Source organism: Selaginella moellendorffii, unplaced genomic scaffold (genome assembly GCF_000143415.4).
Source record: "Selaginella moellendorffii unplaced genomic scaffold, v1.0 SELMOscaffold_15, whole genome shotgun sequence".
Lineage (NCBI taxonomy): Eukaryota > Viridiplantae > Streptophyta > Lycopodiopsida > Selaginellales > Selaginellaceae > Selaginella > Selaginella moellendorffii.
Genome location: NW_003314276.1, coordinates 2,435,034 through 2,490,816, shown reverse-complemented (window position 1 = coordinate 2,490,816; position 55,783 = coordinate 2,435,034). Strand labels below are relative to the sequence as shown.

General features: G+C 45.4%; 7 protein-coding genes and 1 non-coding gene across 10 annotated transcripts; 3 read left to right on the top strand and 5 right to left on the bottom strand.

The window, feature by feature from the left end:
• Nucleotides 1-35,293: 35,293 nt before the first annotated feature.
• Nucleotides 35,294-37,701, bottom strand: LOC9641339 (4-coumarate--CoA ligase-like 7). 2 transcript variants are annotated; one of them, XM_024675669.1, is made up of 7 exons: nt 36,694-37,701; nt 36,430-36,616; nt 36,228-36,373; nt 36,105-36,172; nt 35,953-36,055; nt 35,739-35,893; nt 35,294-35,559 (listed from the first exon to the last, which is right to left on the bottom strand). In XM_024675669.1, exons 1-6 carry the CDS (start codon nt 37,690-37,692, stop codon nt 35,774-35,776), a joined length of 1,623 nt encoding a protein of 540 aa, XP_024531437.1. In that variant the 5' UTR covers nt 37,693-37,701; the 3' UTR covers nt 35,294-35,559; nt 35,739-35,773. The 2 variants fall into 2 exon arrangements, with proteins under 2 accessions (XP_024531437.1, XP_024531436.1); XM_024675668.1 differs by having other exon boundaries at nt 35,298-35,695; nt 35,746-35,893.
• Nucleotides 37,702-37,736: 35 nt separating this feature from the next.
• On the bottom strand, nt 37,737-40,109 carry LOC112346525 (4-coumarate--CoA ligase-like 7). 2 transcript variants are annotated; one of them, XM_024675670.1, is made up of 6 exons: nt 38,761-40,109; nt 38,507-38,690; nt 38,305-38,429; nt 38,172-38,239; nt 37,962-38,064; nt 37,737-37,878 (listed from the first exon to the last, which is right to left on the bottom strand). In XM_024675670.1, exons 1-6 carry the CDS (start codon nt 40,015-40,017, stop codon nt 37,774-37,776), a joined length of 1,842 nt encoding a protein of 613 aa, XP_024531438.1. In that variant the 5' UTR covers nt 40,018-40,109; the 3' UTR covers nt 37,737-37,773. The 2 variants fall into 2 exon arrangements, 1 of the variants encoding a protein (XP_024531438.1); XR_002992461.1 differs by lacking the exon at nt 38,172-38,239 and having other exon boundaries at nt 37,739-37,878; nt 38,761-40,106.
• Nucleotides 40,110-40,702: 593 nt separating this feature from the next.
• LOC9633210 (jacalin-related lectin 3) lies at nt 40,703-41,168 on the top strand. Its single transcript, XM_002970900.2, has 2 exons — nt 40,703-40,797; nt 40,877-41,168. Exons 1-2 carry the CDS (start codon nt 40,717-40,719, stop codon nt 41,144-41,146), a joined length of 351 nt encoding a protein of 116 aa, XP_002970946.2. The 5' UTR covers nt 40,703-40,716; the 3' UTR covers nt 41,147-41,168.
• A 75-nt stretch (nt 41,169-41,243) lies between these two features.
• On the bottom strand, nt 41,244-41,323 carry TRNAL-AAG. The gene has a single exon. It is a non-coding gene; the product is annotated as a tRNA-Leu (tRNA).
• A 7,600-nt stretch (nt 41,324-48,923) lies between these two features.
• Nucleotides 48,924-50,159, bottom strand: LOC9641338 (proteasome subunit beta type-1). The gene is made up of 7 exons (XM_002970739.2): nt 50,045-50,159; nt 49,878-49,985; nt 49,735-49,816; nt 49,536-49,665; nt 49,343-49,485; nt 49,200-49,286; nt 48,924-49,134 (listed from the first exon to the last, which is right to left on the bottom strand). The coding sequence occupies exons 1-7, from the start codon at nt 50,140-50,142 to the stop codon at nt 49,060-49,062; spliced, it is 723 nt and encodes a 240-aa protein (XP_002970785.2). The 5' UTR covers nt 50,143-50,159; the 3' UTR covers nt 48,924-49,059.
• A 149-nt stretch (nt 50,160-50,308) lies between these two features.
• On the top strand, nt 50,309-51,160 carry LOC9633209. Its single transcript, XM_002970899.2, has 3 exons — nt 50,309-50,552; nt 50,634-50,736; nt 50,795-51,160. The coding sequence occupies exons 1-3, from the start codon at nt 50,356-50,358 to the stop codon at nt 50,996-50,998; spliced, it is 504 nt and encodes a 167-aa protein (XP_002970945.1). The 5' UTR covers nt 50,309-50,355; the 3' UTR covers nt 50,999-51,160.
• On the bottom strand, nt 50,983-53,634 carry LOC9641337 (zinc finger CCCH domain-containing protein 32). The gene is made up of 3 exons (XM_002970738.2): nt 53,334-53,634; nt 53,092-53,202; nt 50,983-53,027 (listed from the first exon to the last, which is right to left on the bottom strand). Exons 1-3 carry the CDS (start codon nt 53,481-53,483, stop codon nt 51,141-51,143), a joined length of 2,148 nt encoding a protein of 715 aa, XP_002970784.1. The 5' UTR covers nt 53,484-53,634; the 3' UTR covers nt 50,983-51,140.
• A 352-nt stretch (nt 53,635-53,986) lies between these two features.
• Nucleotides 53,987-55,286, top strand: LOC9641336 (fasciclin-like arabinogalactan protein 3). Its single transcript, XM_024675752.1, has 2 exons — nt 53,987-54,101; nt 54,266-55,286. Exon 2 carries the CDS (start codon nt 54,277-54,279, stop codon nt 55,000-55,002), a length of 726 nt encoding a protein of 241 aa, XP_024531520.1. The 5' UTR covers nt 53,987-54,101; nt 54,266-54,276; the 3' UTR covers nt 55,003-55,286.
• The last annotated feature ends 497 nt before the right edge of the window (nt 55,287-55,783 follow it).

Below are 55,783 nucleotides of genomic sequence, written 5' to 3'. Positions count from 1 at the left end.
TCATTTGTGATTTAAGGGAGTAATCAAGACGAGTATAGAATTGTGTTTAAGCTATTCATCATTATGTTACTAATTTTTATTATTAACCTAGTCCTTCTTTTCCTATTGGATCAAAGGTTTAGCTTTGTTGTCATTATTGGAAAACCATACATCCTTACAATAAGCTTGATTATCAATTTTGTACCTCTAAGATCACTTATTGGGTTGATCTCCACCATTAATGGGCTTGCATCTTATGTTCCATATTTCTTTATTAAAACCTTATCATACCTTGTTGGTATGTAGGAGTTTAAGGTTGTTGCTATTCTTGATTCAAAGTACCAGTATAACAAATTTTATTATTTAATGGACTAGCATGGGTATTCTTTTAGTGATCATACTTGGGAACCTACTCATCTTACTCATGCTTCTAAGTTAGTTAAGAATTTCAATAGCTTTAAGTTTGGTCCTATACAACTTCAATTGCTACTTGATGATTAGTATTGTGTATTTAACATCTCTTTGTATTTACTGAGAGGTATGTTTATCACTATTGTCCATGGTAGAAATCAAAACCTAAATCTTTTCTCACATAATTTAAACTCCAAGACATGTGCAGGACTATCATAGACCCATACCAGATTAGGTTTCTAGATTCAACTAGCAAAGCCTCCATAAAACTAGGGTTTTTGAGGATTTTATACTTAAAGTGTTCATTATAAATTCATCTTTACTATTTATTATTTATTATTTCAGTAATATCCCTTCTCTTGATAATAAGCTCTATTACTATTAAAATTAATATACTTTGCTAATATATACATATATATATATATATATATATATATATATATATATATATGAAGGTGAAGATTTATACCTTCATAAATAGGTATTATTATTTATTTATTCTCTATAATATGTAGATATAGAAAATATCTATACTTTTAATTTTACTATATAATATATTTAAAGTATAAGATATTTTACAAATATAGTTAAACAAGTTTAAAAACTTCTTATCTATATAGTTTTAATATAAAATCTTGTGTTTTATAAGAAATTAAATATAAATTATAGTTTTCACTATTAATCAAATATATTTTGTATCTCATTAATTATAGAGTAGTACAAGAAATTGTTAATTATTTTATATATTATTATATCTTCGGAATGGCACTGACCATTCGTTTTTATAATAAGGCTTATGAGTTTCAAAAATTGCATATCCATATATATACCATTCTATTTTTTCTTTCTCTTCATAATCTTCATGTGAACCTTGCTGATAAGAAGTGAAAACTCCAGGTAATCCTCCTTTAAACTTAAAATTACACCAAAATAAAGTATGTCCAACCCATCTCGTCCTAAAATCAAACATAAAATATAATCTATCTTTAAGAACTTGTATTCCTAGATCATCATCTTTTGATTGACAATGAAGCTCAAGTTCATTACCAACTCTATTGTAGATATATACTTGTATATATGCACTAAAACATGAATAAAAACTTAAAATTATAAATATTAAAACTAAATAATATCTCAACACCCCCATATATTTTGATAAGAAGAAAAAATATAATTACTTAATTAAATTCTAGCTCATATATATAGGATGCTATATATAAAAATATAAAATAATACTCTACTCTTTAATATACTCCACTTGTAGTTATTTTATAATTTAGATTTATATTATTATACTTTTAATTTATTATGAATAGTAAAAAAACTAGTTTATAATAAAATAATATTAATTTATTGTTATACACATAGTATTGATATTGTTAGATACCTAGAAGTTAGATGACACCACACTTATGTGTATAGGTCTAATACCCGTGTATGACCTTTATAAATATGTTTCTATATCTATGCCCAAAATCAAGATACACTTGAAAACAACTTTCAATTTTAATGTATGGGAGGATTATAAAGATACCTTGCATTTATTGCTACAATACATGAGTACACCACTAAAATATTATCAAGTTCTATAGTTAGATTTGTCACTTTCAAATCAAGTTTATCTTGAATATCCTTACTTAAATCAAATCTTATAGATTACCTTCTAAATATAGTAAAGTAAAGATTGAAATTGGTTCTATTGTGTTAGCTATTTTATTGTAGTTGAATTGCACTAACAAAAATGTAAATCCCACTATCTCTATCTTTGGTCAATACTACAATAAAGTATATCTTTCACCACCTGATTCACACATGTAGTTTATTTATTTGTTTGAGGATGATCTTCACTTAAGACTTCAAACTCACTTGTATAACTTTCACAAAGCTCTTCCAAAATCCATTAGTGAACTTTGAGTCTTTACTGTTAACAATATACTTTGGTAAACCAAAATTAGGAAAGACTTTTTTTAAGTAGACCATAGTTAAATTTAAGGTAGTGATAGTCTCTGTATTTATAGCAAATAAATGATTAAGTCAATGACACCTTTGACTAGTTATAGGAGTCTCATTTATAACCTCCATAAGTTTTCATCCCAACTTGGGGTTGCTAAAACTCTAAAAGTGGCTTTCTAGCCACTTTATTTCCACACTCGGTCTAAGTGCTCTACATGTCTAATAAGGTAAAATAAGCTTAACTCAAACACTTAAGTGTGAGATTCTCTTTATAAGTACATAATTGCATTGGTGAAGGAGTATATTGTGAAAACAAGAGGTGAAGAGTACATAATTGCCATTCAAGACCTTTCTTGCACACATCCAAACTTTATAAAGTGCAAGGAATATGAGAAAGCATAGGCTCCTTGCAAGCATATATACTACATCTTCATCAATATCTTGAACCAAAATCCTAATGTGGAGCAAACGAGCATTACTATTATTGAGTTGTAAAAGACCTTTGGAGGAAGTTAGATTATATTTATTCTCTATCAATAATATATATTTTTATATTTTATATAATTACTAAAAATACATATTTTTTATTTCATATACTTGCAAGTGTTCTCTTCACAATAATGTCAATAATATTATGTATCATAGATACGTGGCCTTATAAAAGAATCTTAATTCAAATTTAATATTTTTAAAATTTTGATATGTGAGTGCTTGGAATATGGAATGGGAAAATAGAAAATGTGCATATCAATTAGCCCAAAAACCTTAGCTTATATACAGGAATGAGTGGTCCGAATTAAAACCAATCTGATGACTACCAAAAATCCCACTACACTAATATTAATATACGGCATCATAGTCGTACACTTGGCTCTCACATCATCCCCTCCTCTGGGAATAATGGAAGACCATCAAGGTTCTCTTATAGATGGGCCAGGATCTGGAGGAACATCAGGAGGAGGCATTGGCAGATCTATAGGTGGTATTAACCTCTCCTAATCCCTTTGTATGAAGCATTTCAATCGCTACACATGCACAATCTCTAGAGGATCGGCTTGCTGGATGTCATGCCGAACCTCATAAACTTGTGGTCCACATTGCCGCAACACCTGATACGGTCCTTTCCACTGCACAAGGAGCCCCTTAGATAAACCACGTACCATAAGATGGGGAAAACGGACTAACACCAAATCATCCACTTTGTACTCTGCAGGTGGACAATGATGGGAGTTATAGCGCCGTTGTTGTCCCACTTGTATGTGGCCTAAGTGTTCAGTGATCCTACAACCTAGCATTAGCAACTTATGGCAATCACGAAGGTAAACCCAACTCCATTGATAATATTAGATCATGACCATATAAAAGTTTATATGGTGAAGCACCAACAGAAGGACGGAAGCTCCTCACCTCTCATGTATTGAAACTCCTTTAATTCCAACCTTAATGATCAAGATTGCCGAAATGCCTTATCCACTGCTTCAAAAACTAGTCTAGAAAGAATGCACTTATTTGTATGGGAAGCTATGTCGGGAAGCTCATCTTCTTCACTTTCGTCACTAGAGAGAATAACAACTTCATCCTTCACTCCTTGCACAATTGGCTATGAAACTGATGCACTCTCCTCTGCTCGTTTGGGAGATTTTATAATTAGAATCTCCTAACCTGTACGTCTATCAGGATCCCACTGAATCCCATTCTCTCCCACACCACTATCGAGAAGAATGGATTTTTCTATCTGATTACCCTTATCCCGACATACATTCTCCAAAATAACTGATCTTGGCTTTAACTTGAATCTTCTGCAGAGGAAGCTCTCTTTTATAACAATCTTAGAGAAAACAATTGGAGACTCTTGATTGAACTTCAAGTAGAATTCTCTCATATCTTCTCCTTGCTCAAGCATTTAGAAAAATTTTAGGGAGAAACTGATAAGAAAGAACAAAGATATTCTTTTGTATTGTGAGCTTTAATTAGTTATGTCCTTGCAAAGGACAAATTAAAGATTTTAATAGACAACCGTTTAGAATCTAGAGATATATGAGAATGTTAAAGAGCCACCCATATTAATTGTATAATTGATTGTGAAAGAAATAATACTATTGAAATGAATGGGGTTATAAACGAGAGGCACTGATTAATCACGAGAGTTGTAGCATTAATTGCTTGTTCTCCCTCTCATCTCCATGCTCTTTTCCCTTCAAAAGAGTTTCATTCTTTTGTGATAAGTGAGAAAGACTCAAGCTCGAAAAGGTTGGTTCGTGCGCGGTTTTTTCGATAAGAGGGAGAACAAGCAATTAATGTTACAACTCTTGTGATTAATCAGCGTCTCTCGCTCATAACCCCATTCATTTCAACAGTATTATTCCTCTCACAATTAATTATACAATTAATATCTAAAGCATTGCATGATTGTCTCCTTGGAAAGAACATATGAAATCTATGTTCATAGTGGATTTGTCCTATAAATATATCCAAGTACTGTTCAAAAATTGATCATGACCGTTGATCGTGACCGTTAATTTTTAGGGTTTTACTGCTAGGGTTTGAGCAAGGAAGGGCGAGAGAAAAATGCTTGAATGCTTCATCAATCAGAATGTTAGATGCTCTTCAAGACACTAAAAAGACACTCTTCAATCAAGGTATGCCTCTCTTTGTTGTTTTTCCATCTCCCCATCTTTTGCTTCTAGCTCGCAAGTAACTTGTGCCTCACGGCTACTTCGCACTAAAATGATCAGTTCAGCAGCGAACTGATCTTCCTAGCATATCAAATTCTGGGTTTTTTTTTTTTCTTGTCATTCCATTGGCACTGAGAAGATTGGTTCAGCGACAAACCGATCTTCCCAGCACATCAGGTTTTGGGTTTTTATTTGTTTCTTGTCGTTCCATTGGCGCTGGGAAGATCGGTTCAGCGACGAACCAATCTTCCCAGCACCAAGGGAACTTCTTCTTTTCTTCTTATTTGTTTTCCCTTGGTGCTGAGAAGATCAGTTCGGCAACGAACCAATCTTCCCAATGCCAAGGGAACTTCTTCTTTTCTTCTTTTTTTTTACCTTGGTGCTGAGAAGATCAGTTCGGCGATGAACTGATCTTCCTAGTGCCAAGGGAACTACCTCTTTTCTTCTTTTTTTTGTTCCCTTGGTGCTGGGAAGATCAGTTCATCACTGAACCAATCTTCCCAATGCCAAGGAAACTACTTCTTTTCTTCTTTTTTTTGTTCCCTTGGTGCTGCAAAAATTGGTTCGGTGAAGAACCGATCTTCCCAGTGCCAAGGGAACTGCTTCACGGTTTTTTTTAATGTTTAATCAAGTTTATTTGTCATTTTCATACAGATATATAAATCATGCCACAACAGAAGAAGCGTCCCGGTCAACCTCAATGGACCCGTTCTCCAGGAAATTGACTAGATCGTTATGCTAGATTCACTAGGGACACCTCACAAGTTCAAAGCGTTGCCTTGGAGGAAGACCATGGTGGGAGCAGTGGTGTCCAGATCCAAGTAATGGTTGATCCTGATCCAGGTGTTAGCATGCAGGAGCTAGATGGTTCTAGAGAGCGTGGAAATGCAGAAGCTAGCTATAGCATAGGAGAATCTACTGGTGGTAGTGCCATAGGTGGTGGTGTGGAACTTGGTGGCAGAAATGAAGCACAAGGTGCTTGTTATCATGGAAAAACAGGTATTACGGAGAAAAGAAGGAAATAAAGGGGAAAAGGGGTTAGAATGGTGAAATCGTGAAATGGTTGGCTCAATTGAGTATTTGGTTGCCAGTCAGATTACAAGTCCGACAAGAATAGAAAGAGAGGCTACACAATTGGCCGGTCATACAACTCCTCGATCCGCACTAAGAACTTGGCCGTCAACAGAACTGAAGGTGGGCAAGAATGGCACAGACCACAGAATCAACAAAAACCAAGAACAAGTGAATGCACTGGCACAACAGAAAGTAAAACTAAGTGAAAACTAAATGCATCTTGGTGTCGATCCCAGAACACAGAGTAGGAAGTCAAATCTCACAAGCAGTTGATAAAGAAAAGTTTTATAGAGCTTTCCATTGTGAAGAGTAGAGATAAGCTCTATTTCGTTAAAGTGGGATTTATTCAGTAAAATGGGACTAGGTACAAATTTTCAAGTATTTGAAAATGACGTGAAATTATATGTTTTTTGTCCAGGGGCTAGACATATCTGGGGCATGGTGACTAGCGCGGTGACTTTGTGTCCAGACTGAGTCCATCTGGTTGTATAATAAATCTCATTGTCAAGGTGAACAAGCCAAATCTGAAGCTAAAGAAGAGCGATGGCATGCGCGCACACACTATTTGTTTGTTCATTGAGCGTGTGGTGAGCTTTCCAAGATGAATGTCATTCCTATTAGCCAGACATATAACTTAATGGTGAGAACATTTAGATATTATTCAATGTTATCTTTTTCTAACGAATCTAATTGTGAAGGTGTAGCAAGAGGCATTGCTAGTCTGGAGAAGTCATTTAACTCATTTGACCCTTAGTGTATTTTCATGAAACTAAATAACATTCATATTATTAAGGAATTTCTCTAGTACCTTTTTTTTACGACATAGAGGCTTGCATTTCTTTCAAAGGTGATTTAGTAAAAGGCCTGAGAGCACATGCCATTCTATTTCTCAGACCGGTATTAAGATATACTAGTGCAAAGGGCCACATGCCATCACGCCTCCTCTGATTCAGATTCGGATTGTTCACCTTGAAATAAAATACATTAGAAACTTAGTAAAGGAATATTAATGAATCTCACCTTGAACCCGGGTTATGAATGCTCTTGCTGCATCTCTTGCATGGTCTGGCAAGGTGATGGTGGCACTCTGCTTCCGCATCCAACCATGCACAACATTATCCACCGATATGCTCATGCTGGGATCCCTTGGATTCAGCACCCATCTCTTTTCTAGGCAATCTTTCGTATATCCAGAACTTGGCTTGAACCACTCCACAGTTACATTGAAGGAGTTAGTTTCCGCGTCCTCCTCTGCATCAGTGATGCAGCGCCCCACCCATATCATTTGTTTTTTATTACTGGGTCTGACAAGCACGACCATTCCTTTGCAGACCTGTACTGGATTGAATGCTGAATCCGGCTTCTTGTTCCTCGGCCCACAATAGTGATCCTCAACATTGTTATCTGTCACTGCATTTCCAGAGGACATTGTTCCGCTACTATCTAGTGCTCTGGGTTCTGGCCAAAAGGACTCTTCCAATTCTTCATATACAACCGGCCCATTTTGGATAGCAGATATAATCTTCTCCCAGTATTCGAGCAAAGGCTTGCACCTCTTAAAATAGGATTCTCCACCAAACACCAACCCCCTCTTCCAGAAGGCAATATGCTGTCTAATCCCGGCCACTATACTTTCCTGGTCTTTGAGTCCATCCGGGTGCATCGGCCGTGGGGAACCCTGAGGAATCATAGGTTCCCCAGTTATGGGATCTCTCTTGAAGAGTTCAATGCCATCCACTGGCAGCCACACTGTGTCCCATTCTCTCATCTTGTACCTCATCACTGGAGCATCGTCACGCATGCTGAAATGAAACTGAAGAGGCTTGGAGTGGCAAATCAGCATTTCGGATCCGTCCCTGATGTAGCCTCTTACAAACCCCTTAAAGTCTGGAACCTCTGTCACAAGTGCAGCTTCAACAGTGCCTTTGATGCAATTTTGGAATTCATCGTAGAGTTGTGGGAGGGTGAGGACATTGGATCGCCGGAGGGACTCTGCCAGGTGACTGAACATGGCATCGACGTCTTCATGAGTGTGCCCAACCATGAGAAAGCCAAGTGTAACCGTTTCAAATATGCCTTTGGCAACAAGCATCGCCAAGTACGCGAAGACGTACATGTTTTTGTTCTCACTGCCAGCATTGTCTGTTTGGAGCAGAAGATGGGGTGGAAGGCCACATCGGCCGCAAGAACTTCCTTGAGATTCTGCTTCGTTTGGATGAGGCTGTGCATTCACCGGGCGACCAGCCTCGTCGGAATGGCATGAGGCCTCACGTGATAACCCTACAATCTGACGGCCAACATATTCACTAGGATGGCATGGGGCCCCACGCGATACTGCAAGCCTTTGCTCCTCCTCCAGCTGAACCTTGTATGGGGTTCGATCGACAAGGGCCTTATGCAAGGGTTGGCCGTTCAGCTCAGTCTGCGCACTTTGCAGAGACCTTAAGTGTTTTGCTAGGGACGCAATCATCATGTTTGCACCCCCGCCACCCCATAGAGGTACAAAGAAGTTCCCATAGTTCTGGGCACCATGCCCATGAGCGATTATGCCAAACAGAGACACAGGCAGCTGCATGGATGAAGAGATTGCCTTGGGGGCAGGATTGAGTCGAGGTAAGCACGTCTTTTTCTGGTCCATTTTGATAGCAGTGCACTCGTCACACTTTGAAAAGCTGGAGTACTTTCCTATACTCACATCCCTGAACCTGTTGCTCCACAATCTACTAAATCTAGATTGGCTCAGCTTCCTGTAGCCATTACTCTGGAGTTCCCGATTCACATCTTCCAATATGGCCCCCTTGGTATACATAGAAGGGAGAACTCGTTGAGTGTCTCGTGTTCCATCTTCCAAGAGGCGGGTTTTATGTGGTTGCTGCTCGCTACATGTCTCGACAAACCTCTTGAAGATTGCCTCTCCATATACAACATGACCCCTGGTTTTGTGCGTACCGTCGTTCCCATGGACTGCCTGTTGAACCCTTTGTTCCTCGAACTCAGTTTTGATTCTGTAAAATGTGCTTCGAGGGACTCCATAAATGATTCTCCATGCCTTCATGCAGACCAAACCCCTCTGGAAGACCATGCCCCCCACCTGATGTTCTGAAGCATCAACAGATGACCGTAATGCCTCATACACAAAATTGCGAGCTGCCTTCCAGGACAATGTCTTGTATCTTGCTCTCTCCTCTTCAATAGCATCCCAATCAGCATGTTGACAGCACCTCCTCTTGCAACAAGCAACTGTCGAGACCATTCGAACCTCCATCGCCATTTTCTGCCTTTTTGGTTCGTTGCTCAGATCCCTTTGGCTGCACTGTAGGAAGGTGTACTTTCTTTTCCCATGAAGAGATGTTCTGTCATCAGTTGTAGTGGTGTTTGATTGTGAATCCTTCACATTCTCAAACACTAAATGCCTCAATTTCCACCGCACAATGCTTCCAATAGTCAGATTATTTTCTTCTGTGTCAACAACCTCTAAAATCGCAACTCCGATATCATCCCAGCCCAATTCTTGATTAGCAACCGCATCTCTTGGATCGACAACTGTGGCTAAGCCCTCAGCTACCACCTCCCCCTCAGGGTTGTTTAGAAACACCTTTGCCTGAATCCATGTAGCACGGTTCTTAAGATCCACGGAGGGAACATGCGTCGCACTTGCGCTGTCCCCAACATCTGCTTTCTTCTGCAGATTTTTCAAGGCAACAACAACATTTACCCCGACGACCATCTCTCCTCGTTCAATAGCAACCACATTCCCATCGAAGACAGTCTCTACTGATACAGCAGCATTGCCTTCCCCAAGCCTTTGACAGTGTATAACAAAGTTCCGATCCATAGACACAAGGGTCCCTTTTGCAACTCTCTTCCCACCATTCAAAATGTAAACCTTTTCCCCAACCTTGAAGGCCATTCTGAAAGTGCAGAAAAGAAGTTAAGACCATACAAAAAATGATTGGAGAATGGCCTAAATCATAACATACCAAATAGCATGAGGCCACATGCCATTATTCAAACATGCTATTGACACCCACGTGAAATTTCACATTCACAAAATTGGCATGAGGCCTCATGCCATCTTGATATACACACAGCTGCAGGCAAGTAAAAACATACATGACAATACGCTAGCCATGAAATTGCAAGGGCCCAAGATGGCATGTGGCCTTATGCCATTTCTAAATGTGGTCCTAAACCATTCCATGGTGAACATACCAGGAAGCACAAGTGCCGAATATCAAGAGGAAGCGGTAGCCACACCAAAGACAGTGCCGCTTGCAACACCGCAACTACTCGTAGCGCCGCTCGCAACACCGCAACTACTCGTAGCGCCGCTCGCAACACCGCAACTGCTCATAGCGCCGCTCGCACAAACTGCCACTCGCATAAACTACCGCTTGCAATGGCGCTCGCAATGCTGCAACCGCTTGTAGACGCATAAACCACAGCTCACAACGCCGCTTACACAAGCAGCGCTCACTGCGCTCAGCGGAACCAAGAACATGGTGCACAAAAATGATAGACCTAGGAATGAGTTCGAGAATTCAAAAATAACACACGCTTGAACGTCACATCAAATCCTTTGACAAACCAGATCTTATGATTCCTCTGACAAATTTCAAACTGAGTAGCTTCTAGACTTTGCTGTTGGAGGTTGAACTTTGTCACATCATGTCCTTGCCTCGATCCAGCTGTGCCATGTCAGTGATTCGAACTTTGCCATGCCATGTCAACGATCCGCGCCAAGATTATTCGCCGTGTAAAGGAATAATTATGCTGTGTGTGTACGTCCATTTATGGCAATATAAGGCCACATGCCATTCAAAGAATAATGCTAGTCGAGCATTTTTTGGTGCATTTTTGGGTTCAAAATTGCATGAGCCCACACGCTATAAAGTTTACCTGTACCAAAAATAGAAACAGCTTTATTTACTTGGGAATTTAAGTGATTGAGGCATTTTTAAACTTACAAACAAATGCCCTACTTACATTCCTTTGGTTGCTTAAAATTCAAAAATATTATAAACCTTTCTTTTTGCATTTTCAATGTTTTCAATTATGGTTTTTGATTTTCGCAGGACCAGCCTAGTAATCTATTTGCATCCCATCATATTTATAGCTAGCTTTCGTTTGTCCCCTTCATTAGCCTGAGATACATCTGCTCGGCATCTGCCTCTTACAGCATTTGCCCAGAAAGGGCATCTTTCTTCACGCAGCATTTGCCACATGTTTAGGGTTTAGGGTTTAGCAATTCAGTAGCTTGATAAACATGCAAATACAGAACTTGATACAAAATCCTTGGATATGTCACAATGCCCCTAGGACCATAAACACATTTCAATAGAGAGGGTCCTTTCATTTCATAACTCCTTACGTAGATCTTGGTGAAACCAGAGTTAGTGAAGTTGGTTTCTTGTGATCCCGCATCTGATTGTGATGTCCCTTTGCAGTGTCGATGGAAAGGTCAATGCACACCAAACTGTAGAATCTTGGAGCAAAATAACGGTCGGATCTATGGCAAATGCCCCTGAAACATTGTAAGGCTCGTGTGGTCTCATGTGGTGTCTGATCGAGATGCTTCTTTGCAGGGTCATCAAGAAGGACATTGTATACCATTCTGTAAAATCTAGTTGCAATCTAACGGTTGGATCTCCAGGAAACTCAAAACAATCTCGCGCGTGTCAGAATATTCTAGGAATATACTCCTATGTGCTCCTGAAAATGGCATGCGGCCCCACGCCATTCAAGAGATAACGCCAGATGACGCCGAGCATTTTTTGGTGCATTTTTTGGGATCAAAATTGCATGAGCCCACATGCTTGAACGTCACATCAAATCCTCTGACAATTTATTTAGCTGAACATCTGGCATTTTTGGAAATACAAGATGCTTTGGAATATCCAATCATGCATGGTATAAATATAGCGAGGGTATTAAATGATATCCCAATCATGATCTTTCTTTTGGATTTCGCGTGCATGCAGTCCGAGGAATGATGACGTTGCGGATTTCTTTTGGATTTCACGCATGCGCGCGCCGATCCAGAAATTAATGGTGGCGCCCAAGTCCGAGAAATGATGACGTGGCGGGATTACCAACCGTCGTGACATTTCGCACGTGTGAGGTTAGGTTTTGCATTTTGCTTCGTACTCGCGCTCGCATCGCGCTCCCACTCGCGCTCGCATCGCGCTCCCACTCGCGCTCGCATCACGCTCCCACTCGCGCTCCCACTTCTCTACAGGTTTCTCGTGTGCATCGGCGTCCACTCGCGCTTGCATCACACTCGCGCTCGCATCGCGCTCGTGTGCATCGGCGTCCACTTTAAGACACACCCAGTTTGTAACTTCGCCGCCAACTCCGCCGCCCACTCCGCCACCCACACGCAGCCCACTTGGCGTCCCGGGAGATTTCAGCGCCACTCTCCAACTGTAAGTGGCAGAGTAGCCTTGCTGCTACGATCCGCTGCACACACAGTGCACATTCGCCAGCGAGTCCGGTTGTCACGCCTCCATTCGGCTTCAAATGGTAAGTCTTTTAGGCCAAGTAGAAAATGGCATGAGGCCACATGCCATTCAGTAGCAACATTGGCATGCACCGATTGGGCTCTCGAGTGCAGTCCGGTTACAGATGGCGTGTAGCCTCACGCCATCTTAGGATGCAGCCTCAAGACATCTGATGCAGTGGTGAATGGCGTGTGGCCTCACGTTATTTCCAGCTACTAGCTTTTCATCTGTCAGCTCTAATTGTTGTGCATTTCTGAACAGGCGAGGAATTGCGTTCTTCTTCCAGCCACTGTCAATGTGGATGCAGAGAAGGGGGAGGAGCTCACCAGTTGGACTTTCGGGATGGAAGGCGAGGATCTGAGGCTGTACAACACAGATGGTGGGAGAAAAGTATGCATGGGGATCCTCATCCAAGTGACAGACACTCTATGCAGTTCCATGCAAGAATATGGACTGGCACTTGTGGTAGAGATAGCGTCTGCCTTCAAGATCCACCTTGCACATCCTAGCGGCTTCCCGGAGGGGGGCAGTGGCTATGAGGAATTCCTAGAGGGAGCTAGGGAGAGGTTGTCCAGGAGGCCCACAATTTCAAAGACGCTGCGGGTCTATGAAGATCACATGGAATCCACGAACCTCACCTACGGCGATGTTCAAAAACTATATTCCAACATTGAGCCGTTGAGAGTGACTCCAGTTCGCGAAGCAAAGGGGAAGGGGGTCGATCTGGAAACTACCTCGAAGCAGAAAAGGGTGGTCAAGCTCAAGCCAACGTCCGACTCTCCTGCTCCAAAAAAAAAGCTACTCAGTGATGCCATTGCCTCGGGTTCGAACACTACACCCACCAAAAAGAAGAGCCGCAAAGAGCAGAAAGAGCAAGAAGAGGCAGCAAAAATCGTCGCAGATAATAGTACTTGTTACTATTCCAACAAAGTATATACAATCGACGTGAGCCGTATCGACATCCAAAGCAAATACAACCACAGGCTAGTATCTGATGAGTGGGTGGAGAAACTGAAGCAGAAGATGCTGGCAAGTCCAGTAACACCCGACATCGCAGACGTGATCCCCTACTACCGAACAATGAAGGGCGAGACGAGGTTTCTAGACTTGATCAATAGGAAGGTGTTGGACGATCAGAACATCCGGTTCTATGCCGTCTCCAGGCAGCATTCTAGCTTGGCAATGCAAGAGATAGTTGTGGATATTATGGTGGGCGAGGAGGTGAAGAAAGTCTTCAAGACAAGAGTTGTCCGCCTGATAAAAGGCAACTCGCCCCTCCGATCTATCATATACATCTCCACGCGCAGAATGTCAAGCAAGAAACGTGCTACAAATCGGGTCTGCACGAGACATTGGCACGAACACGGAAGCTCTGGGTTCAACTAAAGAAGCCACAAAAACCAGGACAAGGACGTGCACTAGCAACTAGCGCCTGGCAGGTAAGCCTCGTTGCATGTGGCATAGCATGTGGCCTCACGCCATTTCCATTGCAGGAATTCTCGAGTCTTCTCTCGAAAACACTGGGGGTCAATGACACACTCAGCATCCATAACATTCTACTCGCGACAAAAGTTGTTTTTGCCAAATGGGTAGATGTGCTGAGGAGGTACCATGACGGGGAGTTGCCAAACTCAATGGGTGTGGAGGATGGCCGGAAGCCCATTGATTTGAAGCTCAACGCCTTGCGTTTCTCGCGGTCTCTAGACGACGACGACCTTCTGACAGTGGCTAATGCTCTTCTACGTGGTGAGGTAATCTTCAACAAGACCAAAATGACTCTCGGCCATATTGTGACATACGAGGACTTGTGCACGACTCTGAGAGCTCGTGCGCTATTGAAGGATTGGATCTTCGAGCAAGTGGCCGTGGAGAGGGTGAGCATCGACACCACGCAAGAGATGATGGAAGCGCTGGAGTTGTCAAATGAAGACATCGACGAGTACGTGAAGGGGGCCCCCAAGTTCATCGATCTGCTGCGGGATGCCACGAAAAGTAAAGCTGAGAAGTTGGATCAGTATCCAAATTTCATTAAGATTGATGTCGACCGTCGGCTTCAGAAACAGCTCGACCCCGCAGCAGAGGCCTATCAAGAACCTTACCGGGTATACTTGAATTCGGATGAGGATCAAAGGTGGAGGAGCATCGTTTCCCCTCGGAGATGAGTAGGTCAAGAACATCTTTTGTGTGATGGACTTCACAAACGAGGAGATCACTCATGCAGACGAAGTCAGCTCCATCATTGACTTAATGGTGGGACTTGCGGAGGTGGAATCTTCAGTCCACTATATGATCTACGACTCCGAATCCTATCACAAGTTCTGGAAGGCCTTGAACGAGGTGAAGGCTCGGTTGAAAGGCAAGGAGATGCGGGAGATCCATGGGATAATGGCTAAGAAAAAGATACCGACGAATGTCCGCATCTTCACACTCGCCCTTGTTATTGGTCCTGCAGCAGAGTGGGACTGGAGTGACTTCCCAGCTTCGTTCGACAAGGCCAATCGAATTGATCTGAGGGAGGTCAATTTACCCGTGCCTGAGGAACTGAAGACGGCTATGGAGCTTTCGAATCCAAAGAAAGCTCCAGGTGCAGCATGGGAAATGCTCAGCTGGGTCTTCAACGCAATAGCGGGTGGGTCACCTGCTTCCGACTCCAAGGGCAAATGCGTTGTCGAGTACAACTGCAGCGGACTATTCTTTCGAGCCGCACTACTCAAGGGTGTCCCATGTGTTGCGGTGACAAACTCCATTGAAGAGGTAACTTCAATGGAGCATATAATTACAGTTGCCAAAGAAAAACAGTATCTTCTCTGCGAACCTGGTGAGTACACACTTTAAGTTTAAATGTTATCTCACAAGCTCTGTATGCAGGAGCGTGGCCACCCCCAGATGCTGAAATGGCATTAACAGCTACTGTTGAAGATACCCATGTTGGGCCGAGCTCACAACCTGCACAAGGTAAGGTCACGTGAGGCCTCACGCCATTTTGATTATAGATCGTTGTGAATATTCAGACATGAGGACTGAAAAGCGCACTGGTGGTGCATCGAAGAAGGACAAACAGACAAGCAATAGGAAAAAAGGAGGTACAAATTATATTTGCAATGGCATGTGGTCTCATGCCATTCCTTGCAGGAGAAACTTCTTCAAAAGCAAAACAGGCAAGCACCAGCCAAGCTCAAACTGACAGTGGTCATAAAAAGCGAAAGCACGTTGGACAGTCGTCGGGATCAGAGGCGTTTGATTCGAAAAGGAAGAAGGGCAACGAAAAGATGATAGGTAATGCCTCGCGGTTATGGCGTGTGTGCTCATGCCATTCATTGCAGATCAAGGGCTGAGTGAAAGCAGGCAGTCACCACCTCATGACTCAGATTCCTATGGTGGACTCCCCTTCCCCAATCTCAATGGAGAGGTACAATGGATGAGGGATGCTTTTCAAGTCAGGGCCACGTTTTTCTCATCTCGTCGTCTTCGAAGGGTGCAAGAACGTGCAGAAACCATGTTAAGACAGTCGGGTGAGGATACGGTCCTAGGTCACGCACTAAAACAGGCTATGGATGTCTTGTATTTTGAGATGGAGACTCGGCCAGATGATTTTCCCAAGATGGTCCTGGAAGAACAAGCCATCCAGCCTGAGCAGCCTATGGAAGAAATGCAGGAGGGGGATGAGGAGCCAGAGAAAGATAATGAGCAGGAAGAGCAGAAGGACGAAGAGGAGGACAAAGAAGAGGAGGACGAAGAAGAGGAGGACGAAGAGGACTTGGATGGTCCTCACAATGGTGACGATCACAATAACGACGACGACGATGGCCAGCCTGAGGTGGCCAAAGAGCAGCGGAGGAAGGTCATACAAGACAAACCATCAGGTAAATAATAGTACATCCATTCCTAACCTTTTACCATTTTTTATGCTGACGCATTTCATTTCAGAGTCACGGCGAAGGTACTGTATCGTTTTTGATCTGAACGGTGTCCTTTTCTCCCATGAGCGTGGCTCGTCCTCGAATGTCATTGCACCCTCCAAAGCTTGCGGTCGCAAGTTGGTCAAAAGAGACAGATTCACATTAATCACACGGGAGAAACTGCGGGATCTAATAATGACCATGCGACACTTAAAACAGAGGGCCGGGTTCAATTTGCAATTGGGAGTTTGGACATCCATGATGCGCCACAATGCATTAACGTTGCTACAGATGATGCACGATCAGACGCGAGTAATATTACCATTTGACTTTCTCCTAACGCAGGAGGATTGCTTGACTATGGTCTATGTGAGGGGTAGCAAGCCCATCTTCGTCAAGCCAGAGGTTGTAGTGATGAACCGGACTGCTAGCTCAAGTGAAATCCTCATCATCGATGACTCGCCGATTAAAACTGTAGCGAACACGCACACATATGCAGTGCACCCCATCTCTTGCAGTATGGAAACTAGGGAGAAGAAACCGTATGTTCTGGGGGACCTTGCAAAACGGCTTGGAGCGATGGTGATAGAGAACCGGCCAGTCCAGGAGGTGGCTGCAGAAATCAACCAAATGGCAGATGGAACGGTATATCAAAAGCCATTTGATCGGACAGACACCAGTCATCATTTATGGCATGTATATTGTCTAGCCAAGCACTATCCGCATCTCCATAATCTGCTCAACCGGATGGGTTCTTCGACCACTGAACATGAGCGTGGACGTATTAGAGAAGAGATGGCATTACTATTGGGTTTAAATCCTGATAGTGTGGAGAGTGATGAAATTCCAAGATTATTGTATAGGCGTTGGAGGCAAAAAATAACAGTCTGAGATGGCATGTATTTATTTAAAAATGTAACTTATTATGGCATGGGGTTCCATGCCATTGTATTAATATTAAAAGACAATTCTTTGAGAGGATTTGCATTATACTAGAAGTGTTACAGCATGTTATTGGAAGTCTACGAAGTTGTTTTATTAATAAGGGGAAAGTAAAGATTGAATGGGGACTTGGGCTCCACCTAGACTCGGAGCAACTGAGCCAATATTAAAAGGATGGAAAGAAATTGGACGACGATGACAAGGAGAAGAGAGAGGTGAAGCAGTGGCAGGGGGAGGAGAAGTGATTGAGTAGACATTTCCTTGTTTAAAATAAAATGGCATGTGCCTCAATGCAATTGAATTTTGTTATATTTATATACTATATAAAGGTTTGGAAACCTTGTTTTACAAGTGGGATAATGACAATTCCCACTTTAACGAAATAGAGCTTAGATGGGATAAAATTCTCACTCTCACAGCTAGCCTATTTATACTAAGTCCTTGGCAACCGTGTCTGTGCTTGTTGCCATGGTTCTTTCGAGTTTGTGTCTGTAGTACGGATGTCGTCATCTGGCAACTGCTCCTGGTAACCACTTCTGGGTCATTTGTACCTGTCCGGTGTTCGAGTTTGTTGTAGTGTAGAGTGTCAAACCGAGATCGCTGAGAAACTGAAGTTGGAGTCGTTGGGTTGGAACTTGGGCAGTTGGACCTTGAGTCCAACTGTTTAGGACTTAGCGGCATTTGGATGTTTGAACTTGTACTGCCGAATATTCCTTCCATCCGACTTTTTCCTTTATCATGCTCCCAGACTTAAATGACACTCCGTCCTCAGAGTGTGTTGTCTGCTTGATCGATGTGCCTTCCTTTTGTACTTTTTGTTCATTTTTATGTGAAGCAATTTTCTCATGTAAATAGTTTTCTTTATTTCTCTTAGGTTCGAGCAAAAAGGAACTTGATAGACCTGATAGAAGTGAGCTTGTACCAGGTGAATTCCCCCTCTCAGTGTCCCTTGGTGCGAACAGGAGGGCGCAGCATGTTGCTGAAAAACTGCTCATACCGTGCATTGGTCTCTCGGAGTTGGCACAACTCCTCGTGCTCCTTTTCCAACTTGGACTCCTCTTCATCTATCGCTGGTAGAGGCTCTCCCAGACTTACCTGACCGTCCGTCTTGGGCGGTAAGAGCAGAGGGTTACATCGCAGCTTGGTCAGCTCCTGGTAGTGATATACCCAGTCACCAACACAGATAGGATCCCATTGATGACTGCGCATTGCACGATCATGCCACGCCTTCTGCCTTGACTGCATAGCGCGGATGTGGTAGTACGCTTCCAAGCGCTTCTCGTCCAACTCCTTGAGCTGTTGGAGACGGTGCTGAAGAACTTCAACATCTCCAAGCTGATGCTCCATGGCAATTCGAGGTGAGGGAACAATGAACTCGATGGGTGTAATCACTTCCAGTCCGTATGTGAGTTGGAACGGTGTTTGTCCTGTAGCTGTTTTGTAAGAAGTGCGGTAAGCCCACAAAGCAGAGGTTAGTTTGTCATCCCAGTCCCTCCTGGACTGGTTAATGATTTTGGCCAGAATGGTCTTCAGGATTTTGTTGGTGGCTTCCACTTGTCCATTCGCTTGAGGATAGTAGGGTGTTGATAACTTCTGTTTGATGTTGTACGCCGTGAAGAGATGGTTTATCACCTTGTTCAAGAAGTGTGTACCCCGGTCGCTGACGATTTCCAACGGTACACCATACCTTGTAACGATGTGTTGGTAGAGAAAGTTTGCCACTTGTCAGGCCTTACAGTCAGGTAATGCGACAGCTTCAGCCCACTTGGTAACGTAGTCGGTGATGACCAGAATGTAGGAGTTGCGGCGACTGCTTGGAGGGTTGATGGGTCCCATGAAATCCATGCCCCACTTCATAAACAGCTCCAATGGCATTGTGGGTTGGAGTGGTTGAGCCTGTTGTGCAGGCGCTGCAACGTATCTCGTACAAATGTCGCACTGACGACAATATTTGGTGACATCTTTGAACAAAGTTGGCCACCATAGTCCGGCTTGTAAAATCTTTTGTCCAGTTGTTTGCGCAGCAAAGTGTCCTCCATGTGATCCTTCATGTGCTTCCTCAATGATGAAGTTCGTTTCCTCGGGTGAAACATACTGGCATAGGACCATGTCCTTTCCTTGGCAATAGAGCACTCCTCCAATGATAGAGTAAGGTCAAGACTTAAGTAGGAAGGTCTTGCGCTCATCCCGTGTTTGAATGTGGTTGGGCATCTGCCCAGTCTTGAGATAGTTGTGGACGTTGACGATCAAGTCTTCAGGATCCAGCTTGTATACCATGCTTTATTTCGTTAAAGTGGAACTTTTCATTATGTGTGGCCACATGCCATTTTTATAACAACAATAAAAAATTGAAGTTTTAGCTTTATAATTTATAAATTAAAAACTTTTCATATGATTTTGTGTTATAATATTGTGAAATATAAAAACTAAATTAAAAAACTGATAGAAATATTAATAAATATTAATTAAGTACTAAGAAATGGCATGTGGACACATGCTAATTAATGTCCCACTTTACTGAATAAGTTCCACTTTAACGAAATAAAGCATTACCTGAACCTGAAACAATGAGGCGTCCGGAAACTCGTCAGGTATTCTTATTGGTGGTTCTCCCGTAGTAATTCTGCTGAGATGATCCGCTTGCTCGTTCAATCATCCTGGTCGATGGATGATCTCGAAGTCGAATTCTTGTAGGAGTAAGAACCACCGTGCCAACCTTCTAGTTGGATTCGGCTTGTTGAGAAGATGGAGTAGTGCCTAGTGATCAACTACGAACTTAACATGGTTGGCCAACAAATAGTGGCAGAACTTCTTGACGGCATATACCATTCCGAGACACTCCTTCTCGGTGGTCGTGTATTTGGACTCCGCTGGTGCCAACCTCTTGCTGGCGTAGTAGATTGGTCGGTCCTTGCTGTCATCTTGAGTCTGTGTGAGCACGCATCCAATCACAATGTGAGATGCGTCTATGAGAACGTTGAACTTGCGGTTCCACTTGGGTACCGTGAGAATTGGTGCTTTGATGAGGGCAGCCTTCAAGAACTGAAAACTCTGCTGACACTTGTCTGTCCAGTCGTACGGGTTATCCTTCTTGAGTAGTTCCGTGAGTGGTTTTGCTATCGTAGCATACCCTTTGATGAACCTGTGGTGATAACCCAACTTTCCGAGGAACCGTCGGAGTTCTCCAATGTTGGTTGGAGGCTCCAAAGTCTGGATTACCTTAACTTTGTCGTTGTCGATGAGGGTGTCGTCTTTGCAGACGACATGTCCTAGTAATACTTCGGACTTGACAAAGAAAGTGCACTTCTCCGGGTTAAGAGCAATGCAATGTTGTCGGCATCTCTCAAAACACTTGGCGAGATGCTCCAAGTGTTCCTGTTGTTTACCGTATATGCTGAAGTCATCTAGGAAGACCTTCATGAATGTACTAAGATATTCGCAGAAGGTTTTCGAGACTAAACATTGGAATGTGAACAATGCGTTGCACAAACCAAATGGCATAACTCGGTAGGCATATGCTCCCCATGGACTAATGAAAACTGTCTTGTGTTGATCCTCTGGTGCAACCAAGACCTGGTTGTACCTGGAGAATCCATCCAAGAAGCTGTACATCTTATGTCCAGCGACAGAGTCAAGAATCTCCTCTGTAAAAGGGATTGGGTGGAAGTCCTTCACCGTGTTGTCATTCAGCTTCTTGTAGTTGATGCAGATGTGCAGCTTGCCATTCTTTTTTGGTACGATGACAATGGGTGACAGCCACTGTGCATTTTCAATTGAGTAGATGAACCCAACTTGAAGAAGCTTGTTGACCACCTCTTTTACCTTCATCATAAAAGTGGGATTCATTCGGTATGGTGCTTGACATTTGGGTGTGCTGGTTGGAAGAAGTTCAATCCGATGTGTACAGAGCTCTGGTGGAACTCCCTTGAGGTCGCCATAGTTCCATGCGAAAACATCCTTGTACTGTTGTAGTAGTCGGTATGCTTGCTCCTTAAATCCTCTTGGTAGAACTTTGGCGATCTTCAGTTTCTTGGGCTCTTCCAAGGAATCGGTCAAATCGATTTCCTCCAACTCTTTGTTCGTATGCATCGCCAATGTCTCGTCTTGTTGCTCAATCAGTTTTTCCACTGATTCTTCTCGCACATTCTTCGCACTTGGTTTCATGAACTTCTCTGTGAGACCCAAGTTCTTCATGGCGTCCGTGGAATCCACCGTCGTCTGGTACAGATCTGCTTCTGCAATCTGCACAAGATCGGGATTACATTTTAACAGAGCGTCCTCATCCTTGTCGCTCAATCCGGACTGCCAGTCGTAATCCTCAATGTCGCGCGGGGTATGTGATTTTGGTAGTCACGTTTTTGGATTCAAGGATATCAGTAACCGCTGATGATTCTTTTGAATGGTTAAGGCATTCGCTTCCCAGTCATGTAGGACTCATGCCTGACGTAACCAAGGTCGTCCGAGGAGTATTTGGTATGGGTGTTTCATACTATTCATCCTCAACACAATTAGGTTGGTTGAATAGTGGAAACCTCCAACCTTCAGTTGTACCCCTCGGAGAATCCCTGTTGGACGTACCTTACTTTGATCTGCCATTCGGACCAAAAAGGGTGCTGGATCCGCTGGTCCCAGCCCATATTGTCGGTACGCCTCTTCCGTGATAATGTTTACACCTGATCCGCCGTCAATTGGAACATTGCAGATCTCAATCCTCCCAATGTTGAGGGTGATGCTGGGTACCTCCTCGTCCCAATCCGGTTCAACCTCAACCTTGTGAACGTCCAACTCCGCCAATCGTCTAACTTGCCGACCTGGCGTGTTGTACAGATGATCACGTAGGTAGGGTGCTACTTTGATCAATTCTCCAATGGTGAGCGTGACGGGTCTCTCCATGATGAGTTCCACCAGTCTTTCGCCCAGTTCTTCATTCGGAGGATCGCCTTGCTGTCGCAATTCCTCCAATTGTGAACCACTGGTCATTGGTTCATCTTTGATCGTAATCAGCATGTCCGACTTCTTCGGGGACAATCGCTGCACGACCTTTTCCTGCAGATTCCTCAATTCGAGAGATACCTTACGGACGGTAGCCTTCTCTTTCTCCCAATCTCGATCCTCATCCACGGCTTGTCGTTTTCGAGCATGCGTGACCGCATATGCCTCGACCTCGATCCCATCCTCGCTCTCAATGTCGGACTGGACTTCCACCGCTCGCACCGCAGGTTGAGGTGCTTTACCTTTGTTTTATTGCTCATTTGGGCAAGTGGTGGCATAGTGTCCTTTCTGTCCACACCGGTAGCACGTGATGTGGGCAGTCGAACCTGGTCCTGGTAGGAGCTTGGGTTGAGGTGGGGCTGGAAGTCGAAGTTGTTGATGATCTTGGTTCTGCTGTCGCTGAGGTTGCCGTGGGCGCTGTTCGAACTGCTGTTGTCGTTGTCGCTCGAACCATTGACGTTGCCTCGGATGGTTCATCATGCGTGGGTAATCTTTTGGGAACGGTTGTTGCCGCTGACCTTGTTGCGGCCAGTAATCGCTCGGTTCCACTTGTGCAGCTGCTGGTTCGGGTCTTACGTAGTATCGACAGCTCCTTGCTCCATGTCCTGTTTGATTGCATATCTGACATCTGGGGATTTTGCGCTCATTTGCATAGTGCCCTTCATTTTTACAGATGAAGCAGAATATATCCTTTCTTCTGGGCTGTCGAATATCCAAATCTTTCAGTTGTCGTTCCAATTTCTTGACCAAGTCAGCTGACTGATCGACACCACCTTTCGTACGAAGCTCCCTTCTGAGTGCATTGCTTGTTTTGCGCAGTATCTTGTCGACTTTCTCTGCAGCCGCATGAGCAGTGTCCAATGTGGTGGGTGCCTCTAGCCATATTGGAGTCTGCATCTCAGACCAAAGTCCGTTGAGAAACCAGTTCATAGCTAAAACATCCGGAATAGTGGTGGCATCACACCTCCCATAGATTTTGTTAAACCTTCTGGCGTAGTCTTCTGCCAACTCCGTACCCCCTTGGTTGATCTCTTACAATCTCACCACTGGATCACGGCACTCGTACTTCTTCTTGTAGTATCCTTTGAAGTCGTCAGACAGTGCAGCAAAGGTGGCGTAGGCGTAGAACCATTCTGCCGCATCTCCCTTCAAAGTGAAAGGAAACAGTGCAATCTTCTCGACATCCATTATCTCGTTGTTGAGTGCACATGCCGCATTGAACTGCTTCAAGTGCCGCTCATAGTCTTCATTCTCCGTTCCATGAAAGGTAGGAGGAAGAGCCTTCTTCATGATGACGGGGTTGGACGTTCCTGCCATTGAAACCAACATGGGTTGTACTACCTGTTGATTCCCTAATGCGTGGAAGTACTGATCGAAGTCAAGGTTCTTCTGACTTCTGTCAGTGTTGTCACTTCTTTTTTCGCTATCCTCCCCTTCGTCTTCGGCTTCGTCGATGACAGCCTCTTTGTCCTTCCTCCCGAAGATACTTCCAACCGAGCTGAGTATCCTCCCCGAAGATGAATCTTTAAATTGATCTACGAAGCTCCTCCTTCCGGTGGGCTCCCTTTCTTCACTATTATGCTCGTACCTTTCGTATACCGGTCCTCTCCCTCTTCTGGAATCCTGAATATTCTTTAGGGTTTGCCCGGTTTCGGTTCTTCCCCGAGCTCGCTCTTGGTCAAGCCGAGCTTGTTCTTGAGTTATCCTGTCCCGCTCTTTGGCTTCCTCTTCCTCGAGTCGCCTTCTCTCTCGGAGCTTGATAGCTTCAACTTCTCTCAACGCGTCTCTCTTCTTCGAACGCGCTTTTCGCTCGTCTTCCTGTCGAGCTTTTACCTCATGAGGTATTTCCCGCATACCTCATAATTCTTCGTGTAAGGGGGACTGCTAGACACAACGTTCCACGTTGCCACCAGGTACTCCGCAATCGGAACTGCTCGTCACGGTGCTCGTGATGCTCCGTCACAAATGTCTCCTATCCAATTCTCTGCGCTGCTCCTTCCTCGGGCTTCTGCGCAGGTCTTCGGCTTTCCTCGCTGATTTCTCAAAACGACTGATCAGTAAAAGAGATTTTTCCGGAATTTTTCAGCATGCATGAAAGAGAAAACTAAAAAAAAGAAAATGCAGATTCTGTGACAACCATCCCACCGTGGTCGCCATGTGTTATCATGGAAAAATGGGTGTTACAGAGAAAAGAAGGAAACAAAGGGGAAAAGGGAAAAGGAATGGTGAAATCGCGAAATGGTTGGCTCAATTGAGTATTTGGTCGCCAGTCGGATTACAAGTCTGACGAGAATAGAAAGAGAGGCTACACAATTGGCCGGTCATACAACTCCTCAATCTGCACTAAGAACTTGGCCGTCAACAGAACTAAAGGTGGGCAAGGATGGCACAGGCCACAGAATCAACAAAAACCCAGAACAAGTGAATGCACTTGCACAATAGAAAGTAAAACTGAGTGAAAACTAAATGCATCTCGGTGTCGATCCCAGAACACAGAGTAGGAAGTCAAATCTCACAAGCAGTTGATAAAGAAAACTTTTACAAAGCTTTCTTTTGTGCAGAGTAGAGATGGGATAAAATTCTCACTCTCACAGCTAGCCTATTTATACTAAGTCCTTGGCAACTGTGTCTGTGCTTGTCACCATGGTCCTTTCAGGTTTGTGTCTGCAGTACAGATGTTGTCATCTGGCAACTGCTCCTGGTAACCGCTTCCGGGTCATTTATACCCGTTCGGTGTTCGAGTCTGTTGTAGAGTTGCTGCTGTAGAGTGTCGAACCGAGATCGCTGAGAAACTGAAGTTGGAGTCGTTGGGTTGGAACTTGGGCAGTTGGACCTTGAGTCCAACTGTTTGGGATTTTGATGTTTGAACTTATGCTGCCAAATATTCCTTCCGTCCAACTTTTTCCTTTATCAATGCTATAGGTGGTGGGGCAGATTTTGGTGGTGGAAATGGCAGACATGTTGCTGCTCCTGAAGGTCACAAAAATGAGGTGGTAATTATGCTAGAGGCCGACACGATCTTGAATGAGCGAGTATGCGAGACTATTGTCTAGGCTCAAGAACAAACTATCAGCAGGGTGTTAGGTGAAATGGCTTGGAAAGGATCCCAACATCTTGAGATTCCACTTTGCCGTCTTAAGCAAAGTCACTGGGTGTGCTCAGCCTACGACCTCAACATGGCTATTTACACCTCTTTCACAGAAGTTGGATTTGGGCACACTACTGGATTGTTTATTGTGTTGTCATCATTCCCCAGAACAAATTGCATAGACATGGTTACTCACAAGATTGAGCATACTTGGGATCAAATATGGCAAAGGAAATCTTAGGAGTTTGATACTTTAATGGCATGCCACAAAGAGACACAAGCTTTTGTAAGCCAGATGTTCTTCATTATTGATGGAAACCACCGGTGGCTTGTGTTTTGGAGGTGTATCCAAGAGAAGTTCCATGACGATGACAAGTGATATATTTGTGTTTTAGTGACACTTGTGGAGCCACAGGATTGAAACCAAGTTGTGAGGCTTAACTTGGCATGTCACAAGATCAACATGTAAGAATCTTTTACTTGTAACCTTTGTTCTCACCAACTATATTATAGGTTTAATCAATTTACTTTCCAAGCACATATCTTGGTCCATAATTTCAAGCACCTTTGATATCTTGGCATGCTTTTTTTCAACGAAATCCAGATACTATATAGTCGTGAAGTTATGGAAGTGGTTTAAGCAAAGCTTGTAGCACGTAAAGGCCAAGAGTTGCTTACTTGGTATCAAGTGCCTATGGATTTTTTGGTTGTGGTCTGGGCAAAAGTATCCTTTTCTTGCATGAACTTGTGTTTTCTACTCACAAGTTTTTCTTTTAGCCAATTGTCAAGGCAGAGCAAAACTCATATTTGAAGATTACACAAGTGACGGATGAAGTGCAAAAGAACCTTGAACTACAACAAATTGAGCAGCACATTTTGAACTCAAAGAAATCAAAGGTGAAGAAGCTACTTGCGATTGCAGACATTCGCTGCGATAAAGATTGGTTGGATTGCATTGCAGAGATATGCTCTCATGGCAGTAAGTTAGTCCCTTTTATCTTTCTCATTCCACTTTGAAATCCTTGTTCTTGTAGGAAATGGTAAAGCACCTGAAGAATTGATCTATAACATCGCAAAAAAGCCAGCTCTCCTTCAATGAACAAACCTCTCGCTTGGAACTCCTCAACACTTGGCATCGTAACAATGATAAAAGGTTGGAGAGCAAACTTGAGAATGTGATGAAGGAGAAGCTCTATATCACTTAGAGTATTGCTGCTGCTGAGGAGCTACTTCAAGTATGGGATACGAAGTTCCTCACTAGTCCCCGCACCGGCATAACACTTCCAGAATATGTTTGAGCTTCCTTTCAAGAGCTTGGGGATGGATGGCTTCCTGATGGCAGCTCAAGCTCTATGGATTTCAAGAACCAGCCGGGCCAACCATTTTTCTCACGCCACATGGCATATAGATATATTGCAAGAAATTGACTTATTTATTTAATTATGACTCTTTTGTAGGTTTTTAAATCATTGCCCAGGTGCTCCAGTGTACATAGCAAGTGTTTTTCTCAAGCTCTTAACTGGTGGGAAGAAACTTGGCATATATGAGCTAGAGTTCCAATGTTCCACTGCACGGGAGCAAGAACTTTTTCCATGGTATTTGGAGTTGTGGAGGCAAATGCCATTGTCACCTTTTGATCTTGATCTCTACCTCAAGTGTCATTCAGGTTTGATGAGTAAAATTTCCTAGTAGTAACTTATGTTTCTACTTTATTGAAGAGGCACTTTTGGAAGGAGTGGAGATGCATCAAGACAAGGACGAGATTCATATTGAGCAGACCGAAGGCGAACGAGTGGAGAACCTGGCTGAAAACTCTCTTGCCCCATCTCATCCTACAGCAATTGCTCATTCCCTAGATTCTATTGCCGCTGCTCGTCCAGCCCCGACTACTTGAAATGTACGAAGGTAGCTCCATAGTGAGGACGTCCAAGAGAGTAAGAACTTGATTTTCAATGACCTTACTTATTGTAATTTGGTTGTAGATGTTGGAGAAACAAGCCAACACTCTATATGTTGACGTACAAATGCATTATTTCCATCCCTCTCCACTGTTACAGAGGATGACCTCCAGGAGTTATCTTCATCGGCTTCACATAAATATGTATGAAAAAAAACATGTATTAACTTTAATATTTCCTAGTTTTGAACACTATTTAGGTTCACCCTCTTTCTCCTATGGAAAGTGTTGGCAATATGGAAATAGTTATTGGGGACTACTTTCAGCTTTCCAACAATGTGAGCCGAGAGTCTTCTATGTTCCATCAATGGATGCAAGGATTGGGAATGAATAATACTTTCGGCATCAACCTCACATTCTTTGCCCTGCCTGATGGGTTACCACCTTTACAAGGTGACACTCCATCCTGGAACATCCTTCGACCGGACCATATTTCTCAAGTGGTGGATGTGGCATCCAAGGTGTTGCGATATGAGGGCATTATGCTAGTCATTCTTCCCCGTTCTTTATTTTGGGGAGGTCTTCTTGCAACGATGGTGGAGAATGATGACTCTAGATTGGTTGAGTTTGCATTAGGCTGCCTACTCTCAAACATCCCAATTGAAACAAAAGGAGCAGGTGGCCGAATCCAAAAGGTTTGCATTTCCTTATTTTTCATATCTTAAATTGATTGCCTTTTTTCCTTGTAGGTTTTAGCATGGAACTACCATGCTCTCTACCATTACTCTTGCTGTCACAGTATTACATGAGCTGATGAGCGTGCAAGTTTGGCATTGCCAGGAAATGATAGCTCAACAGATATCATCCCAAATGTTATCAATGAGGACCATCATATAGAGTTCCCTGGTTATTGACACCGTTCACCAAAGGCCATGCAAATCCTCCTAGAGTTGTTTTGTCCTCCTAAGGGGATTGTGCTTGATGCTACAGTAGGCTTTCGTTTGATGGTGCTAGCAGCTAAAGAGACTGGGTGTGTAGTTTTTACACTAGAGAAGGAGAGTGTATTCAAAGGTGTTCTTGGGACATTGCATAATAGGTGATAATAAAGTATAAATTTCTCCTTATAGTAATTCCATCATGGTTGTGTATATTAAGTGGATCGATGATGTGGGGTATAATTTGCCATGTTATGCAGAAGCAATGTGTAAGCGACTAAATTTTCCATTCTACTTTAGTCACTTAACCACACATCCGACCACTTGGAGGAATCTCATTCACAACCTCCATCAGTCCAATTCAGGACTTGGGACTTGCTAGCCCCAAGAATGGCATCCATACCACTCAACACTTGCACCTGGTCCAAGTGCTCCACGTGTCCGGTCCCAAGACCGACACCCAAAGGTACCACTGACGTCTTGGCCCGTTACGCTAAGGCCATGCCCATTCACCTTTGCTGCGCTAGTGGTCCAATACCACTTGCATCACCATCCCCTCTCTCCAAGACTAGGCCATCTGTCCACGAGTGGTCATCCTAGATCCACACCTTAGCATCCTTAGGATGCCCACAGACGTGGGGAATTGCCTTCCCCAAAGTCCCTTTGTTAGTTCCTACCAAGTCCCTTCCTGCCCCTGGCCGTGTTTGCTAACACTGCCACTGGATCGAGGCCCACAGGCCCGACCACTAAGTCCCGCGGTCCTCTGGGACTTCCTCCCCACACGACTGTGTCCTTGGTCACCACCCCAGAGGACTGCTCCTCTTCCTTTCCACAGTCTGGGCCTTTGGGACAACATTTCGGAACACCATGGCCTTACGTGAGCCAACTGGGTACTCTCCCCGCCTTTCACCTTTAGGTGCTCTAGCCATGGGCTTAGAGTGAGGGTCCGTTGAGCCACGCCTGGTATCCAAGTAGGTAGTGCCATCCACACTTGGACTGGGAGCATCGGCCAGTCGATCTCCCGGGGGAACTAGAGTCGGCTCTTGAACACTTCACCAAGCTACCCCGCTTGTCAGTCCGTGTTCACTCTAGTCTTGGACTTCCCAGTGGTCAGCTCATCACCCAACACTGGGTCTGGCCTTCCTAGGCCAAACTGGCTCCACTGGGCTCCAACCCCCACACTCTCCCTACTATACTTTTGGAACCCCCTGCAGCCCCCCCCCCCCCTGGGAGACGCACGCTTTGGGCTTTCACCCCTTGACCCGTATTAGTATTTGGACTTAGTCTCTAGCTTGATCTCGGACCCGATTTCAGATCCGACTTCGGATTCGGTCTCGGACTCGATCTCGGGCTCGATCTCGGGCTCGATCTCGGACCCGACCTCGGACTCGACCTCGGACTCGGGCTCGATCTCAGACCCGATCTCGGACCCGACCTCGGACTCGACCTCAGACTCGGTCTCAGACCCGATTTCGGATCTCGGACTCCGTCTCGAACTCGGTCTCGAACTCGGACTTGAACTCGGTCCCCGAGTTGGTCTCGGACTCGATTCTAGATTCTATCTCGAACTCAGTCCTAGAGTCGGTCTTGGACTTGATCCTCGACTTGGTCCCATCCGATGAACTCTTTGTCATTTCGGTCAAGCTTTTGGGGATCCTTTAGCCTACGACATCTCGGGGAGTCGGTTCCTTACACTCGGTCCATCTCGGACTCCATCTCGGGTCCATCTCGGACTCCATCTCGGACTCCATCTCGGGTCCATCTCAGACTCCATATCGGACTCCACTTCGGGTCCATCTCGGACTCTTCCACGTGTCATGTGTTGGTCCTTTCGGGTCCCTTTTTAGAGCCTCGCTTATGGCTTGCTTCGTGCTCATTCCTCGAGCACTTTGCTGGGAGTTCCACTCCCGCTCTCGACCTTTCCAGTCGGAGCTTTTTAGTCCAAACGTTTTACGCTCGTTTGGCTTTTGCTTCGGCCACTACCACGTGGCGCCCTTCCGGCTCCACTTTGGGGCCTAGGGATTTTGTGTCTCACAACTCCACCACCCATAGACGAAGTTCGATGTCCTCATCGTATGGTAAACCATTTTATAAAGTAACACCCGCATGTGTTACCATTTCCATCCTTGGCACCTAGCCAATATTTGTCAATGGTTTTACGTTGAAGGCTCACCATGCCTTCTCGTTATTCGTCAATGGTTTGACACCAAAGGCTCACCATGCCTTGCCCATCCTCCAAGGAGGATAGTCTCTCCAACTTAGAGACTCACTTGACCACCTGGGGTGGGTTGCTCCTTTTTATTGGTTCAGTTCTCGCTAAACCGGTTAGAGACACCCTCTCTAGATCAATTCCACTACTCATTCTTGAGTAGTCACAGATTCCATTGATCTACCTTTGCACTTTGGAACGCTTACTTTTGGCTTCTTGAAGTCAATTTCCTAGGTGTGTCCGACACCTTGCCTTGGACATTTTGTGCAACTACACTTCCCCTCCTAGGAAGTTCTCTACTCGAGGGCACCATCATGCTCTTTCCTATTTCGTGCCACCTTGGGCACTACCGTTGCCATAAAGAATGAAAACTAGTTCCACTGCATGATGCAAGTATAGACAGCAACGTGTGGCAACAGGTCGAGCAATAGAAGATAAACTCAAATATGTATCAACAAACACGGAGAGAATAATAAGAGACCTCTGGTTATAAAAACGAGCTTGGAAAGTAAACACTAGATGAACTGATGCCAAATGAACCCCTTGATGATACTCCCAAAAGAAAGATGAAGGGGTCACTGACTTATTCGCGCAAGATCCCTCCGTTACTCGCATGACTCCTCGTTCCCCAGATACATCTTGATGTCTAAACCTTCCACTGCAGCAGCACTAATGGGATGTTTCTGATGCCAAGGTCTCCACCTAGGAAATGGAGGTCACTAATCTGGAAAACACCAACAATGCTGATAAGTATCACCAACTTCATCACATGCTTAGCAGCGAACATCACGGCCATGACCACGTCGTCGCCCTTGTCCTTAGACTTGAGCAGTAGTAGCATCAACCTCCATTGGAATAGGACTATCACCCATAGGAAGTGGAGCTAAAGGACGTGTAGCGAGAAGTGGAAAATGCGACGTCTCATAACGTTGTGCCAAGCGAAGAGTATCGTCAAGGGTGGCAGGAGCAAGTGCATGCACAAGTCCAACAAAATCTTGACGAAGTGTTGGCCACAACATTCTTAGCTTGATCCGCTCTAACATATTTGGCTTCACACGAAGCAAAAAACTTTTGAAATGAATGCCAAATTGCATTAGATGGCATTTTGCAAAGACAATGCAATTGTTGGAAGGCATCATCACAGTTGTCGGCATGTCTGAAGGCATCTTTGAAGATATCTGGGAGAACACTCCAATCCCCATGAGTGGCTGCGCTCAAACCATTGTACCACTGCAATGCCGTCCCTTGGGAAACTCATGCAAACGTCAACCATCATCCTAATATGTGGCAATCACCGTGAAATGATCGAACCAATAGTATACATCATCCCCAGGATTCCCGCGAAAGAACTCCGGCCGAATGCAAGGATTGGCACCAAGAGCAGGAGGAGCTGTACCACGTGCCATGGACGCCACCATCAACTGAGTTTGGTTGTTCAATTGCAAGTGCATAACATCAAGCAATTGTACCAATTGCTGCTCCAGAGTCAAAAGAGGAGATTGTTAATCTGCCATGAAGATGAACGAAAAAGAAAGAGCAAAAGAAGAGAAATGACAAATATCTAGAAGGAAATGGTAGATCTAGACAATGCAAAAAGCTAAATCTAAACCAAAATCCTGAAAGGAAATAACAAAAGAAAGGAAATGAAAAAAGTTAGATCTAGACAATGCAAAAGCTCGCAAAGATTGCTGCCTTGAAGATCCAACTGGATGGTCCTCTCGGGAACACTCTCATCGCCATGTACTTGAGATGTGGGAGGATCGATCAGGCGAGAAAAGTTTTCGATGGGATAGAGCGCAGGGACGAGATCTAAACTAAAATCCCAAATCCAAACACTCCTCAGGGACAATCAAAGATGCCCCTCATCTCCACCAATGTGAGTGTTTGGAATATGGAAAGGGAAAATAGAAAATATGTATATCAATTAGCCCAAAAACCTTAGCTTATATACAGGAGCGAATGGTCCAGATTAAAACCAATCTGACAGCTACCAAAAATCCCACTACGCTAATATTAGTATATAATCGTACACTTGGCCCTCACAGATAAATCTTTGATATTTATAAGTCATAAAGCATATAGTATAGATTTAAGATAGCTTTTCTACAAGAAATCCTATCTTATTTAAAATTTTGATTTTTTTACATATGGTAAATATTTAAATTCTTAGATATAAAGTCTCTACTAAAATACTTTTATTATATAAAATGCAAAGAGATGTTAAAATATAGTACAAAATTAGGTTCACCATGAACTTAAATTTTGAAATTTTATAACATTTGTATTAAACTATATTTAAAATTTGAGCTCAGCTCAGAAACTTAATACTTGAGCTCATTAGCTTAAGAGTGGTCTATGCTCACCTTGTCTTGGTGCTAGCATAATCTCATACTCTACACCTTTATAAATTTTTGAATTTAAACTTCCCAAAATATCATCTAGCTAGCCATTATTTAAACCTAAGGACTCAAGGGTATCAAGTAATTGCCCTTTTTTTAGTTGGCTTAAAGGGAGAAAGATAGGGTGCATTACAGAGTTGTAGCTCTTAGTTTTCATTCATGAGGGCGTGAACTTGCAGGGAAGTATAGTAAATTATAAGCAACCAAAAAGAACAACTTAAAAAATGGTTTATAAGGGTTCAAATATAAAAGAAAAGGAGTGGTTATTTTATCCCCATTTATCCCCCAAGGTTCCAAGGATTCACAGTGACAGTATATCCAAATTTCATCCCATAATCATATGCGCTACACTTACCCCCCCTCGAGAGATGTTAATGTCCTCATTGACTATTGACTATTGAGTAACAACCTCTACTGAGCCAAGGGGAATTAACACCTCTATTTCCGCACTAAATTTATTAATTCTTCCATTATGCAAACCAGCTATTCCATATGAGGCAACTAGTCATCCACTTGTACCGCAATCCCACAGTTGATACCTTCATCCGTGGATGTTCCACCAAAAATAAGGACATACGCATGGATGCCTAATACGTATGATTTTAAATTTAGGGGTAGAAATATACCTTGTTCAAGGGTATATTATATTCTTAAGTAGCCACTAATCAATGGGAATCAAACCCATACTATTTGCTCTGATACCATATGTAATGCACTCTATCTCTCTCCCTTTAAACCAATTAGAAAAAGGATAATTACTTTATGAGAGAGCCCTTAGTGGCTATTTTATCCCCATTTATCCGCCAAGGTTCCAAGGATCCACGGTGACAGTACATTCAAATCTCATCCCATGATCACATGCACTACAACTCTCTCGAAAGTCTTGCTCTCTCTTTGGTTGTTTATAATCTATTATGCTTCTCTACAAGTTTACACCCTCGTGAATGGAAGTTAAGAGCCATAACTCTCTCGAGAGCCTTGCTTTCTTAACACCCTACCCCACAAATTGAGCCCAACTAAAGGCAAACTAAACTTATCAAATGTTAATTTAAATATATGGTGTGATTTCGCTAGCCGACTAATAAAGTTGAACTTAATACCTTTTTAATTCCAAATATAAGCTCATAAATTTGGACTTTCTAAGAGGTTAATATTATTTAAACTCAAGGACACTTAACCCCAAAAATTCTAAAATCTTTAACCAATTGAAAAAAACGGTGCATTTTTATCTATAAGTCATTTCCCTTTATATTAGAACCCTTATGGACCATTTCTCAAATTTTTTTCTTTAGTCTATGAACGATTACATAGAAAGGACAATATAGGCCACCCCTAGTCCATCCAATATAATAGAGCTATAATAGAGGCAATCCATGTGAAAATTTAAATGGAAAGACATTAACAAACTCCTTAAGTACATCCAAGATTGTTCTCCCCCACATGTGGCTTAGTCCCTTAAATCATGAACAAATAGTAAGTAATTTGAAAGTGGCTTTTTTATCATAGCAAACTCACTTTAAAGATGTAATCAAGGGTAGAGAGTAAACTCTTTTTCCAAACCACATATCCTTGATGCCATTATACTTTAGTGAAATGTGCTTAATTCTCCACTTTATCATTAGATTCACAATTGCCTTCCAAGAAAAGATATATATAATAGATTTTCATGAGGTATAAAATCTCTAGAAGTGTGGTTTTGCCAATCTATAACCTCTATGCAAATATTGAAATGTTGTATAAGGGTAGTTGCAGCTTTTACTATGTCCTCATGTCATGGGGCAAAGAATCTGTGACACACCTACTGAATGATTAAAATTTATTTCTATTGTTCAAGTGGATAAAATTCCATAGATTTATAGAGAGCTATATGCCTTGAAAAGGGCTACGAAGCCATGCTTCTTACAATTTTGCTGAAATAAAATTGTTATTCCTCCTATTGTCTAGTAAAATTTATATTGGACCACCATATAATACGCCCTCCAACATTAAAGCTAATACACAAATGTCCTCAACCTTTGTCTTATTTTATACCACCATATAATACACCCTCCAACATTAAAGTTAATACACAAATGTCCTCAACCTTTGTTTTATTTTATACATAACGATTGAGAGTTTGTTCTTTGGACCAAAAGAATCTTCCTCATCATCCTCATGTTGTAAATTTTGCAATTTCATAATATTTAATTTACCATCATTAAAAAATTGATTATTTTTCTTGCTTTATTGTTTATTCTTTAACTGTGGACAATTAATCTTGTAATGTTTAAGCTTGCCACATTAATGACAACCTTTGTTTCCACTTCATTCGTGGAAAAGTGTTAGTCAAGCCAGCTCAAGTATGTCAAAAAAATAAATAAATAAATAAAACGCTAGCATGCAGGAGCTTGCAAGCACATTTGCTGAGGGATTTCGCTGCAAGCCCCGGGACTGCTTGACGGCGAGCATGCTCATGGATGCCACCGTTTCCAAGCCCGAAATCTAGCTAGTAAACTGGGTATCCCCTTAACCAGTTGATAGCAGCGCGAATTCTCCTCCTCGCTCAGGGCAGCCATTCCATACGAAAGCTGGTTTGTGCCATGGAGAACACCAAAAGTCACGAGGGCCTGACAAAAACAAGTGAAAGCAACGCCACATTAGTTCTCTCCAGCAAGCTCGACGCGTTGCTAGCAACTTAAAAACAAAGACAGCCAGAATTTTAGGATGCCGCTGGGCTGGAAGAAGCTTGTAGAGCTTGGAAGCCTATGACAAAACAAACATACAGTTAATGACAAAAAATCCTCACCTCATACCCGTTTTTGTTCAGAAGAGAAAATGCAGTCACAGCTTTGAGACGGGCATTGTCATTTGGACGAGCTCTCTCCTCAAGATTTTCCCGGATGCAGACTTTGGAATCGCATCAATAAACATCACTTTGCGAACTTTTTTGTAGGGAGCCACCTGACAGAACAAGAGAAACAAGTGTAAGCGAATCGCAGACAAGGATTTGGACACAATACTTGGTCGGAGACAAACTTCATGACACCCTGCCCGTCCAGGCTGCATCCTTGCTTACGAACAATAACAGCCAGTGGTACTTGACCCGCCTCTTCATCAGGAAACCTGGTAAAGCCATAAACAATCAAACTATAGAAAACTTTTGCCTGCTTACGGTATAACAGCGGCGTCTACAACTTGTGAGTGTGACAACAGCAAAGCTTCCAATTCTGCTGGCGCAACCTGCCAAGAACACCAAACATGTATAAAATAATCAATCGCCTTCTCTGTGCTTTACCTGGAAGCCTTTGTACTTGATAAGTTCTTTGATGCGATCCACAACGTAGAGATTTCCACTGTCATCAAAGTATCCCAGGTCCCCAGTGTGCAGCCAGCCTTCGGCATCCACGGTCTCTGCCGTGGCATTGGGATTGTTTAAATACTCTGCACAGGTCAACAGCTAGAGACAAGCGAATAAAACACAGACCAAAGATGTTTACCATCCATGATCGTCGGACCATGAATCCAAATCTCTCCCTGTTGATTTGGAGGTAATGGACGTCCACTTCCAACGTCAATCACTTTCGCGAGCGTGTTTGATGAGAGAAGTCCCGCGGAGCCATAGTGTTCTAGATCATCCGGGTCTGCCACAGAAGCAATAGCAGTGGATTCCGTCAAACCATACCCCTGACACAAAAGAACCAAAGCAAAAAAAGAACCATTTGAACAAACAGACCAAAACGTAGAAAAGAGCGTGTGCTTACCTGCCGGACTTTGACATCTGGAAATCTCTCGAGGCACGCGTTGATCACTTCTCTCCCAAGTGGAGCAGCCCCGGATCCAATCTCCCTCAGCGACGACAGATCAAACGCTTTCACGGCCGGGGACTTGCCGAGCGCGATGACAATCGGAGGCACCAGCGGTACGTGGGTGATCTTAAACCTCTGGATCGCTCCAAGCATGGCTTCAAAGTCGAACGACGGCATGACGACGATGGGAACACCCCGGCTGAGCTGCGTACACGTGACGATCACGAGCCCAAACACGTGAAACATCGGTATGACGCAGAGATAGACCTCGCCCGGCTCGACATCTGGCCCCGACGCTGCGTGGAGCACCGCGGCAGCGATGAGATTCCTGTGCGTGAGCACCACCCCTTTGCTCGTCCCCGTGGTCCCGGACGAATACAAGAGCGCGGCCGGGTCCCCGAGAGAAATCTCTGGAAACGCGAAGCCATCCACCTCGTCCACGAGCAAATCCCCGAGAGAAGCTTGCGAATTGTTGCTCCTGTGGAGGCCGGGGGCGCCATCGATGAGCACAGTGGGGAGTCCCAATCCCGTCACCTTGTCCGCCAGCGCTACAACAGTCACGACAAACTTGGAATCTGAATCCACCGCTTGCTTGGCGACCTCGCGGGAAGTATTTACCGGATTCACGGTCGTGACCACGGCGCCGAGGATCGCCACGCCCAGGACGACGACTGGATACTCGAGAGAATTCGGGGAGAGCAGCATCACGACATCGCCCTGGCGCACGCCGAATCCCCGGAGCCCCTTGGCGACCGATATTGCGCGATGCTCGAGCTCCCTGGCCGACATTGTCGCTCCGGAAGGAGAATCGATGAGCGCCGGGCGCTGACCGTGGGATTTGGAAGAGAAGAGAAAGTGCGCGATGCTAGAGCTGCGAATTTGCGAGAGATCCACTTGAGGGCGCGAGCTGCTGTAGACGCCGTCGGCATAGCGCAATCCTCCTCCTCCCGCCATCACGTAGCACCCAGCTTAGGGTTTTTCTTCCACGCTCAAGCTCATAACCAAAAAAAATAGATGGAGCTTTCCTTATTTCTATCACAAATGTCTCTGGAGCAAATCCCCACGTAGAATTTTTCCCGAGCCTGTCTTTGGAATCTCGTCTACGAATAACACTTGTTGTACCTTCTTGTATGGAGCAACCTGGAAGAAAATCGAGAGAGAGAGAGAGAGAGCTCTTAGAATCCTCAAAGAAGAATCTCATAGAAGAATTAGCATGAACTTACTCTCTCAGCTAGGAACTCCTTCACTCGGTTCTCGGTGAGATTACCATCCGGAGATTGTACAACAAATGCTACTGGAACTTGCCCCGCCTCCTCACCCGGAGCTCTGCCAAGAGAAACGATAAAAAGAGATCACCATCAGAAGCAGGAACTTGGAGAAATGACAATGCATGGGAGCCTCGCGGGGAGGAAGAGGAGATTTCGAAATCTTACGGGACAACTGCAGCATCTACTATGCAAGGGTGGGAAAGCAAAATCGCTTCTAGCTCGACTGGAGCAACCTGAGGAAACGGGGAATTCTCTCTCGTGACTTACTGCTCTCTAAACTCAAAAAGGAGACACATACCTGGTGAGACTTGTACTTGATCCGATCAATGACGAACATTCTACCTTCTTCGTCGAAACTCACGAGGTCGCCAGTGCTCAGCCAACCATCTTGATCCAAAGTCTCGTCAACACCTTTGAAGTAGCCTGCATCGAAAGGAAAAGATGAGATGAGAGATGAGAGAAAAGTCAAGTGATGTGGTTACAGGAAGAACACCACGAACCTTTCATGACGTTTGGTCCACGGACATGAAGCTCTCCTTGGTTATTTGGACCCAAAGGCTCTTTATCGCCATTCAGGATCTTGGCCTCAATTCCAGAGAGAAGAGTACCGACAGAGTCTGGGAATTGATCTTCTTTCAGATTATTCAGTGCCACTGCTCCGGTGGCCTCTGTCAATCCATAAATCTGAAAATAACGAAACGAAAAATCAGCAAACAAAGAAGGAAAGAGTAAGAAACAATGATCGAGCTCTTACCTGAACAAAGGAAGCATCGGGAACTTGCTTGCAGAACTCCTCGATCACTTCCTTGCGCAGGGGAGCTCCACCGCACAGAACACGTTGAAGAGAACTAAAACTACCTGGGGAAGTACTTGTCGTCATTATCTTGAGAATGCCCGCGATGGTGTTAGGAAGCGCGTAGAGGTGAGTGACTTTGTGAGCCGAGATCAAGTTTGGAGCGTCGTTCATGTCGAGCTTGGGCATCACCACCACCGTAGCTCCTCTGTACAACTGCTGGAGCGTGATCACCACCAAGCCAAACACATGAGACATCGGCAGACAGCACAGATGCGTCCCTGCGTCCGTCTCTCCGAGCACCGAGAGCTGGAGTAACTGGGCGATGATGTTCTTGTGGCTTAGCACCACCCCTTTGCTCGGCCCTGTAGTTCCGGCAGAGTAGAGCACGAGAGCCGGATCGTCCTGGCTGATCTTCGTCTCCGGAGCGCTGCTGCACGAAGGATCCGACGCCAGGAGATCCGAAAAGGCAACCTCCGTGGAGCCAACTTTGATCTTGTCGCCCTTCTCGATGATCACCAGTGGCACCCCGAGCTCCGCCACCTTGTCCACGAACTCCTCCTCCACGATGACGAACCGAGCTCCCGCTGCCTCGGCCTGTTTCTTCGCCTCCCCGGCCGACGTCAGTGGATTGAGCGTCGCGAGAACTCCTCCCACCGATGTGGTCGCCAGGAATGCCACTGGATAGTGGACGGAGTTCCGGGACACGAGCATCACCACATCTCCCTGACGGACACCGATACTGACCAGTCCCAGCTCCACCGAGCAGATCGCGTGCTGGAGCTGCGAGTAAGTCATGGTGTGGCCGGTCTTCGCATCGATCAGCGCCGGCTTGTCCGCGAGATTGTCCTTGCCGCTCATCACGAATGTGGTGACGTCCATGCACGGATCCTCGGGCATCTTGAGCGGCGGGCGGGCGCTGGAATACGTGCCAGTGGCGGGGCTGTATGGCGCTGGCGCCGGAGCCGCATTGATGCATTCCTCCGCCGCGGCCGATCCAAGAGTCGTGCCCGTGCAGAGATTCCTCCGCAGCGCAATGCCGCCGGGTTGAAAACCTAGAAATCTTGCCACCGCGCCATGGCGGGGTGCGAGAGGAGGAGATCCCTGCTCCGCCGTGGAGAAAGAGGGGAGATTAAGACTAGCACCTGCGACGATGCTCTGCCGCCTCCAATTCGCGACGCCGGATGCGCAGCGCCGAAGAACACCGGATCGCGCCATAGCCGAGCACTCCCTCTTGGCGCTCTTCTTCTTCGGTCCCGGAGTGGCGATCGAGGGTTCGACGACCTATTGCGGGAAAGCCATGGCTTAATAAAATTTGGCTTTGTGGATAAGATCGGCCCTTCCGGGTGTCAAGCGATGACGGGCTCGACGGGCCCAGTGCGCGTGTGCTGGCGGCTTGTGAAATGGCGGCTGACGGTCGCGGCCACCCTTCTTTTTTTGACAAGCGGGTATCCGAAACATAGAATATTCTCGTACCAGTTTTCGAGTCTGTAGGATATTCTCCTTCTAACCAGCAAGTTTATCGAAACATGGCATATTCCCGCCAACGGCAAAAGATACTAGTATCATAGTTAACTTAAGCTGTGATTACAGCGACGCTTTGTGGTCGAGGAGGTAAAGAGACATGCGCCAGCTACTTAAACGACTCTTGTGGCTCGAGCTTTTGTTTGATCGAAGAGGACAAACGATGGCATGGATCACGACGGCATTGGTCCTGGCCTTGATTCTGGTGGGCAACTCTCAAAACTTTGAAGTTTTTGTGGGATTTTGAAGGATCTGGCACTGCAATTGCAGGTTCCGGCAAGAGTAGATGGGAGCCAGTCTTTTATGTGGGGTGGAGCAGCGGGCGACGAATTCAGCGATGGAATGTCGAGAGGGATCAGACTGATCCAATTGAGGCACGGCAACCGGATCGACATGATCAAAGTCGGCTACGATCAAGACGGCTCTCGAATAACTGGCGGCCAGCACGGAGGCAACGGAGGAGGCAAAGTCCAGGTAGAACAAAAAAGAAGAAAGAGCACTCACATTGTCTAATTCCGTAGACAATATTATCTAATTCGTACATGTCATGTAGGTGGCTCTGGATTTTCCCGACGAGTATCTCTTTCAGGTGTCGGGGACGTTTGACCAGACGATCAATTCGCTCATCTTCTTCACTCGCAGGAAAAGCAACGACGAGAGGAAGCAGTACGGCCCGTTTGGGAAAATGCACGGCAATTTTTTCCGGAGCGGGCCGGGTAGAATTGTGGGGTTTTTCGGGAGAGCTGGGAAGTATTTGGATGCGGTGGGAGTTTACTACGAAGAACCTTGCAGGAATCGCAGCTTGGGGTCTAAACCGCATTAAACGGAAGAGTTCGTGATTTAGATCGCATTTACTTGGATCTTTTATTTAGTTTTGCCGCCTGATATCCGGAAGCAGGCCATTCTTTCAATTTGAGCAGTGTTGAGAGTGGGATTGAACCCACGCCCTTGCGGACCAGAACCTTAATCTGGCGCCTTAGACCAGCTCGGCCATCTCAACTTTTTGTGGATCATGCCGAATTTTGTGGATCTCAATCTAGTGATGGGATTGGAACCACCCGGGACATTCCTCTTCAGCTCAATGACGATCATCTCTTCTTGCCAACACGACCCGAGCATGTGCTGAAACAACAATCCCTCACCAGGCCCAGCAGCGAGGGATTCCTCCAGAGAATCCGGGGATGAAGAGGGAGTGTCCAAGATCATTGCTTTCCTGCAGGCCAAAGCTGTATCGCTCTTGAGGCGGTGGCAAACAGGGATCAAAGCTTTGCTGAGCTGGAGATGAGCTGATTTGCCTCTCGTTGTCCTCACACACCTTCGTGATGCTGCCCTGGAACTGCTTTGGTTCAGTTGGAACTTCTCTTCACAACTATGGTGCCGGTTTGCAACAATTTTCTGGGCACTTTGCTATGAACAGAAAAGAAAATGGTTTATTGATGAAAATACAGCTCTCCAATATGCAAAGATGATGGAAAAGGAAAAAAATTGAGAAGGTAGTGGCCATAAAAATTTGATGAAAGGATTAGTGAAGTGGTGATGCATTTCTAACATCTTACATTCACAGGCATTTAGTAAAGCAATATAAATCATAATGGGATGAGCTTACTAAGAAGTAACGACTACAAGAGTAACATCTTATTTGGGAAGCTATCCTACTATTGACGCTTCCTCATGCATTTAACAAAGGCAAAGAAGAAAAGTTTCATATGCAATTGTTGTGAAGACTAAGAAAAAGGGAGCTATTGTGGCATGACAGCAAGAGCAAGATCACTTATATGGCAGAATAATATATATGATGTACTACAATTCTACCACAGAGAATAGACCACCTCTATAGCTGGTCCACTGTAATAATGGATCTGATATATTTCAAAGGCATAAACAAGTGAAGCACTTATTGAAATTGAAGTTACTGACATAAACATACCATGATAGTAACTTTTTGAAACTATAGTTCACTCTAGATATTACTCTGATCTGATACTAAATAGCAAAGACAAAGATGCTTGGCCTTAGACCTAAATTAGAAGTAAAACAAGGACAGAAACACAAGTAAGAGTTAAATTATGGCTTAGGCTATCTAACCCTCTTGATGTATTAATTGGGAATATGCCACTTTTCTCATTGTTTATTATCCACATAGTAATGGTTTGATAGAACAGCTTGTTAATACCTTGAAGGAGATAATTATGACATATATAAATTTTTATTAAAATAGTTATTTACCATCTCTTTAGTATATATATGTTATAGGAGTGTAAATGTAAACAACTAAAGGAAACAACTTGAGAAATGATTTATAAAGGTTCAAATATAAAAGGAAAAAGCCCATGAATAAGAGTGCACCCTCTTACATATATATACATATATATATATATACACACACACACACACACACACACACAGATATATATATATATATATATATATATATATATATATATATATGTGTGTGTGTGTGTGTGTGTGTGAGTGCATGGAATATGAAAAGGGAATACAGAAATGTACATATCAATTAACCCAAAAACCCTAGCTTATATACAGGAGCGAGTGGTCCGGATTGAAACCAATCCGACGGCTACCAAAATCCACTACGCTAATATTAGTATACGGCATCGTAGCTGTACACTTGGCCCTCACATCATCCCCTCCTCTCGGAATAATGGAAGGCCATCAGGGTTCTCTTGTAGATAGGCCGGGATCTGGAGGAACGTCAGGAGGAGGCATCGGCGGATCTGTAGACGGTATTAACTGCTCCTGATCCCTTTGTATGAAGCGTTTTAACCGCTGCACATGCACAATCTCCGGAGGATCGGTTTGCTGAACGTCATGCCGAACCTCATAAACTTGCGGTCCAACTTGCCGCAACACCCGATACGGTCCTTTCCACTGTGCAAGGAGCCCCTTAGATAAACCACGTACCGTAAGATGGGGAAAACGAACTAACACCAAATCATTCACTTTGTACTCCACAGGTGGACGATGATGGGAGTTGTAGCGCCGTTGTTGTCCCACTTGTACGCGGCCTAAGTGTTTGGCAGACTCTGCTCGGACAAGTGGAAGAATGCTTGTCAAATACTGATCCCATGACTTAGCATCAGGAGCTCGTGGCAATCGTGAAGGTAAACCCAACTCTGTTGGTAATATTGGATCATGACCATATAAAAGTTTATATGGTGAAGCACCAACAGAACTCTGCACCCCTGTGACATAGGCATACCGAAGAGACGGCAAATAACCATCCCAATCCGAATGCTGAAAGTTCACATACTTCGAAATCATCCCTTTGAATGTCCGAACGAGCCGTTCCACCAGACCGTCTGATTGTGGATGATAAGCACTCGTAAAAGTGTGGCGTATCCCCAACCGAGATGTCAAAACATGAAATACCTCAGCCATAAATGCAGGACCATTATCCGAAAGAATCCGCTCTGGACAGGAATGCTGGAACACCACTCGATTGAGGAGGAAGTATCCAACAGCAGTTGCAGAGGCGCTAGCAAGAGCACCAACTTCCACCCAACGAGTCAAGTAGTCAGAAGCAATAATAACATACTCATTGCCAGCAGTCGATCGTGGAAAAGGTCCCATAAGATCAAACGCCACCAACTCAAACGGACGGGAAATTGCAATTGACTCTAACCGTCCTTCCGCAGCACAAGGGGGAGTATTACGAGCTTGGCACCAAATGCAGCTACGCACATACCGGATAATATCACGTCGCATCTCCGGCCAATAGAAAGACCTGCGCAGCTTCTCGGTGACACGACGGTGTCCCATATGCCCACCTAGAACAGGAGAATCATGGTAGGCATGGAGAAACCGCGGAATAAACACCGAAGGTACCACCAGTCGTAAATGATCATTAGGATCCGTCCCCACAAAATAAAGAAGGCCATCTTCAAGGCGATATTGAGAATGTAAATGCCGGAAAGGCAAGTCATCAGCAAGTGATGTAGGATTCTCAAACCCATCTCGAAGCCTTCGAATCCATGGCTCAATCTTTTGAGCCTCGCGAACCTCCTCAAGAGAAGGTAGATCTTGCTCTGCACCCTGTGGACACTGAACGTCAAGGACAGCAACCGCCGACGGCACAGAATCCTCATCTAGAAAATCCACAGATGCTGGAACAACAGGTTCGTTAGAATGATGAGAAGTGAGTGGAGAAGGAAGAGGAGCTCGAGAAAGGGCATCAGCATCAGCCATAGAACTCCTTGGGCGATGAACAACATCGAAATCATATATCTGAAGCTTCAAAGCCCATCGAGCCGTACGACCAACCAGGTTCTTCCGCTTCAATAATGAAGTAACAGCAGCATGGTCACCTTCAAGTAACGTCCAAGAACCATGTAGATATGCATGAAGTTTCTCAAAATCCCAGACTGCTGCTAAACACTCCTTCTCCGTCGTGGAGTAGTTCATCTCCGCTGGTTGTAATGTACGGCTTATGTATGCAATGGGATGGCGCTGACCAGGCACACTCGAGCTCTCTTGCATCAACACACCTCCAAGACCAATGTCAGAAGCATCCACGTGCAAAATAAAAGGTCGAGTGTAGTCAGGATATGCCAAAACCGGAGGAGTCGTCAATAGCTCCTTGAGATCCACGAACGCCCGCTCACAATCTGGAGACTAGATGAAAGATGACGTTGATGACTTCAGCAATGCTCGCAATGGTGTAGTGCGATCGGAAAGATGATCCACAAAACGACCAAGATACTGCACCTTACCCAAAAAGCGCTGCATATCATTCACACACTTCGGAGTAGGGAACTTTAGAACAGCCACAAGTTTGTCAGGATCAACTTGCAAACACTCACGAGAAATACGGTACCCAAGATAAGTTGTGTCCTTGGACCCAAACACGCACTTCGACCGCTTCAGCTTTAAACCAACGTCGCGTAGCCGATCCAACACTTTACAAACATCACGAACGTGCTCCTCCCACGTCCCCTCCGAGTGGATCAAAACATCATCAATGAAGTCAGCAGTCACCTCCGGCATATCGCAAAGAACCTCGTCCATCATCCGCTGGAAAGTTGCTGGAGCATTGTTCAAACCAAACGGCATCACCAAGAACTCGTACAAACCAAATGGTGTACGAAAAGCAGTCTTAGGAATATCTTCTTCGGCCATCGGTACTTGCCAATACCCAGAAGCAAGATCTAGCTTGGTGAACCAACGACTCCGTCCCAGACGATCCAAGAGATCAGCAGTGTGAGGAAGAGGATACACATCTGGGATCGTCACTTAGTTTAACGGACGATAGTCGATGCAGAAACAAATACTCCCATCAGGCTTCGTCACAAGATGAGGTTCACATGCCCAAGGACTCCGTGACTTCCGAATAACACCCTTTTCCAGCATTTCCTTGACGTTTGCTCGTAAAATTTTGATCTCCTTAGGTGACCGACGACGAACAAGAACCTTGATTGGACGAGCATCCCTGGTTGGAATTGGATGACGTGTGGCAATCTTGGCCCCAGACAATAGGTCAAATTCAAAGAGATCAGAATACTCCTTCATGAGCCGGTCAACTGCTACAACACAAAGATCGTCGGAGGGATCGGAAAAGGGAAAAGCAGAACAAGATGGAAACACAGAAGGAAAGAGTGGGGAAACAAAAGTAATGGAAGCAGAGGTAGAAGTAGAGGGACGAAGAGGTATGGAAGTGAGAGGAATGGATGAAACATAAGAAAGTATGAGACAAAGGGGAGAAGCCTCAAAGTCACACTTGGCATGATTGCGCTGCAACCAATCCATACCAAGAATGAGGTCAAAAGCTTGACTCGGCACCACCCGCAACGACTGCAACTCAAGCTCGAGATTGCCCACACGCACAACCAGGTCCACCTCATCCCGTGCACATGCATGTGTACGGCCGTTGCCATAAAGAATGAAAACTGGTTCTGCCGCACGACGCAAGTGTAGACGACAACGTGTGGCAACAGGTCGAGCAATAGAAGATAAACTCGAACCTGTATCAACCAACACGGAGAGAATAATAGGAGACTTCTTGTTATAAAAACGAGCTTGGAAAGTAAACACTGGATGAACTGGTGCCGAGTGAACCCCTTGATGATACTCCCGAAAGAAAGATGGAGGGGTCACTGATTTATTCGTGCAAGGTCCCTCCGTTACTCGCGCGACTCCTCGTTTCCCGGATGCATCTAGGTGTCCAGACCTTCCACTACAGCAGCACCCAGGGGACGTTGCTGACGCCAAGGTCTCCACCCAGGAAATGGAGGTCGCCAATCCGGAAAACGACGGCAACGCCGATAAGTATGACCAACTTCATCACACACCCAGCAGCAAACATCACGGCCACGACCACGTCCTCGCGCTTGTCCTTGGACTCGAGCAGCAGCAGCATCAACCTCCATTGGAACAGGACCATCACCCATAGGAAGTGGAGCGGAAGGACGTGCAGCGAGAAGTGGAAGAGGCGACGTCTCATAACGTTGTGCCAAGCGAAGAGCATCGTCAAGGGTGGCAGGAGCAAGTGCATGCACAAGTCCGACAAGATCTTGACGAAGTGCTGGCCACAACATTCCTAACTTGATCCGCTCCGACATATTTGGCTCCGCACGAAGCAAAAGACTTCGGAAACGAACGCCAAATTGCATCACCGACTCCGATGGCCCTTGGCGAAGACGATGCAATTGTTGGAAAGCATCATCACAATCATCGGCATGTCCGAAGGCGCGTTTGAAGACGTCCGGGAGAACACTCCAATCCCCACGAGTAGCTACGCTTAAACCATTGTACCACTGCAACGCCGTCCCTTGGAGACACGTGGGAAACTCACGCAATCGTCGAGCATCATCCCAAGAATGATATGTGGCAATCACCGTAAAGTGATCGAACCAATGGTACACATCATCCCCAGGATTCCCGTGAAAGAACTCCGGTCGAACGCGAGGATTGGCACCAAGAGCAGGAGGAGTTGTACCACGTGCCGTGAACGCCGCCATCAACTGAGTTTGGTTGTTCAATTGCAAGCGCATAGCATCAAGCAATTGAACCAACTGCTGCTCTAGAGTCAAAGGAGGAGATGGCGGATCGGCCATGAAGATGAACGAAAAAGAAAGAGCAAAAGAAGAGAAATGACAAAAAAGCTGGAAAGAAATGGTAGATCTAGACAATGCAAAAAGCTAGATCGAAACCAAAATCCTAAAAGGAAAGAACAAAAGAAAGGAAATGGAAAAAGCTGGATCTAGACGATGCAAAAGCTAGATCTAAACCGAAATCCCAAAAAGCTAGATCTAGACGATGCAAAAGCTAGATCTAAACCGAAATCCCAAATCCAAGCACTCCCCAAGGACAATCAAAGGTGCCCCTCATCTCCACCAATGTGAGTGCATGGAATATGGAAAGGGAATACAGAAATGTGCATATCAATTAACCCAAAAACCCTAGCTTATATACAGGAGCGAGTGGTCCGGATTGAAACCAATCCGACGGCTACCAAAATCCACTACGCTAATATTAGTATACGGCATCGTAGCCGTACACTTGGCCCTCACATATATATATATATATATATATATATATATATATATATATTGATATGGAAGCTAGAGTTCAAAATAAAAATATATAAAAGTAAGTTAATTAAATAACAGAGCCAAAAACATACTTAACCTTATATTACTAAAATATTAGCATAAAATAATTTGTAAATTACTTGTTTAGCGTATATTTAAAGCTAAAATATAAATTTATCATTTCCCCTTCATTTATTTTATTATTTATTATATTTCTTTTAGATGCACTTTATCTCACTTTTATGTTTAATTATATATAAAATTTTATAAATTACAAACACAAAATATTAGTTTTATATAAAATAATTTTAAACATTTATAAACAACAAAATATTAACAATATTGTAAATTTAGTGATGGAATTTTACAATAACAATTTTAAAATTTGTCAATATTATTATTTTATTAATTATTAATAATAATTATATATTTATACCCATTTTAATTAATAAAAGTATACTATATATATATCATTACTTTTGGAAACACGAGATATCTGATAAATTCATTTTCTCTTTAAATTTCAAAATAAACGCACTTTTATTGACTACCTTAAATTCACTAATTTGTATATTTGATCTTTAGAATCGTGAAATGCTATCGGATTTCCACAAGCGTTTCAAACTATGTTTCAAGGTTTCTTGACATTCAATATGGGCAGGAAAGCTCTATACACTGCCAAACGAGGTAGAGCATATCTTATTGCTCTCAAAGGGAAGGTGGTCCACATTCATTCACAAAGTCGATAGAAAGATATCAAAGGTACTTATATCTCGTGAGAATTGGAACCGAGAACTGAAGTTCTCCAAAAGAAACCTTGAGGAGTTCACACTCAGGAATTACGGTGGATTTGACAGTGCATGTGTCAACACTCTGGCAGAATTGAATTCCTCGCGCCCGAGTGATCTTGTCGCATTCATAAAATAATCTTGAAGAAGGTTATATAAGATGATCAATGGACTTACTAAAATGATAGTCTTGGGAGGCACGGGACACTTAAGGCACTAGTATAGACCACAACCGATTTCCTCAGCTGCCCCATTGTCCAACATAGAGCTCCGATCATAAGATTTTACTTTCTTTCAGTGTGATCAATCCGATGAGAGAGAACGAGAGGAAATGAAACAATTGTCCATGAAATATGTCCTAAGAATCGGCGTTATACATAGCTCCTGCAAAGAGAGAGTGCCTAGTCTTTCTTGAGGTCTAAATACTCCTTGTGTATTCCATCCTTGTTGATGACCACAATCTCGAGTCCATCTCCCTGCAACACCACACAAGTTTGCGTTGAGTTTCAAGCTCGCGATACCCAGAAAAAGCAATACGAACGGTGTAGATCTGGCGCTCGGTAGCCGAAGCGAAAGTGTCCTTGACAATTTCCAGAGCCTCTTGTTCCGTAAGGGGCGTTGCCGTTTCCTGTAAACTCCCGGCAGTGAGCAACAGAGAAGAACGAATCGCAAAGGATTTGTCACCCTTGGAGGATAAAGGAGAGGACTGGCAGACTTGAGCTGGTTATCCAGAATCGGCATTATCAACTCTGCACCGCTTCCCTGGGTACTATATCCTGTCCGCTCGTAAGAACCAACAGCGTCATAAGTGTAGACGCATCCCTTGCCTACAAGCCTCCACAAAGATTTAGACTTTGATGCTCTCTTCCACACGTACCTTCGGTGTCTAGACCACCAAGAACGTTGAAACTGTAGTATGGAAAGAAGCGTTTGTAATAGAGGGTGTTCGACAGGAGCTGCGCCATCGCTGGGCAAGACATTGGTTTCCCGTGCTGATGGTAGTAACCCTGTTTCAAGAGAAGCAAAAAAAAAGACAGCGGTCTAGGGCGAAAATCTGGAAACAAAGAGGATCGAACCTTTTGCCGGGCTTCTAGATTCTTTTGCAGAGTTCTCACATCCGCCTGGAAGCCAGAGGAGGCCATGACCGCAGTGTCTGAGCTGCGAAAGACAGGAAAGAAAAATCACATTTTGTTTCCAAAGTCACTAAAGAAAAACTTACAGCTTAAACAGCTTAGAATGGCCTCTGGTCAGTATGCTGTAGCCAAGCGACAATCTCGTGTCAGCTGCGACGATGCAATAATCCGATCCAGCAATCGCGACGCAAGTCCTGCGAAAATCCGTGATAATCTCGCCACAGGAAGCAAAGCGCGATCCAAGATCACTAACCCGCCATTGTTCTCGTAGGGACTCCATGTCGCATGCTCCTTGAAGCCGTGCGCCATCTCCACTTCCGCGCTCGTCCTCTTCGCTACCAGCACCGCCATTTCTTCCCTTCTTCCCACAAACCCTAATCCCTAGGACAACAAGATCGCCGGTTCAAACCCCGGCAGCAACAAGGAAATCACAATCTAGCAATGAGTCGGCAAGTGGACACGTGTCAGACACGTGGATCTCCGCCGCCACTTGTTATATCAACGTTGGGTTTCTCTCTACCCGGAAGCGTACGCGCTTTGTGTTTCCATTCGTTTCCTTCAGCGATGATCCAAAACGCGAGCAGCGCCCATGGCGGCGGCGGCGCGGAATCGCTCCAGAATCCACAGCCGTTGCCGCTCTCCTCCGTGAATCATCTCTCGCGCAACTGCCGCGACATCCAAGAATCGCTGAAGTTTTACGTCGATGTATTAGGGTTTGTGCCCGTCAAGCGCCCGAACGCTCTCGAGGTCCGCGGCGCCTGGTAAGAGCATCCCTCCTCCCTCCTCTCCCACCCTGTATCGATTGCGCTATCGATTTTTTTCGCTATGGATTGATCGTCCAGGTTGTACAACTACGGTATTGGAATTCATTTGCTCCAGCAAGAAAATGCGGGGCCTCCGCAAGAACACTCAATCAATCCTCGCGACGATCACATCTCCTTCCAGGTATGCGAAAGAAAAAAAGGAAATCTCTTCTCTTGTAACATCCATCCACATTGCCCAGTGCGAGGATCTAGCTCTCGTCCAGAAGAGGCTGGGAGACGCTGGGATCAAATACGAGAAACGCATCGTCCAGGAGCGAGGGATCGAAGTGGAGCAGATCTTCTTCCACGACCCCGATGGATTCATGATCGAGATATGCACTTGCGAGCGATTGCCAGTGGAGCCACTGTCGTCAAGCACTGGTAAAACTCGGGAAGATTTCTAGCTGCCTGTTCATCGTCAAGGACGGGGTCCTGTCTAAACAGGAACTTGAGAAAACAGTGGCTAGCTTAGAGCCATTAGAGGAAGAGGATCGCATCGAAGTGTCAATCCAGACCTTTTTGTTCGATCGATCAGAGAAATCAGAGTTACGAGAAGTATCCACCTAGCTTCTTCGCGAAATCGTCGTCGTCATCGTCTTCGTCATCGTCACTCTCCTCTCGAGCAGTCACGGTGGTAGTAGTGATCTTGTCAGCGTGTACATGATGGTTGGCCACTCCATTGGCGCGGCTGTCTCGCTCTTCTCGCTCACCGCTCGCCACGATCACGCTCTCGTCATGGCGCCGGAGCTGCGAGAATTCCTCCCTGCGCTTGTCCTTGAGAATCTCGTGGAGCGGCTTGGGACCTTCAAAGTGTTGATCACCATCGTCCCCGCCACCGTTGAGCTCGCCGCCATGGAACCTCGACTCCCTGGAGATGTAGCTGCGCTTGGAGGAGCTCACCATCGCCACCTCCTCCCCGTCGAGCTTCCTCTTCTCGGCCCGGATCTGAGCCAGGCTCTTCGGTGCCGCGAAGTCCGATGGCTCCTCCCCGCCTGTTCTTCGGCTGAAGCCCTGGCCAAAGTTCCTCGCCTCGTAGCCCGGCGGAGACGCATCCTTCACAGGCCTACGATCGATCTGACCACCACCCCTGTACATGAAAGCGTCGGGAGGAGGATGCCGGTGGTGGAAGCGCTCGTTGCTTCTCTCCCTCGATGATCTCCGGCCGCTGCTGCTGTTAAGTCTAGCCTGGTGGAAGTAGTTCTGAGCCCTGTCGCGCTCCCGACCCCTGGAAAAGTCGTCGCGATGCCTCTCCCGGTCTGTAAACTCCCTGGGAAACCTGTCATCGCCTTCTCGACCCGGGTAAACATCCAGCCTCCGCCGCCGCTCGAGAACGTTTCGCAGATCACCATTGTCGAGAAACGGCCGTGGGTCTTGATGGTTGAACCGTAGCCTCTCCTTGATGGACTGTGTCCGAACCTGTCTTGTTTGTCGGAAATAATCACGCTCCGGGTTGTCCAGCAGCGGCGGACGATCGAAGTCCATCCGGTCGTAGGGAGCGTCGTAGTCAGTGTACTCCCCCTGCTCGAACCTCCCGTTCTCGTGCCGGATGCGATCATAGCTTTCACGCTCGTATAGTGGAGGTCCCGACTCGAATCCGCCAGTCTGGTTGTACATCTCGGAGTACTGAAACTCGTAGTCGTCGTCGAAACGATCGCCTGCTTCGTCATTGTTCCCGTGGAGGAACTCCGACTCCTCTGGCCCGTCGTCTACGAGCACATCAAACCCAGGCGAAGACTCTTCCCAACGTTCTTCCGGGTCTCGAGTGCCATTCTCTGCTCTTGAAGTCGTCATGAGAAGATCATCGTCCTCGTGCGTGCTCGACACAGGCTCCGCGCTCTCTTCCGGCTCAGCTGCAACGCTTCTCGATCTGCCTGCTACACCGTTGCCATTCTCCGCCGGAGTGTAACCAGTAGACTCTCTCGTGTACCGATCAACATTCTCTGCCGGGGTATAGCCAGTGGACCGATCAACATGAGATGGTGCTGGCTTCGCAACTTGAGCTGGCGGTGATGGCTTCACAACCGGCTTCGCTATTTGCGTTGGTGGTGCTGGCTTCGCAACCTGAGAAGCTGCCGGCTTTGCAACCTGAGTAGCTGCTGCCGCTGGCTTTGCAACCTGAAAAACTCCCGCTGGCTTTGCAACTTGAGAAGGTGGCGCTGGCCTCGCTTCCGGCACTGCTGCTATTGCCTGCAGTTGTATGTCCACCGATGGCTTTTGTGCTGTCAAAGACGGCTTAGATGGAATGGCAGCTTCCGACCTTGGAGGAACTTCGAGCTCTGGAGGAGCAGTCGTGGTCGGCTTAGGAACACCGTGCAAGAAGGGACATCGATCGCCTTTCGCACAGTATCCTTGGATGAAAAAGTAGCACGGCGTTCGTCCTTTGTTGCTCGCGGGCTGCTGCTGTCCAGGAGTCGGATTTCCAGCTTCCAAAGGCTGGAGAGAACAACAAGGACAAAATCACTTAAAGCTATGATGCCAAGAGCTCTACAGTTCTTACCGGATGCCTAAATGGACAATCCCGATTCAAGCAGCTCCCCGATACCCAGTACCAGCAGTCGCGGGGGTTGATCCTCGCAGCCTCACTGTGTCTAAACTCGCATTCTTCCCCCTGCAAAAACAAATCACGCGCTGCCTGTCAGCTCGAGCTCGGCAGATCTGGCTGCTGCCAGCCAGCAGCCAGAAAAACACTAAACCCTAACTGCAGAAAGCCTCTACTCTCGCCCCGATCGATCGCAATACCTTCTTGCAAGTGAGCGGCGATGCCAGGAAGTAGACGCAATCCGTGTTCTTCTTGAGCGCCACATCCTCGGCGCTGGCCGGGGCGATGGCGCCCGGGGCCGCCGCCGCCGCCGCCGCTAGCGTCGACGCATCGCCATTCGCCGTCGCCATTCCCGAATAAATCAAACCCTAGAACCTCTCGTGTGCTCCGCCATAGTCTCTCCTCTACCTAGGCCTCCTCCCTCTCCCGCAGCTTGTCTCCACTCAGCATTGAGCAGTACGCGCGTGACCTGGCACACCACATCGCCGTCCGATTCCACCACCACATCCGCCCGTCGATTCTCGATCCGGTCACGGGCTCGATCCCCCGGCCAGGCAAAGAGGTCCGCGGTTCGATACCTTTCACCCCGGCGGCCGGTGGATGGAATGGACACTCCAAAGAATGTGAGGGCGCCATATAAGGGCCCCAGTCGAAATGGCGTGCGGATGTGTCACGACCAGCTAACATATGCCAGCCTGGCCCAGTGAGAAAAAATTCTCACCAGCGTTAGGTGGTTACAAAGTGGACGTCCCACCACACATTCGCGAATATTCGCTGACGTGCCAGGGTAAACGGCCTCCACGTCGGCAGCGTAATTGACACGTCGGCTTTACTTTATTATTTCTAGGGCGTGTGTTCTTGAGCTTGGGGGTTTTAATAGCCAGGAGCAGGGGTTGCACTATCGCTTCACTTGGATCTCTTCGGCTCCGCGGCGCGCATCGATCGGTATTCCGGTCTCCTTGCATCTGGTAATCTCTCGCTGTTGGGAAATCCCTCCAAATCTCCTGCATTGCAAGCAATGCAGGTTAGATCTGGAGCCCTTCCAGCGTTCTAGCCAGAATGTAGCTTAGATTTCGTGATTCCCCGGCCAGATTTCGAGGATTTCTCACCCCCGCGCTCTTCTTTTTCCCAGATTTCGGCAAGATGAAGATCCCGCTAGCTATGGCGCTTCTCCTCGCCGTCGCGGCCACCGCCGCGGCATTCAACGTCACCGAGGAGCTCCAGAAAGAACCCGACTACTCCGAGTTCAACGATTTGCTCACGAAATCCGGCCTCGCCAGCGACGTCAACACCAGAAACTCCATCACCGTCGCTGTTATTCCCAACTCCAAGATCGATCAGCTCCGCGGCAGCCTGGGCCAGACCGCCACTGAGAAGCAGCTCATCGACATCATCCGCGTCCACATCTTCCTCACGTACATCAATCCCGCCGTGAAGAACGAGGATCAGCAGATCACGTCGCTCTACCAGACCACCGGCAAGGCCCCCGGGCAGGACGGCACGGCCAATCTCACCAACACCAAGGCCGGCCTCGACATCGTCATGTCCGGATCCAACACCACCATCGTCAAGAGCGTCAAGCAGATCGGCTACAACCTCAGCATTGTGGAGGTGGACAAGCCACTCACTCCCAATGGAGTTCTTCCGCAAGCTCCCACCCCAGCTCCTCCGCCAGGCACGGTCCCAGCTCCAGCGCCAGTTCCAGTGGCTCCAGCACCGATCCTTGCCCCGGCTCCCGGTCTCGCGGCTGCCACTCCCGCATCCACCAGGTCGCCTGGATCTGCCTCGGACCAATCCAGCGCTTCTCGAATTCTTGCCTCGACACTGCTGCTAGGGAGCTCGATTGTGGGCTTTGCTCTTCTTTGGTAGTGTCCGGTTCTTTTGGAGATTTTGGGGATGGATCACAGGGAGGAGATGGATGGAAATGGAAATTCTCTTTGGTGGTGATGGTGGTGGTACCACCTCTCAGGTATATCATTCAATTTTTGCTCTCTCCTCACGCACACTAGACACACATACACACTTGCACTTTTCTATGTTCTTGGTACATACTTAGCTGCATTGTGATTTTTGAGTGGACTTTGGGTAGCTCCATGATTGATTTGTACTCGGGAGAGAACTTTGATTTCATAATTCTATTGTATCCTTCTTTATATGGATCGTGTTCTGGTTGAGATATAACTTAGGATCCATTGGAAGTACATTTGTAAAGCGGTAGCATGCACGTTGATATCGCTGGAGCATTATCCACATGTCAGAACGCGCAATTGGACTGGACAACCCAGGCAGCATTCAGAACGCGCATTCAAGTCTGAACTCAAGAATTCTTTGTCAACTTTATGCTGATTTCTTAGGGCAAGATCCAAACCCCCGAAGCAAGCGGAGAGTATTTAAGGTCGTGAATCCCTAAAGTAATAGCAATTTGGACAACATTGCTCTAAGGATATGGCGACGGAGCTTCTGGCTGGAGCCTCATGAGGGAGAAACAGCATGTTGTTCATCAGATCTTGAGCTCTCCCAAACTATCCTGAGCGACTGAGATCAATCCATGGTCGAAGATAATCGACGTGAAGCACACACAAGTGGCTTTTCTCCAAGCAGCCATGCTAAACACCGCTTGCTAGAGAGATTTTTTTTCCTTCTCATTCTC

Coding starts and splice junctions, on each gene's coding strand:
- LOC9641339 (XM_024675669.1), bottom strand. CDS start 37,692: ATGGCGGGAGGAGGAGGATTGCGCTATGCCGACGGCGTCTACAGCAGC. Junction 36,173..36,227: donor TCAAGTACAAAGGCTTCCAG/GTAAAGCACAGA, acceptor TGTTCTTGGCAG/GTTGCGCCAGCAGAATTGGA. Junction 35,894..35,952: donor TGAAGTTTGTCTCCGACCAA/GTATTGTGTCCA, acceptor TTGTTCTGTCAG/GTGGCTCCCTACAAAAAAGT.
- LOC112346525 (XM_024675670.1), bottom strand. CDS start 40,017: ATGGCGCGATCCGGTGTTCTTCGGCGCTGCGCATCCGGCGTCGCGAAT. Junction 38,691..38,760: donor CCGATGCTTCCTTTGTTCAG/GTAAGAGCTCGA, acceptor CGTTATTTTCAG/ATTTATGGATTGACAGAGGC. Junction 37,879..37,961: donor AGGAGTTCCTAGCTGAGAGA/GTAAGTTCATGC, acceptor ATTTTCTTCCAG/GTTGCTCCATACAAGAAGGT.
- LOC9633210 (XM_002970900.2), top strand. CDS start 40,717: ATGATCAAAGTCGGCTACGATCAAGACGGCTCTCGAATAACTGGCGGC. Junction 40,798..40,876: donor ACGGAGGAGGCAAAGTCCAG/GTAGAACAAAAA, acceptor CATGTCATGTAG/GTGGCTCTGGATTTTCCCGA.
- LOC9641338 (XM_002970739.2), bottom strand. CDS start 50,142: ATGGCGGTGCTGGTAGCGAAGAGGACGAGCGCGGAAGTGGAGATGGCG. Junction 49,986..50,044: donor CCCTACGAGAACAATGGCGG/GTTAGTGATCTT, acceptor GGATTTTCGCAG/GACTTGCGTCGCGATTGCTG. Junction 49,135..49,199: donor CCGAGCGCCAGATCTACACC/GTTCGTATTGCT, acceptor GTGGTGTTGCAG/GGAGATGGACTCGAGATTGT.
- LOC9633209 (XM_002970899.2), top strand. CDS start 50,356: ATGATCCAAAACGCGAGCAGCGCCCATGGCGGCGGCGGCGCGGAATCG. Junction 50,553..50,633: donor CTCGAGGTCCGCGGCGCCTG/GTAAGAGCATCC, acceptor TTGATCGTCCAG/GTTGTACAACTACGGTATTG. Junction 50,737..50,794: donor ACGATCACATCTCCTTCCAG/GTATGCGAAAGA, acceptor CACATTGCCCAG/TGCGAGGATCTAGCTCTCGT.
- LOC9641337 (XM_002970738.2), bottom strand. CDS start 53,483: ATGGCGACGGCGAATGGCGATGCGTCGACGCTAGCGGCGGCGGCGGCG. Junction 53,203..53,333: donor CGCCGCTCACTTGCAAGAAG/GTATTGCGATCG, acceptor TTGTTTTTGCAG/GGGGAAGAATGCGAGTTTAG. Junction 53,028..53,091: donor ATTGTCCATTTAGGCATCCG/GTAAGAACTGTA, acceptor TGTTCTCTCCAG/CCTTTGGAAGCTGGAAATCC.
- LOC9641336 (XM_024675752.1), top strand. CDS start 54,277: ATGAAGATCCCGCTAGCTATGGCGCTTCTCCTCGCCGTCGCGGCCACC.